At 43.9% G+C, this 71,075-nt stretch overlaps 3 protein-coding genes and 1 pseudogene across 3 annotated transcripts in view; 1 reads left to right on the top strand and 3 right to left on the bottom strand.

Annotated features, from left to right (window-relative positions):
• Positions 1–9,183: 9,183 nt before the first annotated feature.
• Atp5mg (ATP synthase membrane subunit g) lies at positions 9,184–16,193 on the bottom strand. Its single transcript, XM_028783871.1, has 3 exons — positions 16,061–16,193; positions 10,594–10,754; positions 9,184–9,394 (listed from the first exon to the last, which is right to left on the bottom strand). Exons 1-3 carry the CDS (start codon positions 16,110–16,112, stop codon positions 9,296–9,298), a joined length of 312 nt encoding a protein of 103 aa, XP_028639704.1. The 5' UTR covers positions 16,113–16,193; the 3' UTR covers positions 9,184–9,295.
• A 2,125-nt stretch (positions 16,194–18,318) lies between these two features.
• Positions 18,319–60,340, bottom strand: Ube4a (ubiquitination factor E4A). Its single transcript, XM_028783870.1, has 21 exons — positions 60,250–60,340; positions 58,117–58,214; positions 53,953–54,113; positions 47,261–47,491; positions 46,294–46,406; positions 45,036–45,188; positions 44,078–44,237; positions 43,280–43,482; positions 42,609–42,800; positions 40,800–41,133; positions 39,286–39,406; positions 37,028–37,332; positions 35,499–35,631; positions 34,259–34,446; positions 31,528–31,628; positions 31,312–31,425; positions 29,057–29,231; positions 27,269–27,449; positions 26,173–26,320; positions 24,536–24,693; positions 18,319–21,185 (listed from the first exon to the last, which is right to left on the bottom strand). Exons 3-21 carry the CDS (start codon positions 54,071–54,073, stop codon positions 21,059–21,061), a joined length of 3,258 nt encoding a protein of 1,085 aa, XP_028639703.1. The 5' UTR covers positions 54,074–54,113; positions 58,117–58,214; positions 60,250–60,340; the 3' UTR covers positions 18,319–21,058.
• Positions 49,871–51,249, top strand: LOC114635132 (annotated as a pseudogene).
• A 5,330-nt stretch (positions 60,341–65,670) lies between the features above and the next one.
• The window catches only part of Cd3g (CD3g molecule), a 10,712-nt gene continuing 5,307 nt past the window's right edge, over positions 65,671–71,075 (bottom strand). Inside the window, exons 2-7 of the mRNA XM_028783760.1 lie at positions 71,043–71,066; positions 69,932–70,159; positions 69,285–69,416; positions 67,253–67,296; positions 66,817–66,899; positions 65,671–66,035 (exon numbers count right to left, since the gene is read on the bottom strand). Of these exons, the coding sequence (XP_028639593.1) occupies positions 66,834–66,899; positions 67,253–67,296; positions 69,285–69,416; positions 69,932–70,159; positions 71,043–71,066 (494 nt within the window). The 3' untranslated portion in view covers positions 65,671–66,035; positions 66,817–66,833. The remainder of the gene's footprint in view (positions 66,036–66,816; positions 66,900–67,252; positions 67,297–69,284; positions 69,417–69,931; positions 70,160–71,042; positions 71,067–71,075) is intronic.

Below are 71,075 nucleotides of genomic sequence, written 5' to 3'. Positions count from 1 at the left end.
CTCTCACTGGTCTTGACCTAACCAAGTAGGCTAGGATGGCCCACCAGAGAGCCTCAGGGGTCTGCCTGTCTCTGTCTTTCCAGTGCTGGGGTTATAAATCATCATGGTTTTTCTTGCTATCGTTATTTGTTTGTTTGTCTTATGAGACAAGGTCTATGTAGCCCTAGCTGACCTGAAACTCTTATGAGGATGAGGCTGGCCTGCAATTCACAGAGATCTGCCTGCCTCAGTCTCTCCAGTACTGAGATCAAAGATGTGCGCCACCACCCCATGGCATCTTGCCTTTTGAGGATTTTAGCTTCAACTTCTCACTCTGCTGACTGAGCGCTCTCCCTCTCTCTAAGACTTCACCAGGTATGATGGCTTGCTTCTGTAATCTCGGAGGAGTCTTAGAGAGGAGGATTGCTGTGGGGCCATCACGGGTACACATTGAGTACCCATCTCTATAAAACGAAGCACTTATGTGTGCCTCATGCCAGCTTGGCGCAAGCTGAAGTTATCCGATAGGAGGGAACCTCCATTAGAAAAATGCCTCAATAGGACCCATCTGCAGTTTTAAGAGACTGATGAAAGAGAGCCCAGCCCCCTGGTGGGTGAGCCATCCTTGTGGGTGGAGCCATCCTTGTGGGTGGAGCCACCCTTGGACTGGTGGTCCTGAGCTCTCTAAGAAAGGTTGAGCAAGCCAGGCTGAGCAAACCTGTAAGCAACACCCCTCTGTGACTTCTGTATCAGCTAGCTTCTGCCTCCAGGTTCCTGCTCGTGTTTGAGTTCCTGTCCTGACTTCCTCCAGTGATGGACTATGATCTGGGAATATAAGCTGAATAAACCTTTTTCTCCCCAACTTGCTTTTGGTCATGGTAATAGAAACCCTCACTAAGACACATGACAATGAAAAGCTGACTGTGTATGGAACTCAACACCGGTGAGGCAGAGGCAGAGGCAGGAGAATCACTGTAAACTGGGGACCAGCTTGATCTACATAGAAAGCTGTAACTTGAGATACAGATTGAAACCCTGTTTCAAAAAAACTGAGAAATGCTTTTTTTTTTCTCTTAAAAAAATAAATCTAAGTTGACAGGCTCTGGGTAACTGTGAAAGCATAAAGACATGAGTTAAAATAGCCAGAACCCATACAGAACTGGACATGTTCTCGTGTACTGTAACCTCAATCTGGGAGAAGAAAGTATAGAGGAAGGATCAGAGACAGGAGGATGGCTGGCACCTGCAAGCTGCCAAGCTAGCTCCAGGGACAGTGAGAGAACCTATCTGAGTGGAATAAGTGAACAGAGATAGAGATGGACTCCAGTGTCTTCTTTTGGGCCCTTCGAATGTTCACAGGTCTCATGCCCACACACGTGTGCATATACCATGCACACCTCTCCCACACTCAAACACATCCATACATATGAGGCAATTAACTGAACAAATGTAAAAAAAAAAAATTAAAGCTAAAAATTAGGCCAGGCGGTGGCAGTGCACACCTTTCTTTGATCCCAGCACTAGACAGGCAGAGGCAGGTGGATATCTGTAAGTTCGAGGCCAGCCTGGTCTACTGAGCGAGTTCCAGGATAGCCAGGGCTACCCAGAGAAACCTTATCTGGAAAAACAAAAGTGAATAAATAAATAAATAAATAAATAAATAAATAAAACTTTAAAAAACAGTGACATAGTCAGGCATGATGTTACACACTTTTAATCCCAGCACTAAGAAGCAGGTAGATCTTTGTGATTTCAAGGCCAGCCTGGTCTACATCGAAAGTTCCAGACCAGCCAGGGCTACACAATGAGACCCTCACAACAAAAAGACAAGCAAAGTAACAAAGGAGAATTTATTGAAACATGAGCAGAAAGGAGGTCATTAAACCATCATGGGTTGTTTGGACTTCTAAACTATTGAGGGTCAAGTCTTCCTCCCTTTCCCTCACTCTTTTCTCTGGTTAGAGCTCTCTCTACTAACACAGAGCCCGTCCAGTTGTTTAGGAGCCCTGGAAAACTGTGCTAACCAGGGCTCTGACACAGGGCACACGTCGTGTGCCATGACTTGCTCCAGCTCAGCCTGAAATAGAGCATCTTCTCAGTGGGCTGGAGTTCAGATGTAAAAGGAAGACATCTCCTTCCCCACTCCAGTCCTTCCCAGTGGAGTAACCACTGCCCGGAGAGGAGAGAAGATGGCCAGAGATATCAGGCAAGAAAGACATGTGACTCCCTTGTCTTAACATGGGAGTTGAACATGTTTTAAATGGAGAGAAATGATTTTCTTGTTGATTTGTGTCCTTTGGCTTTACCCACAAGAGCTTCTGAGAGATTTACTACTCAGCTCTTCGAGGCACTTGCTCCTGGGAAGGGTGGCTCTGTGTGTGTGGTGGTGGTGGTGGTGGGGCGGTTGGGCCGAATGGTTATGGTTGAGCGAACAAGCTCAAGGGCCCCAAATCCAGGTCCATTTGGCTTCAGCATTTACCTCCAGGGCAGTTGGGGGTGAAATTTGGATCCAAGAACTGAAAATCAGTTTGCTGCCAGATGTGGTGCTGCACATAAGCAGAGGGAGGAGGATCTCTGTGAGTTCTGAGACAGCCTGGTCTACTTAGTGAGTTACCAGAGTTACACAGTGAGATCCTGTCTCAAAACAAAAACAAACAGAACAAAAAACTGAGAGAGAGAGAGAGAGAGAGAGAGAGAGAGAGAGAGAGAGTGTGTTTGGTGTTGTAGGCTGTGGTAGTGACTCGGTATCATATAATAAACCAATGTACACTAAGAAGACAAAGCTGTAATGGGGTTCAGAGTATGGTTCAGTGAGGGAGCCCCACTCTCCTGTGTGCTTAGTCAATGGTGCTTTTCATTTTCTCCCCACGATTCCGACTCCCAGTGTCCTAAGACTTGGTCACTATTCTTCCATGGTGTTCATATTGATGGTGTTTGAGAACACTTGTTTATGAGACAGGGTCTTACCAGGCAGCCCTGCTGGCCTGAAGCACGCTGTGTTGACTGGCTGAAGCCGGACTTAAAGCAATCCTGACTCTGCTTTTGGAGCCATTTCTGGCATTACAGATGTGTGCTATCAAACTTGGCTTCAATAACTTGTTCTATTGAGTTTCCTGCCCTCTTGAGACCCAGAGTGAGATGACATCAGTGTAAAAATGCAGGCTGTCCTTAGGGGAAATGGTATCTATTTTAACACACAAGCTATAATTCCAAACCACACAACAGTATTTTAATTGCTTTTGGATTTGCCAACACTGGAATTGAAGTTTTTGAAGATAACCTTTTTTTTTTTTTTGCTTCATGCAAGAAGTCCAGGGTATTAATTCTTATCAAAGCCCATTTATGAGTTGCATGTCGAAACCTCTGTAAGGAAAAGCATGCTGTTTATGACGTTCTTTCAGCTACACAGAGGATGTCCCCTGAAAGGCAGGCTTGGCAGACGGCGAGTTCAGATGGTACGGTTCTGAAGCATTCCAGGGATTTTCGGGAGTCTATTGCGTAAGTCCCCGTAAAGGCTCTCCAGCTGCCCACCTCCTGTCTCTTCCTTCCTAGCCTCAGGCAGAAGCATCTCTGCTCCGACAGCCAGCAAGCAACACAGTGAATCAGAATCCAAATCGGTTTGAGCGCAGGAGGTTGAGATGCAAGAGTGAGTCAGCTGGCACCCGCTCGCTCGGGGAGCAGTCTCAGCCTGCAGGCCTTCAGGAAGTGAGTCTCCCAGGCCAGCATCTCCCTCTGTGGCAGGCTGCCACCAGAGCCCGCTGTTTATCAGCTCGGGACCAAACACAGCGAGTAGAGTCTGCTTTTCTCATATTTTGAAACCCTCCTAGATAAGCCAGATGATGTGATTGGCTAGGATGGCAAAGGTGACTTGCATACCGTAGCTTCCTTAAGCAGCTTGCAGCGTAGTGAGGGGATAAAGGTAAATGTAGCACTAGAATACAATGACGTGTGATGTACAGTCATCCATAAAAGGCGAGGAGGACAGCTTGGAAAAATTGGAAGAGCCTGCTCAAAAGAGGTGATGAGCTGAAGAAAGGGTAACAGAGATGCACCGAGTAGAAGAGTCCAGGACCAGAGGCAACGGGAGAAACTTTTATAAAACGTGGATCCTTGAAGAGATAAGCTGACTCTCCCTGGCACGGTTTGCACAAGCGAGTTCTGTGTGCAATCTGCAGCACCTAGTTCAGGCAGAGTGTACCACTTGCCGTGTTTGGTCCCGGACTGATAAACAGCGGGCTCTGGTGGCAGCCTGCCACAGAGGGAGATGCTGGCCTGGGGGACTCACTTCCTGAAGGCCTGCAGGCTGAGACTGCTCCCGAGAGGGTACCAGCCGAGTCACTCCTGCATCTATATTTATATGGGTGCAAACAGGGTAGGTGTGCAGATGATGTCTCCCAAGTGGAAGCGCTCCAACTGCTTACATTTTCTTAGTCAAGTGGGAAGCGAGATCATCTGTCGATAGAAATAATCACGGCCTAAGGAAAAGAACTACACTATGATTGGCAGGTCCTAGGAAGTGCCATCTTACGGTTCTGACTGTGAGTATAAAAGGAAACCAGTCCTCTCCGTTGCTTTCTCCAGCTTCACTTAGCTGGGTGAAGCACAGAGTACTTAGAGTAAGCCAAGGATGTGGTTTTGGCAAATCCATGGTGAGAGGCAAGGAAGTTGAAGGTGTGCTCAGAAGAATGATAACCCCACGCTAGAGACTGTGCGTGAGTCTGGAGAATGGGGGGAAGTCAAGGTTCTGAGGTTCAGTTTGCTCGAGGTTTAAGTGTGTTCGAATAAAACGTAGATTTGCGTTTCAGGGCAGGGGCTGGTGGGCGGTTAGAAAGGGATGCTTGTTTTGTAAGGACACAGGAAGCAGTGCTAAAGAAAGGTAGGCTGGTTGTTGGGAGTTTGGAGAACTGAGACGGGCCTGGAAACTTACATTTCTAATACCCTTGGTGGGGACTGGGAAGATGGCTTATCAGGCAAGGGTGCTTGCCTTGAACCCTGAAGACCTACCCGTGTCTGATCCCTGGAACCCAGATCTTATGAAAGAACCAACTCCCACGTGTTGTCCTCGGGTCACTACAAGTGTTCCACACACATACAAAATAAATAATTTTTAAAAAGATCCTTAGCGGCAGTGACGCTGCAATTCTGGCAATCAGAGACCAGCGTGTATGTTGTAGAGGAGTGTTACTGCAGTGGTTCTCAACCTGTGGGTCTTGACCCCCTCCCAGGGTCACGTCTCAGATAGTCTATATAACATTTACACTAAAGTCATACCAGAAACAAAGGTACAGTTATGAAGAAGCCACAGGATAATTTTAGGGTTGTGGGTCACCACATAAGGAACTGTATGTACGAAGGGTCATGATGTTAGAAGGTTGAGGACCACCGTGTTATAGAGTGACATCGAACCAGGAGACAAAATGGCCAACAGATACAAAGGATGTGTAACCTGGTGATTGATTGGTAGGCAACAGTAGCAGACTATCACATGACCTGATATTTACAAGCTGATTTTTATGAGAACTGATTAGAAACTGTGGGGCTAAAGGATGTTTGGTAGCCAAAAAAACGAGATTAAGGCAAGGTCAGAGCTGGATGGTGAGGAGTCCATGCTTGGAGAGTTCTGATGAGTGTGGGAGCTTTTTGTGTGGGGAGCAGGTGCAGGTAAGCGCTCTGTAAAGTATCCCTGTTAGACTGTGTTGATACTCATCACAAGAGTGATCACAATCCGGGGAGATGTAAAAAAAGCCAACTAATTAGGGAATAAGAAGTTCCACCGAGGGCTGGAGAGATGGCTCAGTGGTTAAGAGCACTGACTGCACTTCCAGAGGTCCTGAGTTCAAATCCCAGCAACCACATGGTGGCTCACAACCATCTGTAATGAGATCTGATGCCCTCTTCTGGTGTGTCTGAAGACAGCTACAGTGTAATCATATATATAATAAATAAATAAATCTTTAAAAAAAAAAAAAAAAAAAAAAAAAAAAAAAAGAAGTTCCACCGAGCTCTGTAGTATTTAGACTTAGGAAGTTACTAAGAGAAAATGGACATTAGCATAGTGTGAGAGTAGAGCCAAACAGAGCTGAGACTGTAAGAAAGCAGTTCAGGATGCTCTGTGGGAATACAGACTACAACAGCTCCGCTGCAGGGACTCACCTGTGCCCCACCACTTACTATCCACAGCCTTGGCCAGTCCTCACTGTTCCTCCTGCTCAGCGCTAGACCTGTTGGTGGGTAAACCCTGTATGTAATGTGCCTTAGAGACGGTGGAGGGCTAATTGAGATGGCCAATACAAGTGCTTTTAAAGATATAAACACTTAGCTGGGCAGCGGTGGCACACGACTTAAATCCCAGCACAGAGGGAGGCAGAGGCAAGTGGATCACTGTGAGCTCCACGCCAGCCTGGGCTACATAGTGAGAGTCTAATCTAACAAACAAAATAGCATCCACAAAAGAGAACAAAACTCCAAATAATAAGAGAACAACAACAAGAAACAAATGTATTGAGCGACAGATACACAGAAGATGACTTAGGTAAGAGATGACCGAGTGGTAGGTTCCCCAGCTTCTCTGAGCTGTTAGCCATGTTGCAGTGGGCTTTGGTGATGCCCCCTTGAGTCATTTCTGCTCCTATAAGTAACTCCAATAGAATTCGTTGGTTTGGTAAGTTAAGACTTCAATGGTGTCCTTATTTGGGTCTGTCATGAAATTCCTGTCTGGGGTATGTAAATATGTGTTGTCTCCCATGAAGTTTTGTCACACAATACTTAATTTTTAAAAAAATGTATATGGGTGTTTTTGCCTACATTTCATGTGTATCTGTTCACTCTATCCAGAGGCCAGAAGAGGGCATTGGATCCCATGGAACTTGTTAGAGATGATTGTTAGCTGCCATCTTCTGGAGGGGCAGCCAGTGCTCCTTAACCAGCAAACCTTCTCTTCAAGCCTTGACATTTGACCATCCAGTTCCACCTTCCCTGTTGGCATTATACATGGCCACTGTTTTTCCTCCATTGAATAGCTTTGTGGTTATTCCATACCCTACTCCATTCTTCTTGGATTGCATTCTCCTGGTTTGAGACCGGGGCTCTGAGTAATAAAGACTGGACTCACTCTAGAACCTCCTGCCTCAGTCTTGAGGTTTTCGTTAGGTTATCTCCAGAAACCCTCTTTTGGTCCATCTTCTCAACGAAGTCTAGGTTAGCTTCTTTCAAGTTTATCTTCCACTGTCCTCATGTTAAAACCAGAGCTCTCAGAATAGAGAACAGTCTTGAACAGGTTTCTATGCTTAGGAAGTACTTGGAACTTAGCTGGTACACATAAAACAACTGAACTACAATGAAAACCAAGCAATCAGTATCCACAAATTCCATCAACTCCAAACAGTTCTCTGCTAGGAGGCGAGGTATGTGGAAGCGATGGGGCAAGAAGTCTGGTGAAATCCAGTGATTCCTACAAGCAGCCCCTGCTATTTTAATCTAAGAAAATGCAGACACAGCGTGAGTCACAAAGGTGTGTTGTGGGGAAGAAGGAAGTAGTAGAGAAGACTGTGTCTTCTGGTGTGACTGTTGCTTTAAAAAGGAGCATGACATATTACAAACCACTTGAGTTTAGGTTACAGCAGGCATAGCTGAATTCCTATCTTTGTTATATTTTTCTCCTGGATAGCTTTACTAGTCATGTGCTACATGGAAAAGAAAGTCACCTACACTGTCACAGAAGTATCTCTACGGTCCTTCACTATGCCATTTAAATGACAGAATACTTCCAGAAACAGGGTGGTTTTAGTTTTGATCACTTGTGCTCCTTTGAACATTATATTTCAGAAGAGGGGCAGTCTCCACAGGCTTTGCTGCTCATCTCTAGAAGAGCTGTACTATTTCTTCACTAAGGTGTAGAAGCCATGTTCCAACTGCAGGATGTGATTGTGGGATTTAAAGGACAAAAGCTAAACACTACTGTACTACGGGCCATACGACTTTTACAAATGTACAACCCCTTACCAGCTGCTAAGATTAAGAATGGGTTACAATCACAGCTCTGAGCCAACCAGAGACTGCAGGGTCTGCAGCAGTGGCAACGCTGGATCAGTACCTCATCTAACACCCATAAGACAGACTGATACTAATCACTGTTGACTTCAGCCCGTAACACACCACTCAGACCCTTGGATGACATGAACTATCTATTGAATCTTGCAAAGCTGCAAGAACCACAAAACCAGATTGATAATACATTCCAGTTAGATTATTCTTTGAAAAGAGACAGGATCTGTCTATGTAGTCCTGGTTATACAGGAACTGAACAGGCAGAGCAGAATGGCTTTGAACTCTGAGACCTGCCTGCCTCTGCCTCCCTCCTGAGTGCTGAGAGGTGCATGCCACCAGACCATGCAGTTACATGGTTCTTTTACCCTTCTCTACTGTCAAAGATGTCACAATCATAGATCTAAGAATACTACCCTTTTTTTTCTTGAGGATGGAAATATTCAATTTGAGAAGTACCATCACATTTTTACAGAATTGCTGAAAAATAACCCAATTTTCTTTTTTGTAATTACCATTTATGAGACAAGGTCTCACATAGCCCAAGTTGGTATTAACACCCCCTCCCCCATATTTCCTTGTGAGACAAAGCCCCAGTATTCATTCAGGCTGGTCCTGAGCTCCCTGACTTGAGTGGTCTTACATCAGTCGTTTCTGTTGTTGGGTGTATGCACTACACCCGTGTACATTTTTGGCTTCCTTCTCTTCTTTAGAGATAAGAGTTTCATTGTATAACCATTACTGGCCTGAAACTGTGTAGACCAAGTTAGCTTTAAATATGTAGTGACCCTCCCAACCCTACCTCCCAACTACTAGGCTTACAGACATGGGGGTTTTGGGGGGGGGGGGGAGACAAAAGTTTCTCTGTGTAGCTCTGGCTGTCCTGAACTTGCTCTGTTGACCAGACTGGCCTCAAACTCAGACATCACCTTCCTCTGCTTCCAGTGCTGGGATTAAAGGTGTGTGCCACTACCACTGCCTGGCTTTGATTTAAACCTTTGAATTAAAAATTTAATCATTATATAGTCATGTACCAGGTTATATATTCACATGTATTTTTCCTAACTGTAGGCTAAGCAGCCAGACACTTATACCTGTATCAATGTAACCAAGCTAGAGACAACTCAGCTTACTGTCAGGAAATACTGTGACTGCAGCATCTGACAGGAAACACTGCATTTGACAGCTAGTATTTTATTCAGATAGCAGTCCCGTTACACATGGTCCAAGAACATTCAAATAAGAACACAAATCAGAAGTTAAAGATTGGTCTTCAAACATCATAGCCAACAATGCCACGTTTGCCTATGATCTCTCCGATATAAAACCACATCCACACCTCAGTGGCCACCAAACCATTCAGCACAGCTTCCTGGAAAAGAAAAAGCACAAATTTTAAGGTACTTTAAAAAAAAACAAATAAAAACCCCAACACATATTTGAAACTGTTCTCTCTCAGGATTAACAGAGAATGAAAGGATGCCATTTAAACTACAGAACAGTTTTGGCCCAAGCTAGGAATTACTGATACTCAACGTTGAACTTCTAAGAGCCGGGAACTCTCCATGTTGTGAGGCAAACGGGCCTGAGCTTATAAACTGTTTCAAAGAGATCTTTAAAGGCCTGAACTGGCTTAACCCTTTCATTATTATTTTATGAGACACTTTATGGGTCCTAAACCAACCCACATCCTGGAAGTGGCTCACACATTAGACAGGGCATTCCTAGGAAGGCTTCTCTCTAAACAGACACTTCTGTTTAAGATGAAGGGCTGTCTTCTCCCTCTTTTACTGTCATTTGGTTTAATTTTTTCCAAGTATTCAGTATCCATTTTATGTTCCCGACTAACAAACAAAACAAACAAACAAAAAATAAAAGCAAACCACACATGATTCTAGAAAGCATTGTTTCATGCAAACTCAAACTTAGAATTAAAAACTCTAGTTTCGGAAAAAAAATCCTATAACAAACTGGATCCTTTTACTACTATTAATGAAAGCATTTTTCGAGGTCATTTTCTTCCTTCAGGTTCTTCCTTCAGGTAGACTGGGGGCTACTGAAGTCTCCTGTCACCTTTGCCCAGGCAAAGGGTCTGGCCACAGCAGTTACTAGACATCGGGTGTGCTTAAAGGTTAAGTTCCAATTCTTGTGGCCTTTAATCTACATGCAATCTGAAAACTCTGCCTAATTAACTCTAGATGTTGTTGGCTGTACTGGAGATAATTCTAGGACTAAACAGAAAACAAAGCCCGAAAACTCTATCATCAAATTATAATACACTAGCTGACATTAGGAAGGACAATGAGGACCACCTCATTGAGTGAGGACACTCACCTTTTTGCTCTACAACTACAATTAGACCAAGACAAAGAACAGCTAGATTACTTCTGTCCAGATGACAAAATGAGAAAAGAAAATGTCTTTTCTTGGCAGCCAAAAAAGAGATAATCTCTCATTATGTTGAAGTTTGCCTTATTGGAAAATACATATATTAATCAAAAGAACTGGAAATATCCCCAGGGAAGACATTTTTCAATCACAAACATACTTTTTCATTTAGCACGTAGTTACCTTAACTGTAAGGTGTTTGAAGCTACCAGTTTTAGCACTTTGAATTATTTTTTTCATGCTCTGAATAGCTGTAGGGATTTCACCAGGGGTTGGGGGAATCAGCTCAACCTTGGCATAGTGCCAAAATGTGGCCAATCGAGGCTTCGAGTAAGTCACGGCAGCTGGAAAACAAAACAAAACAAAACAAAACACCCAGGATGAACTCACTAGCGATGGAAAGAAGCAGATGTGTGGGCTGGACACAAATATTTATTCATGTAGCACAGCCACTCACTGCTTGGACTGAATGTGCACCCAGTGTGAAAGTCAGAGCTGCTGCTCCCTGGTAACAGAGGCTTTGAAAGCTGCAGAACACCTGTGTCACAGGGACACCCAGCCAGGCAGGAAGCTCAAAGCAGTTAATTATGTCAGGACTCACTAGTGGCCAGCTAGTACTGTTATTCACCTTTGAATGGCAAATCTAATTAAGTGTAAAGTTACTCATAGCTAGATTTGCAAACAAAGACAAAAGTATATTTTTATTTGTAGAAACACCAGATTTTGAAGAGAAGGGGAAGAAGCTATGTAGAATAGCATTCTTTTAACAGTAAGACTGAGGCTCATCACAATATTGGCCACAAGTCCAGATGAAATTATACCCATCAGTAACCATTCATTTTTTGGTATCCTTAGTGATATTGCTGGCTTAAACCTCCCTTACCAGAGGACAGCTACTCCCCTTTCAAACAGTACACTCAATACAAATACAATTTACATGTATTGGTAAGAACAATCAAAAGTAGAATCTGTGCTGGGTGGTGGTGGCTCACGTCTTTAATCTAATCCCAGTACTGAGGAGGCAGAGGCAGGCAGAGCTCTGTGAGTTCAAGGCCATCCTGGTCTACCAGTGAGTTCTAGGACAGTCAAGGCTATACAGAAAAACCCTATTTCGAAAAACAAAACAAAACACCCTAGAATTGCTACAAAGCTGAAATTCCTTGATGTAGTCACTATTTCAAACCAATGAATTTAGCAGAAGATACAGTAACAAAATCAACACGGGGGTGGGGGTGGGGGGTGGGGGGGGAGATCTGGGGATAGCTCAGTGATAGTGCAGGCACAAGATCCTGGACTGAAGTTATAGCAGACGGTCAAACACACAGAAACAGAGCTGTATGGGGAAGGGCAGGATTCTGATGGAAACACACAGAAACAGAGCTGTATGGGGAGGGGCAGGATTCTGATGGAAACACACAGAAACAGAGCTGTATGGGGAGGGGCAGGATTCTGATGGAAACACACAGAAACAGAGCTGTATGGGGAGGGGCAGGAATCTGATGGAAACACACAGAAACAGAGCTGTTTGGGGAGGGGCAGGAATCTGATGCTGCTGGATTAGGACTGTATGTTTGTACATAGAGGGGCACAAAAATATTTACTCGGTCATTTATTTTTTTTCCTAACAGGTTTTCTCTGCAACCCTGTCTTGGAACTCATTCTGTAGACCAGGCTGGCCTCAAATTCACAGAAATCTACCTGCCTCTGCCGCAACCACTCGGCTTATTTATTCATTTTAAAGAATTTTTTTTGGGGGGGGAGGGGCTGAAGAGATGGCTCAGTGGTTAAGAGCAGTGACTATTCTTCCAGAAGTCCTGAGTTCAATTCCCAGCAACCACATAATGGCTCACAACCATCTGTAATGGGAATCTGATGCCTTCTTCTAGTGTGTCTGAAGACAGAAACTGTACTCACATATATAAAATAAATGAATCTTAAAAAAACAAAAAGATTTCTTTTATTTTGTGTATGAGTGTTTTGCCTGTATGTATGCTTATGCACCATATGTGTGTAGTGCTCACAGCAGTCAGAAGAGGGCACCAGATCCCCTGGAACTGGAATTGTGGTTGTGAGCCATCACACTGATGCTGAGAACTGAATTTAGGTCCTAAGCAAGAGTTCTTAACTACTGACCCATCTCTTCAGCACTAGAAACAAGTATTTACATATACAGACTAACATGCAATTACAGATATCTGTCTGAATACCTGCTGTGCTGATTAGTTTTGTGTCAACTTAAGGAAAGCTAGAGTCATTTGGTAAAGAGGAACCTCAACTGGCTGGGGAGTGGTGGTGTTCACCTTTAATCCCAGTGTCCAGAAGGCAGAGGCAGGCAGGCAGGCAGATCTCTGAGCTTGAGGCCAGCCTGATCTACAGAGTGATTCCAGGACAGCCAGGGATATACAGAGAAACCGTGTCTCAACAACAACCTGGAAAAAAAAAAAAAAAACCCAAAACCCAAAACCCAACCAAGTAAACAAAACCAAAAACTAAAAAACAAAAATGGAACCGTAATTGAGAAAATGCTACTACCAGTTTGGCCTATGGTACATTTTCTTCCTTGGTGACTGATGTGAGAGGATCCAACTCACTCAGGGTAGTGCCACTTCTGGGCTAGTAGTAACTGGGTGCTATAAAAAAGCAGCCCAAACAAGCTACAGGGGGCAAGCCAGCAAACAACACTTAACTCTAGGTTCCTGCCCTGATTTCCCTGGATGATGGATTTCAAGCTGTAAAAATGAAATAAACCCTTTCCTCCTCAAGTTGCCTTTAGCCATGGTGGTTCTGTTGTTGTTGTTATTTTAAAGATTTTATTTATTTTATATACATGAGTACATCATCACCGTCCTCAGACACACCAGAATTGGATCCCATTACAGCATTACAGATGGTTGTGAGCCACCATGTGGTTGCTGGAAATTGAACTCAGGACCCCTGGAGGAGTAGTCAGTGCTGAGCCATCTCTCCAGCCCGGTCATAGTGTTTTATCACAGCAAAAGAAACTAAACTCAGACACCTGCCCACTGAGAGAACTTTGAAATGGACTCTAGTAGCAAGGAACAAACCCAGAACCTAGAAGGTAATTTGTAAATTCCATTGTTTAATAAAAGGACCCAGGGCTCCTTGGAAAACTGGCCAAGGCTAAGGCTGGACAGGGAAAATAAAAAGATGACTTATCATGTAGAGCCAACAACTAAGAAGGCATGTCAAAGTGGGCAGAGGTACCAACTTAAGCCTGGCACAATCTCAGCAATAAATGACATAGAATTAGATACAAGAAGTATGAAAGAAATTTAAAAGAGCCAATACAATGTACAATTGAAATAACAGGAGGGGGGGAAGGGAGGGAAATGGAGTAGAGACAAATCTTTCTCACAGAATTTCACTTAATATATGTAGAAAATGGATTCACCCACCATACTAACAGAAAACCCTTCTGCTCTCGTTACTTGCTTATAAAGAATGGGTGTAGACACATAAGGCGTGTCACTACCAGTATGTCATTGTGATGCTTTTGAGTAGTGGGGAATAAAGGTAAGAGGTGGATTTGCTGAGAATTCCAGAAGAGGGAGGTGTGCACATGAAAATGAATAAAGTTTGTTATATAAATGTATGAAGCCACCAAAAAAAATAAGAACAGGTGCAGAAAGTCCAAGCCATAGTTTTACAGTGGAAGACCACATCAGATCAATAGATGGGCATGAAAATCACAATGTCCTAATATGTCATCAGGGCAAGTGGTCTCTGTGGCTCTTCTTAAAATCCCTAATTCCAGGCTAATCAGAGAAACCCAAGATAACCAGTTTGGAGAACATTCTTCAGGGTATCTAGGCAGATACCTCCAAGTGGCCAAAATCATGAAAGCAAAAGATCAGATCTATGAAGGGGAAACTGGAGACACAGGACAGCTAGTAGTAAAGTAATATTCTAGACTGGGACATAGACTCCAAAGATATGAATGGAAAAGCTGATGAAAACCAAATAAAATTTACAGCTTAGTTAAGGGGAACAAAAACAAAAACAAAACAAAAAAACAGACCTTGACCTTTCTGGGGGAAGTATGACGATAAAGTTATTGACTTCTTTCTTTAAGCTACATGCCCCATGGACGGAACTGAGAGACCTAGTCAATAGTCAGTATCAAATACTTTAACATTCACATTTAAGACACCAGCCTATGCTGTAGAGCAAAATCTCCTCAACAGTCTGTTCCATCAGAGTCCTTGTTTTTCAGTACTTCTGGAAGAACAAGTTGTCTTACAATTACAACAGTGGAAAGGGTTCATTGTGTTTCATGACTCAAGTTTACCTTGGCAATGTCTTTCGTTTTGGATCTTATCAATAAAACCAGTGTTAAATTCCTGAATACAAGCTACCTAAAAGATGCAAAAGTCATACAGCTGGGAAAATATTCCCTGTGAGATACTAAAAATAGCACCTCAAACCACCAAAGTCCAAATGTCAAAACCTTTTGGTTGCATTAGTGTAAAAATTGCAGCACTTTGCTGCAGTTCACCTAACGATTCTGTTAAAGAAATTCTTTGGAAGACAGCTATTGGCAGCCTAGGGTTCCATGGGAAGGAATCCACTATTTATAGACTCTGGCACTTTAAGGGTTTCAGTAGCTCACTATTGTCTGGCTGGTGATGAAGGGGAGGAAAAAATTAATTGCTAAATATCCAAACACAGCAAAACAGGTTCGAAAGCTCAAAATTACAAGTTTTTAAAATTCTACCTTCGAGGGCTGGAGACATGATGGCTCAGCTCTTGCCTGCAATGGGAGCTCTTCCAGAGGTCCTGAGTTCAATTCCCAGCAACCACATGGTGGCTCACAACCATCTCTAATGGAATCTGATGCCCTCTTCTGGTGTGTCTGAAGACAGCTACAGTGTACTCATATAAATAAAATAAATCAATCTTTAAAAAAAGAATTCCACCTTCGACTCACATTTTATAACCTAATCTGAATATCTAGAAACCTGGCTTTCAACCACTTACTATAATACAGTAGAGAAGGGTCTGTAAACGCAATCTTTTGCTTCAGAAATACAATTTGCTATTCAGAAGAGAACTGTATCGATTGAATATACTGCTTAGGCTTGTTTATCTGACCGCGGTCTACCAGAATTTTCAAACAAAACAACCCCACGAATGCTAAGCCATCGTTCTGAAGTCGACTGCTGACAGGCATCGCTTTCTATGCTGACGGGGGAGAGGATATTCATCCCCACGTTCCAAATTTCCTTCGTCGGACGCAGAATTCTCTAGGATCTGACCAGGATGGTAAACAAACATAACTTTCAAACATCTCTCACCCATCTTTAAAATTTTCTGATGACTTTCAAATACTTCGCTGAGACCCAAACCAGCTGTGAGGTCTGATGTGACCCGTTACCATCCTCCCCTTCCCAGCTCTCCCGGTACGGTAAGAGGGCGTCGTGGCGTTCGCGGCGGAGTGAGGCCGGGCAGAATCACACGACCCACTTCCCGGCCGCGGTTAGGGCCCAGCAGCTTGGCACCCTAAGCAGCCGGGGGCAGGCCAGGCGAGGTTGCGGCCTTACAGTCGCCTCCTGGAGACCCTCCCGACGCCCGCGGGCCCCCTGGTGCCGCAGCACACTCCTTCCCCTCGCGAGCCTCCCCCGGGGCTCACCGGCCACCATCGACGGTGCCTTCTCCGCGAAGCTGCGGACGAACTTGGCCATGATCTAAGGTGGAAGGTACTTCTCCCCGAACCACCGGCTGAATGTCACCCCCGGAAGGACCCGCGGCAGGACCCCTTCCCCACTTCCAAGGTCAGGCTGCCCCTCACCATGCCTGTTCAAAATATATAGGTATCGTTTCCGTCTTTGTGGCATCTCATTAGCCAGTTTATTTTGTTCAGCACAAGTGAAAACGTAGATATAAAAAAAATGAGGCAAGATAACACGTGGAGAATTATGAGACTCATGAGGAAACAGGCATTACCTGGGACAGCTATTCATGATGGTCCGGAAGATCGTTGAAGTGGGGAAATGCGCATGCGTCATTGATATTCTTGGATTCATCTCCATGTTAGCTTGTGGCAGTTTCGTAGCTTTTCAGAAAACATGGAAATCGAAGCTGGCAGGCTTCCTAAGATGCTTGTGGGCTGATATGTTCGTGTTAAAGGCATAGCAGGTCCAAGACAAATAGGAGCTTTAGGGGTCACATAGACGTTACATTATGTGACTCGCCCAATCAATGACTTCTTTGACTTTTTATAATTCCGTTTTCCTCCGCAGCCAGTATCAGAATTGGTATCCAATCCGCCTTTTCAAACAAGCCACTAGGAGCTGTGCGGACAAGAGGAAGAGTGTTGTGGACTGAGGGGGTGCGCTATGCCAGGCATTTTGTAATTCAGTGGAAGCATGCTTTGAGTATTGACCCCTTAGAGACCAGGATTCCTAAATAGTCATAGAAGGAGTATCAGTTGCAAGATAAATGCAGAAAGGAACATAAGATTAGGCATGGTGCTGACCTGGGAAGACGTAGAGATCCTTGGTGTGTAAGAAAACATACAAATTCCAAAGGCTTGTAATTTTGACATTATGAATGAAAACAACAATCACCAAAACAGAAAAGCCAAAACTATGTAGGAAAGTGACATATGATGAGGGGAACAAGTTCTGCAAGAGCCCAATCTTTAGAAGTAAAACTGATGGGATGGTTAGGTAGAAAGAAAAGAAGTGGGATCAAGGAGTCAAGAGCATTTCAGTGAGGGAGAGACAAGCGCCTTAGGCAGTGACGTCAAATTAAAGCAGGAAAGATAACCTAGGTGGTGAAACCCACGTTATGCCAGCATACAGGAGCCTAAGGATTGGAAGTTACAGGCCAGTCTGGACTAGGGTAAGACAACAGTTATTTGGGAGAAAGATAGGGCAGCTATCAGTATGAACATCTGTGACATTAACTAGGAAAGGTTTCAAAACCTTAGAAATCAGATTGCATCACTGAGGAAATATGGAAGCAAGAGGATATAAGTCAGACAACTCAAGAGGAAGGTAGAGATCAGGAGAAACTGAGAAATTCCAAGTGAGGAATCTGATGCATGTCACCTGAGTGAAAAGGAAATGAGAGGTGAGAGAACTTGGCATGAGCAAGGCTACACTTCAGAGTGTCCCAAGAACACGGGGAAGAGCTGCTGGGCCGTGGTGGAGCCCACAGTGGCCTGTAGTTTAGGTCTTCGAGGGTAATGGTTAACCTGAGAACCTGCATGTCGTAGGTATGGAAATGGAATAAGGACATGGTGGCAAAGTATCCAAAGGTCTGTTATTTAGGTTAGATAGTGAAGTCATAAAGGAGCTAACTAGATACGTAAGCACTCCCTGAGACTTGTCTTCTGAGGACAGCCCCAGGGTGCCTCGAGCTTTCAACCTTCCTAAAGCTGCCACCCTTAATACAGTTCACCCCAGCCATGAAACCATTTTTTGTTGCTTCTTCTTAAGTATAATTTTGCTGCTGTTATGAACTGTAAATATGTATTTTCTGACGGTCTTAGGTGACCCACAGGTAGAGAACCACTGCTCTAAAGGGCTGTGGTGAGGCCGGTTAGGTCGGCCAGCTTGTACACATTTGCTAGTATCTTGCCTTTGAGAGTGGCAAAACCCACTAACTAGGTAGGTTTTCAGAGTAACTTCTGAAATTGTTGCTTTTTCTTTTTGTGTTAGTGGTACTGGGATTGGATTTAGCAATGTGTATGCCAGGTAAGCACTCTACCAAAATTTAAATGAAATGTCTTGATAAGATGCCTGGACTGGCTTTGAAGTCACTAGGTAGCCTTGCCAGGCCATGCCCTCCAACCCTCCTATTGTTAGTAGTGGGGATGACAGGCATACACCATACCAGGCTGCCACTAGCTTTCAGGACTGTAATGAAGGGATAACAAGGGTGGTAAGTCAGGTGCTCATTTATTAAATACAAGTTTTGAGCAACCCCTCCCTCCCCCAGGCAAGTCTGACAGAAAGTAACTTTCCTGGAATGTTTCAAATACAGTCGTCGATGGAGTTTTGCTGTTTTGTTCTTCATTTTCTGTCTCTAGGTTCTTTTCCCATTCAGCAGTTAGAACTTGTGCACTATTTCCTCACATGACAATGGTGCAGCATCAGGCTGGCTTGTCATGGTACCCAGTAGGCTTAGGCTTTGCCCGATGGCTGCTTAGCAACCAGAACCAAATAAAGTAATGAAGCTTTCACAGAGTGGGGTACTGAGCAGCAACTGGCACCTTCACCTGCACCGTCAGGCTACTTCTCAAGTGTCCCTCAATTTTCACACACCCACAGCAAGCTATACTAAACAAACAAACAACTGCCCGAACTCTAAATTTTCCAAGTTTAGTATTAGCCTCTTGGTGAGTTATGAGCTGACTGAAGTCTTCACTTTCCTTTTGTACTCCAGCAAAGTCATCATGTGAAAGTCGGTATGTCAGGAAGTCTTAACAGATTTACAGCTGCTGCGGAGTTCCAGGCAAGGTGCCCTTTGACCTTTCCAAATGCACATATGTATCTTACTGTACCAGGATGGGAGTCTTTAAATAAGTTTCTTTTTCTGGATGTCTTTAAATTAGTTCACAGAAAGAAAGAAGGCACAGAGGACACTTGGTTTCCTCACCAACAGTGGCCTTAAGCTACACACTTGCTTTTGTGATTAAAGGTATTCAGCAGCTTCTGTGGTGTCATAGCCAGTCATAGAAAAATATCAGAAGAGCTTAAAAAACAAAACAAACAAAACAAAACACAAACTTGCCAAAAAAAGGCTTACAATCTGGTTTGGTTCAGAAGCAGAATACAGAGACGCTCGAGGCAGCATGGAGCTCATCTACTAGAAAGCTGCTGGGAACAGTTGTCTTCTGGAGGGTTTGTACCCATTTTCCATCAGTTTTCACTTACAAAACTTGGGTCTTCCTCCATTTTCAAATAAGAGCATAAAAGCATCCTCCCACATTAGCTTTGGGAAAGTAAGAGCAGCAGGTAGAAGCTTATTTCATACGCAGTTCATTCCCAGAGAGGGAAAGGAGAATGCTACATACAGAAAATGAAGTTCATTTGAAGAAATCCTGTTAACATACACCTAAAGGCCCAGGGGCACAATGAGTCTGTCTTAACCTTCTGGTATTTACAGATATGCCTGAGGCTTCCCTGTTCACAACAGGTAAAATTTTTTAATAGCCAGAGTGACATGTTCTCTCTAATCACAAGTTTTCCAGTTGATACCAACAAGAGAAAACACACTAGGACTGCTTACAGCAACTTGTGTTGGAATACTGAAACGCTGCTTTTGTGTATGTATATTCTTTTGTAACAGTAATGTTCTGTTAAAAGAAGCCACAGCCACATTTTCTTGTCCTTTACACCTCTGGGCTGAGACTGAGACTGATATACAAACATCCCACAAAGGACTGAGCCTCTTAGAGCAAAAACAGCTGGAGAGGTGGGGCAGAACCACTTATTAACTGCCCAGAGATAAGTAGGTATTTAAAATGGCTTGGGGCAAGACTTTGCTTCAGTCTCTACTTTGTTAACTGATAAACTGAGGCTAGGAGAGAAGCAGCTCTTAGAAGCCAGGTCACAGCCCAAACACTAGCTATGTACATTGTAGAGTCTTCGGTTTTCGCCTGACGAGAACAAGCGAGCAAACACTGCCACACACTACATAAATCTTACCCGGGAAGACATGATATAGAACGTGGCACTCAAGTAAGTGAGACCAATAAAACAAGGACACAGTATCTGTGTATTTAATACATACACACTGAGATATACTGCATTAAGTGTCCTAAGATGACACTTCCACATAGATACAATATTTATTGCCTATTTACCCAGGCCTAGTCCTTGGAGCACAAAAGAGAAAAGGGCCCAAGAGCTTCTTATTTATCCTCTTATTGGAAGTTGCACACATTCCTGTCACACACCGGAAGATCGTACAGCTACGTTTTTGGTGGTGAGATCCTCACAGGAGTGTTTGTGATGGTATCTTTAAGTGACAAGATAATACAAAAAAGTTGTATAACTCATCTTCTCCATCAGCCAAAAAAATCTATACACATACTAAGGTATTTGCATTTATCTGAAAAGTTACTCTGTAATATTACAGAGCTATAGTAAGGCCAGGTGCTTAAGTCCAGACCTTATGGGCTAGTAAATACACAGGACAGGAGGGTTTTTGGATGTTATCAGCTGTCACTGAAGTAGCTGACATCATAGACTTAAAAGCAGTGCTCACTAAAAAAGTGTCTTAACAGTACTTGGGAAGGGAAAGAATAAAATGGCAGGACATTTTGTTGTTGGACTTAATATAATTTAGGATAGAAAAGGAAACAAGAGGACTAGGAAAACCAAGGCAGAAGATTAGTGATGACTTATAAAGCCGCTGTGAGGGGGAGAGTTTCCTGTAAGCCAGGGAAACAACAAGGTCTTAAGAATCGTAATTATCATAATTTGTACAAGAACAATTTTCTAATTTAAACAACAAAGAATGAAATAAACCAAAACCAAAACCAAAAAAGAAAAAAAAAATCCAACCAAAAAACCAAAACAAAGAAAGAAAAAGGAGAGGACCAGAGCCAGAAAGAGAGAAATGATAAGCAACTGTTTACACCCTGGGCATGTTCATGGTGGAGAGTTCACAGTATTTATTCAAGTTGTTCCTTTTGTTGCTTCCTCTCTGCGAGCCACCGCTGGATTTTTTCTTTCAGTTCTGTGTTTGGCCGGATCTGGTCCATGGTAAGAGGACTACGGTTAAAAGGATCTGTTTGGTCACTAGGACAAGAAAAGAATGAAAAGTGAGTTACTTCTGAAAGCTCTAAGATCCTAAGGCTGAGCTGAGCATCTGAGCACACCACTGCCCTGTGACTCTGGGTTAGAAAGAAGGAAAAGCAAAGGGTGTGGTCTGAGAGTCTTTGTCAGTTATCCTGTCTCCCACATAATAAACCTTATTCAGTGGCACTCAGAGTTTTGTTTTTGTTGTCTTTTTTTTTCTTCCAGTGTTTATACAATGTTTCTCTGTGTAGCCTTGGCTATCCTGGATCTCACTCTGTAGACCAGGCTGGCCTTGAACACAAAGATCCACCTGCTTCTGCCTCTCAACTGCTGAGATTAAAGGTGCGTACCACCACCTCCTGGCTTACATTCATATATTGATCCTAGTGGTTTGGGGACAGAGACGGCTGAGCTGTAAGAGCACTGGATGCTCTGCTTGATAACCTTCATCCAATTTCTAGTACCTATATGGAGTTTCATAACCATTTGTAACTCTAGTTATAAGGGAGTCAATGTCTTTTTCTGACCTCTGTGAGCACTAGGCACACACATGGTACACCTACATAGATACAGACTCACATGCATAAGTAAAATAAATAAATCTAAAAATAATTTAAAATGTTATCTGTGTCATCAGCCTTTAGATTTCTCAAAAGCAGAAATCCTAGACACTTGAGTTATCATAAATCACCATTTGCAGGGGTCTCCCCCTTTTTGAAACGAGGTTTTGTTATGTTGCCCAGCTGGCTTCCTAAGCACCCACACCCACCCTGTGTAAGTCTCCCATGGAGTCGGTGCTGCAGATGGACATTCCCGAACCAGGCTCAGGACTTGTGATTTTAGAGAAAGATTCTCGGAACAGTATAAACCTTGTCAGTGACAGTTGATTAAATTAGCTGCAAGTAAATGCAGACTATGGTTTGGTGCAGAGAGCACAGTCAGCAGCTTGGTGCTGGCTCGGCACGCACAAGGTCCTAGGTTTGATTCCAAGCACTGCCGAAAAATAAAGCTGGGGCCAGCAATGCGGCTCAGTGTGTAATGATGTTTGCTGCCAGGTAGAAGATCTGAGTTTGATCCCCAGGACCCACAAGATTGGAGAGCTAATTCCTGCAAGTTGCCTTACCTCCACGCTTGCGAGTGCACATGCACTCACGTGTACACACACACACACACACTAAATGAATGAATGAATAAATTAAATAAATAAATAAATAAATAAAATTTTAAAATTGTAGCAAAACCAACAAAGAAAAGCCCCCAAACTGGCTGGGATGTAGCTCAGAGTTTTGAGGAATTTTAATCCAGTAACTGCTCTGGCAAAGGATCATATCCAAAGACCTTCTAGGTCTGCGTGATCTGGCTGGAAAACAGACACTCCTTTAATCCCAGGACTGAGGCATGGAGATCTGAGTCTAGTCACTCAGTTGGGAGTCAGTGCGGTGCAGTGCAGTGGAGTTGAGTTTGCAAAGCCAGAGAATAAGAATGAACCAGAGTATTAGAACATATTGCCCAAGTGAGTATGAGGCCAAGCAGGGCAATTCAGTGAGAAGCCGAGAGAAGCCAGATTGAATCAGTCAGTTTGGAGAGGACTTTGGGCCAGAACAGCTGAGTTGAACCAGCCAGCCAGAGTTAAGAAAGAGCTAGAAAAGGTGAGCTTTTTTCTTCCTGCAGTAAGCCTCTGAGATGACAATTTCATCAAATAAAAGATATTTTTCAGAAGAGTCCTTGTCTAGCATGCACAGGGCCCTGAGTTGGTGCTGCCCCAGTACCACATAACCAGGGATGGTGGTGCATGTCTGTGACTTCAGCACTTAAGAGGGGGACAGGATGACCGAAAGTTGAGCACAGCAAGCTCAAGCCTGGGCTACATGAAACCCTGATTCCAAAACAAACCCCGATCATGATCTACTTCAAAGACAGAGGTCTGAGAGCACCACGCTTCTCACTGACATCACAGCACAGCACCGGAGAGTGAAAGTTTGAGAAGATCACGTGAAACAAACTCATTTTTAAATATCCAAAAAATTCCTTACATTTCAGTCAACTTATGGACATTTTAAATAGGCAACAGGGTCGCTCAGTACCCTTTCTATCTTTTTTTTAAAAAGAGAGGTAAGGGGCAAGTCAAGCAGCGGTGGCACTTGCCGATAATCCTAGGGCCTGCGGGATAAGCAGGAGAATCATGAATTTCAAGGTCATTCCAGCTACAAAGTGAATCTGAAGACAGCCTGGGCTACATGACATCCTGTCCTTAAAAAAATGGGGGCAGGGTAGGCAGCTGGGTGCAGCGGTGTTCAACTGTAATGGGGGCAGGCAGGGTAGGAAGCTGGGCGCAGTAGTGTTCACAGTGGTGTTCAGCTGCAATCCTGAGACATTTAGGAAGCTGAAGACAGCTTGAGCTCGGAGTTTGAGGCCAGCCTGTGTAACACAGCATGATCCTATCTCAAAAATAAATGAGTATCAAAGTTGTAGACTGCAAAGTTGGGCCAGCAGTTGGGAGGACATGCTGCTCTTGTAGGAGACCTGGGTTTGATTCCCAACACCCACATGGTGACACAACCATCCATAATTCCATTGCAGGGGATCCCATCTTCTGACATCTGCAGACACTAAGCATGCATGTGCTGTACATACACAAACCCAAAACCTCAAACAGTTGGCTGTAGGGGGTCGCAGCATAAGACTCCAGTTACCAGCGTCCCTTCCTTAAGCTGCAGAATACGCTTCTAAAAGCAAAGGTACGGGCTGCCTGGGAACTGACTAGCTTCCAGTTATCTTTGCCTTCCTGTCTTTTCTCTGGACATCTGCAGCGTGACTGTCCAAACTGCACTCAGCTTGGTGAGTTTGTTACCCAAACTACCATACCAAATACAAGTACAAATAGTAACTGAAGCTCAGTAAAATCTGAGCTAATCCCTGTCCCCAATTTTGCCCCATTTTTGATGTTTTTACAATTAAAATAATTTCAGGTCAGAGCATATTTCATGTTGAGATGTTATATAATGTGAATAAAATTATTTTCTTTTGTGTTTTGAGATAGGGTCTCAATATGTAGCTCTGGGTGCCTATAACTTGCTATGTGGACCATGATAGCTTCAAAGTTATGGCGATCCTCCTGCCTGTCTTTCAAGTGCAATTCCAGGCTCCTGTCACCATGCCTGGCTAAGATTACTTAAGGAGGGAAGAGGGAAGAGCTAGTCCCTTAATCTTTAAAGTTATAAACAGGAGATATTAAAATGCTACAGCAATGAGTCTACTGTACGGGGTACCCACTGTCCAGGGTACTTTGGGGAGAGCAAACACGAAGCTAACACAGCTGTGCTCCTGAGGCGGCTCAGTGGGTGGCATACCTGAGTAAGTGCCTGGCAATGGTGGATCTGTCCACAGTGACTCTGGAAGATGGAAGCACCACAGGGTCGGACATCAGTGTGCTCATGATGGGATCCAGGAACTCATCACAGGCATCTGCATATGTCTCCTCTTCTTGTTGTTGGAGGTCTGCAAGAGACTGAGACAACCATAGCTGCTTTCTAAAGTGAACTCACAGTGCGGCTCTCAGACTGCTTAGTAACTACTACACCTTAATGTTGGTCATCGATAACCCTCTGCAGTGACACATATCACTTTGTCTTTTCAAAGACAAGCCCAAGATCACATTTTCCAGCTCAGCTGTTGGGAGTCGTGGCTGAAGGAGATGTTTTGAGCTCAGCTGTTGGGAGTCGTGGCTGAAGGAGATGTTTTGAAGCATTCTGGTGTGAATGCTGGCGTTTGAAAGGGGAAAGGGTAGGAGGGCTGTCAGTCGAATAATTACTAAACCACTCACATAGTCTGTGCCTGAAAGCAGTTTCTGATATAAGCAGGTTCAGAAATTTAAAATTGGACATTTGACTTTGGTAAATACTTCCTTATGGCTTCAGTTAGCTAAGCTGTAGGCCAACATTAAGCTCAGCTCAATTAAAAAAAGACAAAAACAAAACAAAACAAACAAACAAAAACCAAAACAACTCAGTCGGGCAGTGGTGGCACATACCAGCACTTGGCAGTCAGAGGCAGGCAGATTTCTGAGGTCAAGGCCAGCCTGGTCTACAGAGTGAGTTCCAGGACAGCCAGGACTACACAGAAAATCCTTTAAGAAACTGAGGAACGACTGACACCTGTAAAGAAGGTATTGGTCTTTTTCTTTTTTTGTTTTATTTTGTTTGTTTTTGGAGCCAGTTTCTTTGTGTAACCCTGGCTGTCCTGGAACTCTGAGATCTTCCTGCCCTGCCTCCCAAGGGCTGGGATTAAAGACATGTGTCACTACTACGCAGGCTGGAAGGTTTTCTATTAAATGTCTGTGCCATGTATTTTTCCTTTCCTCCACTCCTACTGGAGCTTTACCATTGTCCAACTGGAGTGACTAGCTGAGCACAACAGAGTATTTTAATCTTTAAAATGTACTTCAGTATAATCCAACCACCAGCAGACATGTAGGGAACAGAGAAAAGCCACAGGAACCAGGGTCTGCAAACTACTTATCTTTGCTCGGATTTTACTTATTTTGATCTCATTACCTTGGCTAAGCTAGCCTTGAACTTGGAATCCTCTTGCCTCAGTTGGATGAGTGCTAGGTTATGGCCATGTACAACCAAGCCTTGCCCTTCCTTCTGAATTTTATTCCAAAAAGTTCTTTTGCATTAACACTAGGTTTTCAAATCTTTCATAACACTGGGACATAAAAGTTAGTCTAAAGAAAGACTTCCCAAATGCACATTCTTTTCAGCTGGTAGAAATATCTTCAATTTCTGCTCGTTTTCTTCCTGCACAGGGGTAACATTTAGAAAGATGGCTGCTCCAGTCATTGACTGACTAAGAGGAAGTATCTGCCTCTAATGCCTCTAGGCAGTATCCCTTTTCTTCTGGAAATGGGGCAGAAGCAGCAGAGTTGAAGTGACAGTGTGGTGTTTCTCACTGAGTATCTGAGAAAACAAGTTGTCCTCTTGCTCACCTTGATTCTCTCTGCCAGGTTACTGAAAGCCACGATCATGTTCCCAGGCTTGTTGATTTTCTTCAGGACTCGGACTGTCTGTGCAAAGAGAGTAGGAGAATAGGAACGCCCATCCTTGGGCACGGTGGCACAGAAGTTCTCCTCGTCCCTGAAAGGTCAGCATTAGAGAGAGACTGAGCATCAGAGCACAGGTCAGTGTGGAGAGAGCAGATGGGCTACAGACTGTATCCCAGCACTTGCAAGCCACCAGTGCTCTTCTGAACTAGAAAGGCATTTTATCTCGTGTGTATATGTATCTGTGTGTGTGTGTGTGTCTGTGTGTGTGTGTATGTCTGTGTGTATGTGGAGGGCAGAGGTCAATGCTGGGTGTCTTCCTCAGTTACTCTCCAGACTGTGTTTTTGAGACATAGTGTCTCACTGATCCTAGAATTTGTCAGTTTTGTTAGGATGAATGGCTAGTATACTTCAGGAATCTTCCTGGTTTTCCCTGTCCCAGTACTGGGATTACAGTGCATGAAATCACATGTGGCTTTTTAGGTAGGTTCTAGGGATCTGAACTCATGATCTGAACAGACCCTCATGTCTGTGTGGCATGCATTTTACTGACTGAGCCATCTCCCTGGCTTGACATCTAATTTTCTTTCTTTTTCTTCCTCTGTTGGTATTTTTTTGTTTGTTTTTGTTTTGTTTTAAGACAGGGTTTCTCTGTTTAGCTCTGGCTGTCCTGGAACTGATTCTGTAGACTTGGCTAGCATTAAGCTCAGAGATCCACATGCCTTTGGTTCCCAAGTACTGGGACTAAAGGCATACACCACTACATCTAATTTTCTGTACTATAAAGTATTCCATGGCCATAAAAATATTTTCACAAATAGTAGTATAACCAGTAACATTTATCCTTGCACAGATCGAGGAAATCCTGAACAATGTCCAATGGACCAGATAAAATCTCCTATTTAAAACTATGGAGGAGTCCTTCATCTATCTGCCAGAAACGAGCCTGCCTTCCGCACTGTTTTCACACAAGAGCTAATCAGTCATTTTGCTATCAAATTATCAGCATCCCCACAGCCTCTGTACCGCCAATCTCAAATACCCAAGATTTAAGTAGATAGTGCAGATGTCTGATACAAGCTGCTGAGGTTTGAAGTCAAATTCGCTGAAGTCCTTGACTTTGAGAGCGCCCATCTTGGGGCCGACCAGGTGCTGCAGGAAGTAGTTCAGCATGGAGATGATGCGCTCGGCCAGGAACGGGTGCACGAACAGTGACTTGATCTCTGGAACAAAGCCAGAGTCTTAAAACCCAAGCATCCATAATTACTTTCTTACATCTAATTTTATTGGAGACCTTTGAGGATTTTTTAATTACATAATACATTTTCAGTGAAAAAAATATAGACAAGCAAAAACCAAAACCAAATAAACAAAAGGAAAGAAAAGCTACCACTCAGACATGAACACTGTTAAAATATTTAAAAACTACACGTTTGTGTGTACCACATGTGTCACAGCAAGTGAATGGTGGGTCAGAGGACAACTCGTGGGAGTCAGCTCAGTTTTCCCCTGTCACTTTGTGGGTCCCAGGGATCAAACCTAGGTTGTCAGACCTGGTGGCAAAGGCCTTTACCCATGAGTCTCACATTTGGCTTGTATTTGAGATGTCATTTTCATGTTCTTATCCTTTCTCTCCTACTTTCTATTTCATTTTTTTCTGTTCCACTTCAGTGGGAGTGGACCTTGAATTTATTTTTTTAACCCTTGCACTAAATGTTTAAAGTTTTAAAGTCACATTTTCAATATTTAAAACATCTCTTCTGTCATTTGTGGCTTTTGTTCTTGGTTTGTGGCCACCTTATCTTCTCTGATTTCCCTGAACTGATAAAGTTTTTAAAAGAGCAATTTCTGCATTTCTCACTAGATGATCTCCTTCACTCCTGCTCTCTATCTACATTTAGTCATTGACTGCAAATTATTTATCCCCTCTCCCTCATCTGTCACTATTTGCCACACTCTGTAAGTATGTAGCTCAGGCTAGCCTGGGACTCAGAGTCTTCATCTCCCAAGAGGATGCCACACCATGCTTGGATTTATGTTTTTATTACACACACACACACACACACACACACACACACACACACACACACACCTACCTTACAGTATGGATTTTACAAATATGTCACACTTTAATTCAGACTACCCATATTATAAATGCTTGATAGCCACATGTGGCGAGTGCTTACTAAACAGGGCAGTGTTGCTCTAAGGAGAGTGGAGATAAATGTCATTTTGAAGTCTACTTCATTTAACCAGGATGGAGATATTTTCCAAATTAATATATACATACATATATAAACACATACAATGTACAGTATATATGGACTACACACACAGCTAATGGCTAACTGGTCCTCACAGAACTTTCTGGGTAGGAGGATTGTACTCAGGGTTGCATGTGCTATGCATAGCTCTATACTCCCAGTTCCCGCAGGAAACCAGCTTATGGTTTTGGCATGTCAATAATAAGCACCATCATTCTTTTTGAAGTTTCTCCGATTTGTTTCAGTCTCAGATGTAGACGTTACAATCACCAGAGTTCAATTTTCTTTTGGACAGGGTTTCATGCATCCCAAGGTGTCCTGAAACTTACTAAGTAGATGAGGATGACCTGGAACTCCTGATCCTCCTGCCTCAGCCTCCAGAGTGCTGGGATTACGGGTGTGTGCCACCACGCAGGCTTTCCTGCAGGCCAGGCAAGCACTCTACCGACTGAGCTGCATCCCTGTCCCAGAGTCTACACTCTTTAATTTTGAGCTGGGCTGATTCCCTCAGTGAAACAGACCTTGATTTCTACATTTTGGGGGACAGCATAACCTCATGTTCTTACCTGATGTCAGGAAGGAAAGGGTGCCAATTGTTTCATTAGACATAATGTTATGGAAACGTGCCAGCTGCCCAAACATCTGCAGACCTGCCTCTTTCTCTCGGCGGGCTTCTGGTGTCAGACTCTCCCATTCTCCTCGGTCTTTCTCGATCTGCTGAATCTTTATCTTGCTCAAATACTATGGAAACCAGAAATGTGATACACCAGATAAGAGAAATGCAATTGAAGGGCCATGACATTTAAGAGGGCTCAATGACAATCCAGTCATCTGGGTTTGGAAAGGAGGCTCAGTGGTTACGAGCTCTTGGTGTTTCTCTAGAGGATCAGGGTTTGATTCCCAGCACCAACACTGTGGCTCACAACCACTTGTTAACTTCAGTCCCAGGGATCTGATAGCCCCTTCTGGCCTTCATAGGTATTATCTGCACTTACACAATTCAAACAAAACAATACACAGAAAAAGAAACTCCAAAGCTGGAAGAAGGGGTTCAGAGGTTAAGAGCGCTTGTTCTTGCACATGGCAGCTCACAACCACCTGTAACTCTAGCTCTAAGAAATACAACCAATTCTTTTAGGCTCCCCAAGCACCTGCATGCATGGAGTGCAGATACATACATGGAAACAAAACACTCATACACATAAATCTTAAAAAACAAAAAACAAACCCAGTCAGCAAGCTGGGAAATTTAGAGACCACATGAAGCCTTTGCCAATGCAGGGCTGGAGCTTAAGACCTTCGGGAGGAGCAGCAACATGGTTCAGTGGGTTAAGGTACTTGTTACCAAAGCTGATGGCCTGCATTTGATCCCCAGAACCCTCATGGTGAAAGACTCCCACATGTATGCTGTAACAAGTATACACACACAGAATGTAAAATTAAATTTTAAGGGACTTTTGGAAAGAGAAAAATAGTGTCCTCATACAGATGTGTCTCATCTTGAGTAAACTGCTAGACACCTGCCTGGAAAAAACCACCCAAAGATAGGATCATATCCGAGATGGAAAGTGGGGTCAGTGGAGCATCGTACAGAAGCCAAGCTAAAACACCAGGATGATATGAAAAGGGAGTCCTTCTGAAAACATAAAACACCACCACGAAAGGCTGAAAACGCATCATCTTACTGCTGCAGCAAATAATGAGTTAACCTATCTCAAGAGAATCCCATCTGCTTCACACCCCGAATCATACAGCCCTCACTTAACAGAGAGGTTTATAGGAGGAACTGTTCTCACTTCCTCAGAGAACCTATGTTAAGTTTCAGAGTGCAGGACTATGAAAAGAACAGGAGGCAGACCCCTCTCACAAAGCAAGCACAAGTTACTTAGTGGGTTATCAACAAGAGCTCCTTACTGTCCGGTGGGCTACCTTCAAACTAACCTGCATCATCTTCCTAAGGCTCACTGCCTGGTCACTCTGAGCTCCTGCCCTGTTTGCAGCCCCAACACAGAGCACACAGCTAAGCCTGGTCCAAAACCTCTGCAACTTGGAGCTGAAACAATCCTTCCTTCTTTAGGTGGGTTTTCTCAGGTACTCTGTTGTAACCATGAGAGTCTCACAGTCACTGACTAAAATGAAGATCCTATGATTTTTTTCTGCATTGCTGGCCTGCTGGTACACCTTAGATTGGTTTTATCACACTTAAAAAATTACTTATGTGTATGTATGTGCATCACATGTCTGCCAGAGGTCAGAAGATGGTGTTAGAACTAGAGTTACAGGTGTTTGTGAGCTGTCATTTGGGTGCTGGGCACTGAACCAGGTCCTTTGCAGACGTCATAAGTACCCTTAACCACTAAGTCATTTCTCCAGCTCCAAGACCATCTTTTAAACTCTCATCCAAAGAACCTAACAGTGACCCCTGATACAGTGAAATGACGAACGCGGAAAGCTCTGTGGAAAGCGTTGGGCACGCTATTATAACACATACACTTGTAGTGTGCAATGTTCTAGAGCAAGGATTACTCTATTATAATTAAAAGGTCAAAACAATATACTCTTTGCCAGGTGTAGTGGTTCATGTCATCAACCCTAAAACTCTGGGAGGCTAAGGTGAAAGGATTCCTATAGGTTTGAGATCAGCTTGGGATAAAGAATGAAAGAGAATTTATCTAAACACACATACATCAAAAAATAAACCCAAAACAAAACATAACAAATACTACCATCCCCCACTACCACCAATGTTGATGACTTGAAGCCTTTTTTACTGAGATCACCGCAAATGGTATAGGAACACACACAATATTTCTTTTTTTACCTGTATGGCTTCGTCCAAAAGGAAGATAGCATCATTCATTAACAGGTTAAGAAATCGGAGGAACAGTGGGGGATTCATAGCTTCTAAATTCTTAGAGGCATAGTCAGCCAAATCCTGTAAGTCCCAGCCCAAGAAGAAGATATTTTAGTGCCAAATCACATACCAATGGTACTGAGGCTGACCTGAAGCAACTAGTACCATGAAAATCTCTCTTACCTTAATGCTCTCCCGATAGCAATCTGTCCCCCACATGTATCTCAGGATGGGATACATAGGGCGGCGGTAGTTAAACTTCTGTTCAAACTGATGGGGGTCCCCTACAGTAAGGCAGGAGTGAGAAATCAGGTAGGGTGGTCTTACAGAGAATGAACAGGAGCTTATGTCTATGCGTTCTCTTTACTCTGAATGTCAAGGCTGTTGCCAAAATCTGTTGCCCTAGGAGTTCCTCCAGCCGTACTCATTAGGTGCTGGGGATAAAACCTAGGCTGTAGCTACAATGGCCTGCATATGGTCATGTCAACAAGACCAGCCAACTTTCCAACAGGCAGCACCAACTAGATTCAGTGGATGTGGGCAAAAGCAGGAGCAGATGTGAATGGGGGATGGGCACTGGAACATGTTGGGGGTTTCCAGGGGAAGTAGGAAGGGGGAGTTGGGGATGGATATGATCAAACATTCTTTACATGCATGAAATTGTTAAAGAATAAAGATATTCTCTTAAAACATGTGCATAACACACAAAACATAAGCCTTGTATATGTTGGGTAAGCATGCTACAACTGAACTACATGACCAGCCTTTGCTAGGAATCCCCAGCCATCCCCACCCCAAGACAAGGTTTCTCTGTGTGTCCTTGGTTCTCCTGGAACTCATGTAGGCCAGGCTGGCCTCAAACTCAGAGAAGTGTTCTGAGTGCTATGGTTAAAGGTGTGTGCCACCATGCCCAGCTTTCTCTAGCAATTTCTAAGGCCTGGAATTAGGTCAAGTGTTTGTTTGCTTGACAAACAAGAGGGAAACAGCTTTAAAGGACAGCTTACTTAGTAAGGGGTCAGGACCAAGCTGTTAAAAAAAAAAAAGCCAAGAATAAATGCTTCTGTATCCAATATGAAGTATGCAATGAGGCCTTTGAGATGGCCACTGCGACAGTCAAAGTCACGTGCAGAATGGGACACTAAATGCTCCACATTCTTGATAGACAATGTCCCAGCCATGGGGCCAATTGGCACTTGATTATTTAAAAAAAATCATGCCAAGAGTTAAAAATGTTACCAAAGACTTATCTAGTGTTTGAATGACTTTCTACGGAGAGGGACTGTAAGACCTCTCCAACCTGGAAGGGTGACGCTAGACACACAGATACAGTAGCTCACTGGAGGCCGAGGTTTCCTTGTTCTGTGTACTGCAAACGTCTGCCCGTCTCTCCCCGCCCCTCCCACCTCCTTTTTTCCTTTCCTTTATTTATTTAGAGAACACTCTTGCTACAGCCCAAGGTGGTTTCTGTTCCTCTTTTCCTTTCCTCTTTGTTTCTTTCCTTCCTTTTTTTTTTTTTTTTGTTGTTGTTGTCATTTTGTTTTGTCTTGAGAAAGGGCCTCTCCACATAACTCTGGCTGTCCTGGAACTTGCTATATAGACTAGGCTGTCACAGAGCTTCACCTACATCTGCCTGTGAGTGCTGGGATTAGAGTTGTGTGTCACCACACCTGGCTCTAGGATGGTTCTGATGATGTCTTTCTGCCTCTGCCTCCCAGGTGTTAAGATTACACAGGTATGCATCACTGTGCTTGGCTGACCAAGCTTTTTCCAACTTTCACTTTCAGGTGAATGGAATGTATTACGTTATGGTTCTCTAGCTGTGAGATCCCTATGGTGACGGCTGGGCAGCTCCTCAGGGGCAGGTTCGCATACACTATGTCAGTGACTCATCATTCTGAATCATTTTATATGTGAGAAATCGAGACCCAGAGGTAAGTAAGATACAAAAGCAGGAAACAAATGTGGACAGTTAGCTAATAAAATGCAAAACACCTCCTTAAATGCTGATTGTACCTGTTATCAAATGGCAGAATTCCCCTTTAAAAAGACTCTTTATGCAACTGCTTCACGTGTCTTGACTATTAGTTTGACAAAGCTCTGCTTAATTGAAACTCAGGTGGTCAGGACTGAAGAGAGAGACAATGCTGTCTACTGGTATTCTTTAATTTTGTTTGATGTATAAATGTGTGGGTATGTTACATACATGTTTGTGTGTGTCCATGTACTCGGGCTTGAACATGCGCACATGGAGGCTCAAAGTCTACACCAAGTGCCTTCCCCAATTGCTCTCCTTTTTGTTGGTGTTGTTTGTTTGAGACAGGGTTTCTCTGTATAGCCCTGGCTGTCCTGGAACTTACTCGATAGACCAGTTTGGCCTCAAATTCAGAGAGATCCCCCTGCCTCTGCCACTACCACCTTGCTTCCACTTTATTTTTTTTTGAGATAGAGTCTTTCATTAAAGTAGAACTCAATGATTTGCCCTGACTGAATGGCCATCGAGCCTCAGGCATCGTCTTGTCTCTGCCTCCCTAGAACTGAATTAGGGGTAGACATTGCTGCACCCGGCTTTTTAAAGCCTGGACTTTAAGGTCCTCATGCTTGCCTTGCTTGTGAGTGTATGCAGGGGGGATTTTTTTGTTCTAGTTGTTTGTTTTTCTGTGAGACAGAGCTGGTTTTAGCACTTTTAGGTGTACGTCATGTACAAACAAAACATTTTTAGCATCTATATTCTGACATACGAAATGAGAACAATATAAACTTTTCAGATAACAGTAAAAATAAAGCACCCAGCATTAAGCCTGACACACAGTGAGTATTCAAACAATGCTGGTTGACATTTCTGTGACATTCGACAGTGATCAAGCTGTGAAATTCTTAGTTCATAACTCCAGAGCTGGCCGTGTGACTTCGTTACCTGTAAACTCAATGTCCACAAACACCTTGATCAAGGCTTCTGAGAGCTGGGGAGCATATGGGAAGTTGCAGAACACTCGTTTCCGGTGGAACACACTGGACACCAAGGGGTTTGGGGTCTGGTCCAGGTGAGGCATCACTGCTTCTAACACCTCTGCTAGTTTGGCCCTCAGGTGGGGATTCTTCATCCTGCAGAGGGCGGAAAGTGTGATGAGCAGGAAGACACAACTCCCTATGGGATTCCGTCCTGCACCAGGAGCCAGTCCGTACTATGTCACTATTAAATACAGAAAAGTCACACCTAGTCCACGTTTGTCAGTACTCTGGTGCAAGAGATACCATGGAACATGTTTTGAGATGGTTTTATTATAAATCCTGGCTCACCTGGAACTCCCTATGTAGACCAGGCTGCCCTTGAACCTGCAGCATTCTTCCTGTCTCTGCCTCCTGAGTGCTGTGATTATAGACGTACACTATTATACCTGACCATTTAACTCTTGAGAGGACAGCTCACCATGTATGAGGAGCACTTCAGCTTCCATGTAATGCTTAGGACAGTCAGTTTTCTCTGTAACAATGCACTATTTACTATGTACTCTTCTCTGACAGGTTCAATTTGAATAAACGTGCCTTCCCAAGCTTTCTGAGTGCAGATAATTAGGTTATAATTATCTGATAGTGCCATGATCCCTGTCCTATGAGTCTAATCAGTGCCTGTTGGCTTATGGCCTCCTTCCCCTGCGGTCTGCTCAGCTCAGTGAAGGGTTGCCTTCTGTATATTTCTCACGGACATGTCTTGCGGAATTGTGGACTTTTTATTTTGCAGCAAACGTGCCCTTTTGTGCATAAAAATTGTTTCCTTTAGCCCCCACACACATAACACCCTCCACTCTCCCCTCCTCGAAAAAATCCCAGGGAAGCAATTCTAAAAACCATAGTACACAGTGAACAGAGTAAACCCATCAGGCTAGAAGTAAACAACCCAGGTTTACTGCTTCTCCAACTCCAGGGCAGGAACAAGCTTTGGCTGACACAGTGAATGAGTTCAGTCTGCCTGGCACTGGTCTGGCTTTCAGGATTCTGGTTAACTACTTTAACCAAGGACCAACAATGGAATTAGGCACCTTATATACAGGTTCAAATTCTCTGTGGGTAAAGTTTTCTGCTTATTAAACCTTACCACAGCAGGCAGAATGTTTGTGGCTCCAGCCAGTGACTGGGGCAAGTGTCCAGCACATTACCTTTCTACGCTTCCAGTGAAAACGGTGATAAAATGAAGAACGTGTTCCAGGGAATCTGCTGACGTCTCCAAGATGTCCTCAGCAAAGCGCCGGAGGAAAATGAGGAAATCACCCAGGTTATCTGCAAAAAATTCTGAAAAAGATTCACTGGAATTAGCTAAACATCTGCTCATTGGTCCCAAACATCCCAGGACCTCTTTCACATAAATTAACAAAGGTTAAAAAAAAATCCAGGCCAGGCAGTGGTGGCACACACCTTTAATCCCAGCACTTGGGAGGCAGAGGCAGGTGGATTTCTGAGTTCGAGGCCAGCCTGGTCTACAGAGTGAGTTCCAGGACAGCCAGGACTACACAGAGAAACCCTGTCTCGAAAAACCAAAAAAAAAAAAAAATCCAAGTCTTTTATGTACCAGGAATGGGGATAAGTTAGTAACTGTAGGATTTCTAACGTCTGTATCAAGCTTTGTTCTTATCTGAGGAACATGAGCAGCAGTGACTCAAAGAACTATTAGCACCAGCACTGTGTGCCCCCATAGGTGACTGCAGTAAGGACCTCCAGGATGGTCCTCTACCCACTCTCCTCTTTGACACTCAGACCTCTGCAAAGTCCCTTTCTGCATCACTCCAGACTGGGAGATCTCCTGCCATTGGCAGCAGAGGACATCACCATCACTCCCGTATGCAGCAGAGGACATCACCATCACTCTAGACTGGAACATGCCTGGGTGTTTGCACATCATTCTCAAGGTTAGTTGAGAGAGTTTGCAGCTTTCATTTTGGTCACCTGTGCTGCCACACTGTGAGTGCCACTAAGAGATGTGTGAGGTTATTGGCAAGCAGCTGAGGCCGGATGACAACCAGCTGAGGGGGCCTGTAAATGGATTCTCAGGCCCTCGCTGAGCCCTCAGAGTCCTGTGGCTCTGACTGACAGCTTGGCTATAACCTCATTTGTACTCTGAGCTAGCATCACACAGCCAAGTGCTTCTGGATTTCAGATGCAGAGGACTGACCGTGTGAGATAGTGTTTGCTGTTTTAAGCTGCTATGTTTGGGAAGTAACTTGTTACCTAGCAATATGAGACCAGCACAGTGTTCAAGAACATTTAATCTGATTAGTGAACAACATCTACTGAGCCCTCACTGACATACGAATACACACAGTCTCCCTTCTGAGTTAGTAAGAGGGGATGGTTTTCCCAAGTAACCTCAGGGAGCGTTAGGCAGCCAGGTGAATACTTTGAAAGACAGACAGACAATAGTAATGACAGATGCTGAGAGCTGTGAAAACCCTGACTGCAGCTCGTCCTTTGCAGGCTGCTTTCCGACTATCCCAGTATCGGGGCCACAAGGCTGGAGAAGCCACTGCTGGGCCCATGCTTTGGCTAGGAGATACTTGTAAGTTTGAGTAGTCGCTCTAAAAACGATGGAATGATAAATAAGGAAGGCTGTTTTGAGGATTAAGCTTCCAAGGTGACCCAGTTAAACTTAGGTGGCTATTAATAGGATGTTCCCAAGGGACAGGCTGCTTACCTGGCACGTAAGCCAAAGCGCTGTAGCCATCTGGCAAAGGAAAACTCAGCTCTATTGGCTGGGAGCCCTCGTTGCCTATGGCCAGCTGAACCAAAAGAACAGCCATGGACACCTGCAGATTCAGGCAGTTTTGCAGCATCTGGGGTTCAGTCATGGCCGTCTTGGTGGAGAGATAGATGGTCATCAGGCGCTCGAACTGCTCTCGGAGACTGTCAGCAGCGGGGCTGGAACTCTGCTGAGCGTCCCGCCAGGCAACCTGCAGCCGATGCAGGTTCTGGTTGATCTTGACCATCTGATCATGCAACCTGCCCCCAAGAAAGCAGAAGAGACTAGGTTGGGAAGTCCGTGGCGGGGCAGTGTAATATAGACCACACCGAAAAGCAAATCCTTTGTCTCTTTTTCTAGTGTTCTATGGTTGGAGAAAGTTGCAGGATCAATGACACAGAAGGCACAAAAGTTACTGACCAGACAGAAAGCAAGGTACACTGCTCTCAGAAAATGTTACCATGTGCACAACAAATCCGAAGCTAATTATGGAGTTAGCAGCCTCTACCATGAGCTGAGTGCAGAGAGTATGGTTGTTATGGAAAGCAGTCATCTTAACGAGGCAGAGTGTGAGCAGCCCGGGACAAGCTTTAGAGCACACAGGTCGGGCCAGAGCAGGAGTTTTACAGTGAGAAAACTAAGCAGGTGAGAAAGGCTTGATTTTAACAACCACACCTAAAGTAGCCACCAACATGCATACATCCTGAGAGCAGCTCCCAGCCCTCTAAAGAATGAGATAAGTATTCTTCACAAAAGTTCACTTGAATATTGAGAGAAGAGTTAGAACTAAAAGCTACTGGTAACTGGTTCTCCATGTACAATCCGACATCACCCCTTGGTTCTCGTGCTGGGTGACTGGCTGGGTGACTGGCTGGGTGACTGGCTGGGTGACTGACTGGGTGACTGACTGGGTGACTGGCTGGGTGACTGGATGCCAGGCATGTCTCTCTATGTCTGAATTTAGATTGTTGAGCAGACTGAGCACATGCAGAACTCCTGTCACCACATTTAAAATGTCAACAACAGGTCAGAAACACTGTCTAATAAAGACTTATTTTTATTTTTATTTTCCCCCCAGTAATTTTCTGCTGGAGGAGTTAAAAAAAATTGCATTAACTTAGGTATCATGAGAGGGCATTAAAAAATCAGTATTCCAGGCCAGGCATGTGATACACACCTTTAATCTCAGCACTCAAGAGGCAGAGGCAGGTAGATCTGAGGCCAGCCTGGTCTACAGAGTAAGTTCAAGGATAGCTAAGGGTACACAGAGAAATCCTGTCTCGAAAAAACAAACAAAATATCAGTATTCCTGGGTCTAGGGAGATGGCTCAGTTGATAAACTGCTTGCCTGCACAAGCAGGAGGACCTGCATTTAGATCCTCAACACCCATGTAAGAGGTGAGTGTGCCGGTGTGCTCCTGTGGTCCTGATGCTGTGGACATAGAAACCGGAGGACCCCTGGAGCCTTGCTCAATCAGTGAGCTCCAGGTTCAGTCAAAGATCCTTCCTCAAAGATACGGTGAGGGGACATCGGAGAAAGCCACCTGACCCCGATCTCTGCTGCTAGTTCACGCATGAGCATGCGTGCCCTGTCCCTACCAATTAGAAACAAATAGCAGTATTCATAATATTCTACAGATGAGTGAGTGATTTTTTCTCCTTATGCTGAAAATCATTCTCAGCTAAATAAGGGGGAAAACTGTAGAGTGACATGTGGCTGGTTTGCTAGAAATGTATGCTTCTGGAACGTCTAACACAAGCTCTCAGCCTTCCTGCCTTGAGAACCCTTCCTCTCAGGTTCGCAGCTCCTCTGAGCTCATATTGGTCTGTCTGGAATCCCTTACACCATTCTCTCAACTTCTGTCAGTTTTATCTCTGGTCTTTGGGCATCAGAAGTAATAAGAATTCAAGGGTAGAGAGTGAAATATAAAATGAAAATAATTAGATTTTCCTAGATAACAAAAAAGGTAGGGATTAAAACGTTGGCAAAATGTGGAGAAAAATATTAGCACAATGTTAATTTTAAAGAGAGATTAAAAAACAAAAAACTGTAAGCAATCTGTACAAAGTGGACTCCTGTAAATTGAAACCAGCGGATGTGACTCTCCCTGTGCCATCCTGGCAGGGCTCTTCAGACTCACTGCCCATCTTCGAGCCGTCAACACAACTAACTGGACCAACAGTTCTTTTTCCAACAACATCAAAGGAGTTACCTGTGAAATCCCAAGTACAAGGTATACTCTGTCAGGGCCAGGTTCTCTGTCACAAGGTTGTAGCTCTGGGGGAACGTTGGCTCCTGCACAGCTGGGATCAGACAGGTCTCCTTGTCCAAACCTTGAAGAATCGAAAGGAATGGGGTGACAGACAGCTCACCACAGACACCGTCTTGGCCTTCACTCTCCCTCAGCCTCCATATTGTTACAAGGCTACCTTCCTCACAACACGTCTCCAACCACTTCCTTGTCTACAAACACTTTCTAGCCTTCTGCTATCTACAGAAACAGCTAAATCTCTTTTGCTGAACCAATGAAATCAGAAAAAAACTAAAATGTATAGTTTCCAAGTGGTAGGCAATAGGCCGTTTCCATTCATTTGTTCATTCATTCACTCACTAATTCATTCATTCATTTGTTTGAGACAGGGTCTCTCTGTGTAGCTCTGGCTTTCCTGGAACTTGTTCTGTAGATCAGCCTGGCCTCGAACTCACAAAGATCCACCTGCCTCTGACTCCTGACTGCTGGGATTAAAGGCATGCACCACCACCATTTGGCCATTTCTACTTATTCTATGCTTTTCAGTGTTTAAGATAAGTTATTTTTGTGCAGATATTAGTTTTGTAATTTGTAAGAGGCTAAGAAAAATCCCCCCAAAAATCTAGAAGGAAAACCATCAAAACTGACGAGAAATTCGTTCTGAGTGACAGATCAGGGCTGATTCCTTTTCTCTTCTCCATATTCAAGTTTTCTCTGATCTGGTACCAGCTTTCTTCCTTCCTACTTCACACTCTTCACCCCCACCCCCCCCACCCCCAATCCCATCCCTTGCTCTACATGGAACTTCTCATTATTCCTCAATAAATTCTTTCCATAGATTTTTTTTTTCTAGACAGCCTCAAACTCAAAGACCCCCTGCCTCTGCCTCTGCCTCTGCCTCTCAAGTGCATGCTCAGATGAGGCATACACCTGCCTCTGCCTCTCAAGTCCGTGCTCAGATTAAGGCATGCACCTGCCTCTGCCTCTCAAGTGCATGCTCAGATGAGGCATACACCGTTTTGCTTGCTGCTGTTCCTATAGGTTGTCAGCTCTACGTCCGTCATTGTCTGACACTCCTGCTCCTTCACCTGGTAAACTCTGACTTGTCTGTTAAGACATGAAGACACTAGTTTCTTCAGAGCTGGCCATTCACCCCTTCCTGTGCTGTTTCCACTATGTTAACCATCCTGCCTGCCCTCTTCTGGAACCTCTGAGTTCAAGAAGGATAGGAGGTGTGTGTGACTGCATTTTATAAAACATGAGGGAATGAACATCCAAGGTTGCAGAATCAGACAGAAGGTCTCACCAAGGCCTAACATATCAAAGGTAACAGGTGCTGTTTTTCAAAAAGCCATGTTTAAATCGTTTAACTTGTTCTCATCTGTTTTGAACAAGGGGCACTTTCTCAAAGGCTAAGGGAGCAAATGGCTCAGAGGTGACACACACTGTTTTGAAGAGCCCAGTTCCCCGCCTACCTCTCATATGTACACTTTTAATTTTTCGTTCTTCATCATTCAAGTCCTTGAGGACACAGTACGTGGGGTTAAAGGTGAGGAGCCGGGAGGATCTGGGTTTGCAGAATGGCTGGCACAGCTTCAGGAGGGCAGCACCCAGATTCAGAAAGAAGGCATCCGAGGCATACATTTGGAAGAAGATTTCCGGCATCTGATTGGCCCAGATCTTGGTGCGGCCTGCATTTGCATGCAAACAGTTTCCAAGCCAGAACAAGATACAGTGCTTGGTTTCTGGAGAGAGCTGGAGCAAGTTCTTCAGCATCTGGTAGATCTTTTCATGGAACTGAGCCATGAACTGTTTAGCCAGAAAACACAACCACAGAACATTCCAATTTCACAATCCTGGTATTTTCTTTTTACTTCTAAGCCCCAGCAAATACAAGCTTTTAAATAAATGCTAATCTTAACCTTTCCCTTTACTCCTTTTGTACCTTATTCCCTGATTCTGATATATATTTATTTATATATAATGGATATTATATGTATTACTGGACACTTAGGAGACTTTTTCTGGTCAGCTGCCAAACTGCACAGAACTGAATAGGTTTCACAGTAGAGATTTTTTTGGTACTGTGTGGATCTGTTTTTCAAATGGTTTTCACAGCATTACTCAACTCTACCACTGTAGACACCAAGCCATAAACAAAACAGACAGACATGGCTACAGTCAATAAGTGTTTTTAATTTTTATACTACATTTCTTCAGTGTCAACGTAGTTAGTATGTGGGAGTGGCATGCCAGGGAGCATGGATGAGCATGTGTGGGAGCAGGCTTTCTCTACGATATGGGCCCTGGGGAACAGACTCCAGCCATCAGACTGGATGATAAGATCTTTACTCACTGAGCCATCTCATTGGTCTCAGTAAATCTTTCTTTACAAGAAACAAACACACAGCAAGGGCAGTTCGTTTGGCAATGTTGCAGTCTGCTAAACAACTGCTTGACAGCACTGGGATGACTTAACAGTAATGGGACACTTAACTGCACCCTGTTTGGCTACCTAATGCCTCGACGTCAGACTTGTGCTAAATTCTATGTTAAGAGGCCTACGCGGGGAAGATGTACAAGATGGCTCTAATCAAAAGGTTTATGAGCTGAGTGACAGTATCTTGTTGAGAAGGGCAAGGACTGAGGGGTGTATAGCACTGTCACATGGGGCAGATCTCACCCATGCCAAAGGCCATCCCCTCTTTTTAGTGAAGGACATGAAGATGGTGATTCCTCTCTCCCTCCCTCTCCCTCTCCCTCTCTCTCTCTTTCTCTCTTTTTGAGTCAGGGTCTTTCTACGTACCATGGAACTCACCATGTAAACCAGGCCTGCCTCTGTCTCTGTCTGCTGAGATTATAGGTGTGTGCCAAGGATGATTTCTTTGCTGCCTCCCCCCCAACAACCTCTCCCCCCCTTTTTTAGACAGGGTTTCTTTGAGTAGCACTGGCTGTCCTTGAACTCAGAGTTCTGCTTGCCTCTGCTCCCCAAGTGCTGGGATTAAAGGTATGCCCTACAACCACCCTGCCCCTTCCTTTATTTTTATATAGTGTAGGTTTGCCTAGCACTGGCTATGTAGCTCCCGACTCTTACTTCTTAAGAGCTAGGATTACAGGCATGTGCCACCCCATCCCCTCAATAAGGGGGCAACTTTGTTATGTTCTTATGACAAATCCATCCAGACCAATTAGCTTTCCTAAACAGATTGAGGCAGCCTTAATCCCTACATGGTTCCTTGGTCATCTCAAATCAGGGGCTGTGACACCCTGGGAAGCAGTTCCACCTGATGGATGTTGGCCTCCTGGACTTTGATCTCCTGAGGACTGGACCGGGATGGATTCAGGAAGAAGCCATGATTCTCTATCACACCCGGAGTCTTTAACAAGCACGAGATGTTCAGGATGACTCCCAGCAAGGTCTTCTGATACATCTGCCCATTGCTGGGGTCCTTGGGCTGAATGTATTCTAAAAAAACCTGTAGGAGGACAAATCCTATTTACTCATCTGTATGATGACATAAAAGGGAGAAGATGTAAAGATTTAGTCTTATATAGCCCCACCCCCTTTTAAAGGCCAAGTTTTGTAGGATCCAGGGTGGCCTCAAATTATAGAAAACTTTTAAACATTTGTTTATTTATCTATTCACTCATTGTGTGTGTGTGTGTGTGTGTGTGTGTGTACCATGAGCGTGTGGAGGTCAGAGGATAACATATGTATGGGTTGGTTCTCTCCTCTACCCGCTGAACTATCTCCCCAGCCTTGCTTAACGGCCTCAGCTTCACTGTGTAGCTGAGGATAGCACTGGTCCTCCTGCCTCCACTTCCCAAATGCTAGGTCTCCAGGCATGTGATACCACACTTGGCTCTCTATAGGCAATGTTCTAGTGCCCTCAGGACAGGAAGCATCAAGTATTAAGATGTCAGGACCAGGAGCATACAATGCTTTGAGACCTACCTTGGCCATGTCCTTCTGCCTAGTGAAATAGAGAAGAATGTCCAGATATGCATACAGGAGGATCTGGCAGAGTTCCAGATCTTTTATTCGGCCAAGTAAAATATCAAACACTGGAATCATGACTTCAGGAAATGTTCGAACCTCCTCATCCAGCAGCAAGGCTTCAATGACCTCCTCCAAAAACTCGGTTACATCTTCAAAATCTAACAGAAGACAAATGAGAAAGGAAGGAGGCTGGGACAATTTGTATGTGTTTACACAGTTTCATGCTTTCTGTCTGTCTCTGCTGTGGTGTAGTGATTGAACTGAAGGCCTGAGAATGCTAGGGAATGTTTCACTACTGTTTTACCAATGAAGTAGATACCCACTGCCCAACAATGGCTCTCAGTGATTTCTTTTCTCTTCTTTTCTTTTCTTTTCCTTTCTTTTCTGTGGATGGCTGTTTTGCCTGCAAACATGTACCAAGTGCATGCAGTGGCTTCAGGGCCAGAAGAGTGCAGTGGATGCCCTGGAACTGAAGTCACATGCAGTTGTGAGCCTCCATGTGGGTGATGAGAACTGAACTGAGGTCCTCTGGAAGGGCAGCTAAAAGTACTTTTAACTGCTGAGCCATCTCTCCAGCCCTCTATGGTATGTTTGAGAATTCTGCTAGTATTGAGGCTTAAAGAGCAAGGTGTAAGCTTTCTTCCTTAACTTCTGTCAGAATCATAATGACTCTGAGACTCTCTAACACCGTTAGAGGAGTTTTAAATTGGTATTCTAAATTCAGATATTCAAAGACCTTGCTTCTGTACTCACGGGCTCCCTGAATAGCTTCCAACATCATATCTACCAGTTGTTCATGGATGTTTTGGTCAACATAGATCTCAGGGGTGAGGAGGACTGTTCGAGTGTTGGACACAGTGAGGTTTCTGCACTGCACTGCAAAGGGGAGTAGGTTTTCTGGAACTTTGGTAATCTGCAATGAAGAGAGAAAAGCATATAGCTTTTATGACATGGAGCAAGGGCAGCACAACAGAAATGATCACATCCCCAAACAGCACTGGTTTCTTTTCTTTTGGATTTCCGAGACACGGTCTGTCTATGTAGCCCTGGCTGTCCTGAAACTCACTCTGTAGACCAGGCTGGTCTCAAACTCAGAGATCTGCCTGTTTCTGCCTCCTGAGTGCTGGGATTGAAGGTGTGTGCTGCCACCACTTGGCAGTATTGGTTTCTTGGGGACTGAAAATTCCTGACAGATTTGTAGTTTGGCTTTCAGGCTCACACACTAAAATTCTAATCCTGAAGATGTCAAGTTTAGCCCAACTAAGTATTTCCACTTCATTGGAAATGTTAGAAGACTTGGATTTTCGTTGGATTCTTGTTGTTTTATTTTGGTCTCACTACGTAGTGTAGGCTGGCCTGTAACTCACTGTATAAATATGTAGACCAGGCTAGCTCTGAACTTGTAGCAATCCTCTGTCTGTGCCTCATGAGTGCTAGAATTACAGACATGTGCTACCATACCCAACTGATCTGATGTTTAATTTTCTTTTGTTGTTGTTGTTTTGTTGTTTAAAGGTGTGATTCCTAGAGAGTTTGTATAGACAACAGGAGACACTGGTTGGCTGGACTCCAAGCCACTAAAGGAGACTAAGACTTTACGGCAACTTAATAGTGCTAGGAATACGATAAAATACACATTACGGCATGGAAGACACTCACATGCTGGCATCCCTTAAGATAATCTAAAGCTCCATGGGGCATGTTCACTTACCTCTTCCTTGGCTCTTTGGAAGCAGGAGTAAAGGTAACAGAAGATGTGCCTCTCGCCTGCATCACGGTCAGCAGAGAGATTCAAGGTTGTGGAGGAGGTCATGCTGATCAAGTGGTTTCCTGGATCTTGAAGCAATAACCGAGCAAAGATGGCCTGTTAAAGAAAAATACACAAAATACTAAACCATTGTAAGGTGAATCCTCAAACACTAAGATATAAGAAGTTTAATAAATGCTGTGGCAAGAAGCAGATGTAGTTCAGAATGGGGTTGGGGGAATCTTATTACTTCAGGCATGTTAGAAACTAGTTATATACATAGTTACTGTAAATTATGACTCCAGTGTCTGGGATAGTCACAGCAGAGTAGGCACCAGAAGGTTATGTCTTGAATGGGGTAAATCTCCATGTAAATTCTACGCTGCCGTGTGACTGCTGGGCATAAAGACTTTAAGGGTGAAAGTGAAATTCCAATTTATCTGTCTTTCCTCTCGATATTTAAACATGTTTATTATTTTTAATTAAACATACAGTCTGATTATTGTGGGCTCTGACACCCTAGAAAACACTTGTACCTGACATATGCTGTCTTCTGTACTTGATCTTCTGAGGACTGGAATGAGGCCAGAGGACACGGAGTGTCCTGCTCTGTCTGTCACTCTCCACCTCATGTCCCTGAACTCTAATTAAGCCTGGAGCTCACTATTTCCCATCCAGGCTGGATGATCAGAGAGTCCCCAGAGACACTCTGCTCTCTCCTCCCGTTCCTTTCTAACACTGAGATTGTTGTCCCATGTGATACTCTTGGCCTCAGTGGGTACTGGGCATCCAAACTTGTGCACCATCACCCCAGACCAGTTTTGGGTTTTTTAAAGTATGAAAAAAAGAGGTGGGCCTTGTCTTAGGAACCTAAGACTCTAACAGGAGTGATAAAGACAGGTTCATTAATAAGCCACAAGAGACCGTGATAGTTCACATGATAAATGTTCATGGAATGGAACCCAGAGGAGGGAATGACAGCTCTTTTCTGGCAACTCTGATGACATCTTAACTGGTTCTTAAACAATGGGTGGATTTGAATGTGCAGACAGGGTGGATAAGAAGAGTTCAGAGGGAAATGCCACACATAGTGGACGAGGCAGAGCAAAGTCTTGGGGAGAATGAGCAGGACTCAGCATGGCTGCTGTGCTGGGGCACATAGTCAGGAGAATGAAGAGGATTCTGCATGGCAGCTGTGCTGGGGCACACAGTCAGAAGGTACCTGTTCAACATTGCTCATGTCAAGCCAGTCTTGATCTTCCAGCTCGACAGCCATTTCTTCCAGGTACACACAGCGACTGGGGATACCATTCCCACTCTTCAAGCTCGGATCACCTGTGAACGTTTTCATCAGAGGTTAAGGACAATGTTCCTGTCCTCATGACATTCGTTATGTTTCTAAGTTGCCTAGCTAGCTTAGCACTCAACTCTTAGGCTCAAGTGGTCCCTCCTGCCTCTGCCTCCCCAGTACTGGAGACTAAAGGCATATACAGCTGTGCCCAGCTTCCAAAAACTGATCTTGATAGCAAGTTTCTTGAATTCAGAAATTACCACAGTGACCTTGATACACAAAGCAGGTACAGAGCATGGACTGTGTGGATTCTCAGTATGACATTTAGGAAAAAGATTCCAGACACCAGCATTACCTTTAGGGGTGAATTACAGACAGGGCACAGATGTAAAACCCTTCGGAGCCTCTCAGTGTCCAACCAAGAAGAAAATGGGGTTAGCTACTCTTTCTCCTCCTCTTTTAAGGAAGAACAAACATCAACATGGCAGCAGAAGTTAGATTTATTGAAATACTGTTTTTAAGGAATTAAAACCTTACTAAGGTAAACCCTATGTTCTGGGGATACAAGAGTGGGTTTAACCATTAGACATAGAAGCTCTGTTTTCTTCTCTTTTCTTTTGTTTTTAAAGGATTATTTATTTATTTTATTTATATGATGAGTGCACTGTAGATGTCTTCAGACACCCTAGAAGAGGTCATCAGATCCCATTGCAGATGGTTGTGAGCCACCATGTGGTTGCTGGGAATTGAACTCAGGACCTCTGGAAGAGCAGTCAGTGCTCTTAACCACTGAGCCATCTCTCCAGCCTGACACAGAAGTTTTCTAAGAACCAAAGCAGTCTCTGGCCCAAGCCAAGAGGGAAGAGTAGATATTCAACGGTGCAAGTCTCTCACTCACTGTTGTCCAGAGTAATGAGGAAGATCCTCTGGATCATGTGATTGATGTTGAGCTGCTCACACATTTCTTGGTGTGTCCGGAAGGAGCGGCTGATCTCAGACACCGAGTAGTCAAACTCATCCAGGCTCTCTGACACACTGTTATCCGAGTCATTGGGGCTTGCTGGGAGCTCATCTGCCTGAACACGTAAGCTGTTACACAATGCTCCTTCCTCAGAACCAAACACGCTACCTAGAATGAATGGAATCACAAGAAGGACAATTGCAGATGTGAAACAAATTCTTCATCTTACTAGTGAGCAACTCAAGCCAGCAATTGCACTCTAGGATTCAGAACTCCTGGCTATAAATCTTGCCTTCTATACAGTAAACTTTATTACCTCAACCCATAGTTTTGTACCCCTCTCTGCCAAAATTAGCAACATTACCTAATCAGCAAATCTTAGGAAAAAAAAAAAAGAATTACCAAGTAGATCAAATGACTCTACCTATTTTGAATGTATGGCCTTTGCCTAAAGAACACGTTTGTTTTGGTAACTTGGCACTCAGGATAACTGCTTAATTCTGCAGTGTTCCAGACTCCTGTGTTCATATTCGTTACCACTGCTTTTTATTAAAAACCCTGTTGGGCTTTTCAGGGGCCAATTCCTCTTTGACATTTATTTTGTGTGTAGGCAGTATGTGTTAGTGTGCTTGTGGAGATCAGGTGGCAGCCAGCTTTTTCCTTCTCTATGGGTCCTGGGGCTTGAACTTTGGCTGTCAGACTAGGTGGCAGGCACCTTTACCTGCTGAGCCACCTTCTCCGGATTTCTTTATGGATGCATTGTTTAGTGTTGTGTGCATGTGCATTCCGTGCTTGGGGGTGGGGAGTGCACACTGAGCCGTCTGTCCATCTTTTTTTTTTTTGGTTTTTCGAGACAGGGTTTCTCTGTGTGGCTCTGGCTGTCCTGGAACTCACTCTGTAGACCAGGCTGGCCTTGAACTCAGAAATCCACCTGCCTCTGCCTCCCAAGTGCTGGGATTAAAGGCATGCGTCGCCACTGCCAGGCTTTTTTTTTTTTTTTTTTTTTTTAATGACAGATCAGTACCACACTTGAAGACATTTCCCCCATATTTTTCTGTGTGTGTTTATATGCTGTGACATGCATTTGGAGATCACAGAACAGCTTGGGGGAGTCCTTTCTCTCCTTCCACCATGTGAGGATTACACTCAGGTCATCAGGACTGGAAGCCATGTCTTTACCGCTGACACATCTCACCAGTCCCTTAACCAGCTTTAAAGATGCATTGATTTATTTTTTTGTATATGAGTGTTGTGTCTTCATGTATGTCTGCACACCAGAAGAGGGTATCAATCCCACCAGACTACAGTTACAGATGGTTGTGAGCCACCTTGTGGTTGCTGGGAATTGAACTCAGGACCTCTAAGAGCAGCCAGTGCTCTTAGCCACAGGATCATCTCTTCAGCCCCTCAACTACCTTTAGTTTTCACTTATCAACCCCAACAATTTTTCCAGTAATTCAGAGGCCTTCTTCATTCATTTATTAGTTTTTTGTGTGCTTTCTGTTTTTTAAAATAAGGTCTCCTGTTTTTCTCAAACTCCCATAGGTTGATCTGACCTTGTAATCCTTGTCTCTACCGCCAGGTCACTAGAAACGAAGGGATGCACACCACACCTGGTTTGTGGTTTTGTGCTAGCTAGGCAAGAACTTCACCAATTGAACTATATTTCTGGCCCTATTTTTTGTTTTCCAGAAAGTAAGTGTCTTATAATGTCCAGGCCAGCGTGAAATCAACTATGTGGGAGAGGAAGGCTCGAACTCCTGCACTTCCTGATCCTCTTGCCTACGCCTCCGGAAAAGCTGTGATTCTAGGTCTGCACTAGCAGGCCTCCCACCTATTCCTTCTAACAGTCACACTGTCATGCCTTTCTTGCCTTTATTATGACTTGTGTAGCCACTTAAACTCCCTGTTCATTCATTAGATGAACACTAGAACTGTTCCAGGGCTTCGTGATCTTAAGTAATACAGCACTGAGTGGAATCAAATTGTTTTTGTTCATTTAGGTGAATATTTTTGTAAGACAAATGTGAGAAGTAGAATTTCTGGCTCAAAGAGCTTGAGAACTTCAGGGTGGATGAGACCCCTCAGCGGATAAAGGGGTCGCTGGCAAGCTTGGTCCCGAAGCTCAATCCTTGGAACCCACATGGTGGATGGAGAGAACTGAACACAGCAAGTTATCCTCTGACTCACACACACACTGAATGTAATTCAAACATTTTGAAAGAGCTTAAGTATTTTGAAAGTTCTCATAGAGACTGTATTTATCTACACCTAGCTATGAGTACGAGAAAATGCCTCTTTTAATTTTAATAAAGTTTGATTTAATTACAGAGGCGGTATGGGAATAGAGGACTCTATACTGAAAAGAAGGTGCTCATGGAGGAAAGGCCTACCTAACCACAAGGTTAAGAAAAAGGCGAAGGGAACCAATTGAGCATTACTACCCTTCATTAAGGAGAATGCTGACTGCAGTATGAACTCCAAGTGACAGAAGACACATGTTTTAAACTGGCTTAAACTGAGAACTGATTTCTGAACCAACTCAGCATGGCCTCTAGAGATGGGCGTGGCCAGCCTCCCTGGGTGATGCCTTCCCAGATTAGCCCTCAAATCTTTCCATCAATAGGACCAGCACACATAATTGATGCATGGTGTCTGATTTTTTCTACCCAAACATGGAAGGTGTGGAAAGCCACACTTACCAGCTCTTAGTGCCTCAGTGAGAGAGGGCACAAGGTCATAATTATCACCCATGCTTATGGAAATTGAAAGGGTGTTTGTTACCTCATCAACAGCCTTAAAGTTTATTACTTGCCTCTCAAGAGTTATGTACAACCAATCTACAGTTGCAACTGTCCTTCACAGTCTACCGTTGTTCAGACATATACTTGTTTGGGAGAAAATTACAATTGTCTATTCTCACAGTTCATTTTCTGTCACGGCCCATGATGCTGTCTCTCCCCCATGCCAAGACTCAAAGCAGTCTTCACAGACCAGTCCCTCTTTGGATTTGCTGACATCAGCTCTGTGCTTACAAACCAAGCTTCTGTTTTTCTTTGTGACATAAACTACACCATTTGTGTCTCTTATACTAGCAAGGCAAACATTGTTCTAGGAGCAGCACTAAATCCTAGAGTGTCTGTCATTCCTAACGCTACAGATCCTGCTGACTTCACCCCAGCACCACCGAGGAGGCACAGCAGTGTAGTAACTATTGCTGTCATCAGCAGACTCATTTATAGAAAAGGGATGGGACTGCTCAGTGGTAGGATACCTCAATTCTGGAGGAGAGGGACCAAGGAGTAATATTTTGGAAGAAGTACGGGAGGATGTATCTTTTGGGAGCTTTAGAACACAAGATATCAGAAGTGTCTTAATTTAAGGACATATTTTTCTTAACACCTCCCTGTCTGAAGCCTTCCATATGGTGATCCTGGAAGCCACCAGCTGTGGTCTACAGGTTGTCAGCACCAAGGCTGGTGGGATTCTGGAAGTCCTTCCAGAGGATCTTATTATTTTAGGTGAACCTTCAGTAAAATCTTTGTATGAAGGGCTGGAGAAAGCTATTTTCCAAGTGAAGTCGGGGACACTGCCAGCTCCTGAAAACATCCACAATGCAGTAAAGGCACTCTCTACCTGGCAGGGTGTGGCGAAGAGAACTGAGGTGTACAGAGGATGGTGACTGAAACCGTGCTGCCAATGCTCAGGGGCTGAACTGGCTCACCTCTCACTGAGGCCCACTTACAGGCCACAGTTTTACTTTGCTGGCTGGGCTCAGCTATCTCTTCCCCACAATCCTGAGACGGGTGACTCCTGATTCTGTCACTGATGTGGCAATAGGTGCCATGGGGCCAAAGGGAGCCTGGATGCACGGACGTCCTCATGATACAAAAGATGAGATTGATAAGGTATCCAAAAGCAGCTAGAAGTGAGCTGGGATTGTAAACTTTTGAATGTTTCAGATTACTGAAACCCTTCCGGGGAGGCGTTTTAACATTACATGCTGGAAGCCTTGGGTGCTAGATCATTTTTGGCCACTCTTAACATTTTATCAACTATTTGACATCCACCAAGCACTTACAAGTTTTCTTTAGGGAGGTATAGTTATATGAACTATTTTATATTTTAAGTCAAGTTCATGGTTCATGTACCTTAACTGGATCCTGAAATCATACTCTCACTGGGTCCACTCATTAAGCGTACCATACAATCTGAGTAAGTTGCCAGCATGCTCTGAGTATCTTCTCTGTTTGAAATGTTGCACTAGGTGGTGCCCGCCACTAAGGGCTAGTTACTGTGAAGTGTCCCAAATGCTCAAGCCACTTAATCTGAGAAGAATGCCCTGATCACACGCTCCAAGTACCACTCTAATCCTGCTGCGTGCACTTTCCTAGGTGGACACTCCATCATCATGTGTATATGAAGAGATTTTGCTTTTTAAGTTCCAGGGGCTGGTACCACTGTTGATGCTAGTGTAGGCAAACCTCCCTCCACTGAAAAAACACTTATGTATTATTGTTGTGCGTGTATGACATGCATGTAGGGTAGAGCAATGTTTTCTGTGTCCTGATCTTGATTGTTGCCTCTAGTGCATGTGGAAACAGACTGTCCCACCCTGTTACTTACAGTTATTTGAAGGTGAAGTGAACACTGAGTAATTTTTAAAAAGACTGTATTGCTTTTGATGTTATACACATAAACTAGGGCTGTTAAAACATACTTAAGACCAAAAATAAAGATGAGAATGACATTTTAAACAAACAAACAAAAATCTAATTGTTTAATTTTTTTTATTACATTTATTTAGAGAGTGTATGTGTGGTTGCATGCTTACTACTGAGCACATACAAGGTCAGAGGACATCTTGTTGGAGTCTTTTCTTTCTTTCCACCATGTGGGGCCAGGGACTGAACTCAGGACCTCAGGCTTGGGAGCAGGTGCCTTTAGCCACTGACCATCTCACCAGCCCCTAGCTGGAGCTTTAATGGGCACTTTTCTATAGACTAGTGAGACTGGAATTTTCATCATTTGATATTTATTGGTTATTACATCTTGTTTTCTAGGCTCTTCCCCTTTTCCTTATCAACTGAATTCCTTTAGTGTTTTATAGATCACCTCAAAGACTGCCTCTCAGGAAGGCACTGGCAGGAAGGCCCTTATTAGCAGAATGCTGGTCACTAGGAGCTACTCTGGTCTACAACTGCTTTTCTTTCTTGACAAGACGCTTTTCTGAAAGTCTGTATCAAGACTCTCAAAAGAGATGCTTCCTTCCATGTGTGAGTTGAGCAGAGCCGAGCTCAGCACAGGAGGCCAAAGGTTCTGGCAGAATGCTAACTGCTGTTGGGCTTGGTGGCATGAGGAACTCAGTGTAGACAGACTAAGGTGATGATTACCAAACGGTAACAGAAGGAAGGGCGTGTGCCTGCCTCCTTCCCACTGCCTGCTGCTCACCGTGCTCTATAACCTTTCTTCCCCTGCCTGTCTTGCTTCAACCTCAATCACAAAGCAAGGCCAAAGCTGAGCAACGCCTCTGAACTATATACTTGGTTTTTGTTTTGTTTTGATTTTTTGGTTTTTCAAGACAGGGTTTCTCTGTGTAGCCCTGGCTATCCTGGAACTCACTCTGTAGACCAGGCTAGCCTCGAACTCAGAAATTCGCCTGTCTCTGCCTCCCAAGTGCTGGGATTAAAGGCGTGCACACCACTGCCTGGTGAACTATATACTTTGTAAACAAATAAAAATACTAGTTTTTGGGAAGGGGTGATCATTTCTAGTTTGAAAAATTATGACTCAGGCTAGAGAGATGGCTCAGTGGTTAGGAGTACTGGCTGTTCTTCCAGAAGTCCTGAATTCAATTCCCAGAAACCACATGGTGGCTCACAACCATCTCTAATGGGATCTGGTCCCCTCTCTGGCATGCAGGGGTACAGGCAGATAGAATATATATGCATATACAATAAAATAAATCTTTAAAACAGATTATTTCTATCCCCAGAGACAATGTGTTTTTGAAATGTATTCTAATACATTGATAGACAGAAGCTGTACGCAATATTAAGTTCAGTTTCATATGAGAAGAACTACTTTTCTAGCTAGTGAGAGATTATTCTGAGGTTGGTTTTTCTTTTTTTCATATTAAAGCAAAAGATTCAGTTCTCAGCAGTCTGTCCTAACAGCAGTGGGCCACAAAGGGGGCCAAGATATACTTCTCCTGAGAAATCTTCTAAAGTGCTGGAATTAACAACAATTTTTTTGGTCAAAATATCAGAAAACCTTTCTGACTCTCTAATATCTGGTTTCTACAACTGCATGCAGCCTGTTTACCACACCACCTTGGTTTCCTATGTTAAAAAACTACTAACAGACTCTTGGGATCACAGCCGGTTATGTACACACACTGTGGACCCACCTGCTAGCCAGTCTCTTTTTACGTGAATGAGAGGACAGGAGAGGGGAAGGCCGCAAACAAAACACGCCATGAAAACTAACATCAAACCAACTTCTGCTTTCACCAACAGAGAGAGAGAGAGAGAGAGAGAGAGAGAGACCTTCCTCTGGGAAGGGCTGGGCAGCCCCGGCAGCCCCGGTTCTAGGACCGGGCATCTGCTGCTGCTGGCTCCTCTACTTACCGGACTGCTGCTTCAGCTGCTCTTTTTGGATTGCTGCAAACTGCTTGGCATCAGCCAGGGAGCCAAAAAGAGCAGCAAAGGGGTTACTTGAGATGTTGTTGTTATTCTCCTGGTCTGTCATTTCACTTCAAGGTATCCTCCATCCAGCCCTAGGGGAACAGCTATGCAAAGGACAGGAATTAGACTCAGAAGGGCAGGTAACGCCGTCACTGTAATATCCACACCACTCTCCTTTCCCCGTCCTTCAATACTATGCTCTGGAGGAACACATGCCACTTCCTGCTCCCAAACTCAAGACACACCAACTGGACACAGCTAAAACTCAAAGGCTTAACAGACAGTGGCCATGCTGATTGGCTGCCATGTTTCCATTTCCTATACCATCAATAGGCTAAACAGAAAGGACTACTGCAGTTTCCCATAAATGTAGCACTGTGACATATGACAAAAATGATGGATTTCCTGTAAGTTTTTAAGCTGGCAGTCTAACTTTCATTCACATGGGGAGGATAAGGTGGCACCTGACCAGCCTGCTACAACTCACGGTTGAAGCTGGGAAAACCTTAGCTGCACAGAAACTCAGATTATTAATAATAATTCTCCTCCTCCTCCTTCTTCTTCATCTCCTCTTCTTCCTCTTCCTCCTCCTTTTTCTTTTCTTTTCTAAAAGGCAGGTTTTCATATCCACTATGTAGGTGGGTCGGACCTTACACTCCCTCCTAAGCCTTCTGCCTCCATCTAGGCACTAGGATTACAAACATGCACTCCCATCCCTGCTTGACACTCAGATTTGGAATACTGAATCAAGGCCAGAATCAGATTCACTATTAAGTTTGTGGGTCTTTCATCTATATTAAGTAACCTAATTCTACTTATAGGTTTAAAACTACGGATCTGGGACTTCAGAGATGACTCAGTGACTAACAGCACTGGCTACTCTTCTAGAAGCCTCAGGTTCAGTTCCCAACATCCACTACTGTCTGTAACTTCAGTCCCAGGAATCTGATTCTCTCTTCTGGCCTCCACGGGCACCAAGCATGCACATGGTATATATGTAGGCAAAACATCATACATACAAAATTTAAATAGTTAATACAGTTAAAATGGGACAGGATTTCATCACATCGCTTAGGCTGGCCTTGAACTCATGCTCCTTCTGGCTCAGCCTTTAGAGTGTAAGGGCTACTGGCGTATATCATGTCTGACTAGTCTTTGTTTGACACTATAGTAATTTTTACTGCTTATCTGTTTTTTTTTATATTCAAGAAACAAATGAATTGTGAGGTAAATTGTCTAACACGAAATAGATAAACCACCTCAAAGAAGAGGAACCAGGGATAGAGAGGAGAAAGAACATTTGATCTACATTTAGTTACTTCATTAATTAGTCCGTGTGTTTTTAAGACAGGGCCTCACTATAAAGCTGAAGCTTCCCTGGAACTCGACAGCTCTCCTCAAACTCCCGCCTCTGAGGTTCTAGAATCACAGGAGTGCACTACCAGTGTATGGTCTTCCCAAGGCTGGCTTAAATTTGTGAACCTTCAGTTCACTCCTTATAGAACCACATTGACAAAAGCTTATACAAGTTGGAAAAATTACCCTTAATTACTAGAGGAAGAGAGTTTATATCACTTCTAAGATATTTCCATCAGTTGCTTTGTGGTTTCTGCTATTTTTCCTGCATTAGAGTTAAAAGCTAATTAGCCAGTGACAGCCAGCCAGGCCAGGCTCCTCTCAGGACGGTGCAGGGCTTTCCTACTCCAGGGAAACCATCTATTAGAGGTTGCTTTACTTTTTTTCTTTCTTTTTTGCTATGTATATTTAATTGCATTTAATAAAATTATCATATTTTATGTTGGAATTAACAGTTCTTGAGAGGACTTTCGCCTATGTAACTAGAGGGTGAGTTTGATTCATGTGATGCAATCCTGAACTGTCTCATTGTTGGCATGCTACTGCCGTTCCCCCTACCCCAAAGTATTCGCAAATCTAGAAGATGGCAGAAGTATAGCGGATTCTTGTTATTCTGGCTTTGGAGTGTCACCACCTTTTCCCTCAATATGACTCACTTAGTTTTTCCTCTGAGTACCAATTCCACTCAAGACATATGTCTAGATGTGTTGATCTCATTCACGAGCTCCAGGAAGGGGCAGAGAGGACATAGTGACAGATCCAAGAGTGAGTAAAAACTCCGTCAAGGCTTATGGGAACCAGTGAACAATGCCTTTGAACTGACTCTATAGAGAAGGGAACTCTTTTTCTTCTTTAGTTGCTAGGTTAGCAAAACACAAGCCTCAAGTTGCTACCTTTACACCACCTAAAACATTCCTACTGACAAATTAAGCAACTAAACAGAAAAACAGAATTTTTTAGACTTTTCAATTATAAAAGTCAACAATAAAAGTTTATAGCACACATGTATGCAGGCAAATTCCATAACTACATGAGCCAGTGTGGTGTGTACGTGTGATATGAGTGTGTGCTACACATGTATGCAGGCAAATTCCATAATGACATGAGCCACTGTGAAGTGTCTATGCGTGTGGGACACAGGTGCATGGCATACATGCATGCAAGTACGGAGGACATGAGCCGCTGTGAAGTGTCTATGTGTGTGGGACAAAGATGACAGCCAGCTAGCACTACTGATCCCCCTGTCTCTACTCCCCATCGTGCTAGGGTTACAGGTGTACATGTGGACACATCAAGCTCTTTCTGTGGGTGTTGAGGATTTGAACTCAGGTCTTGTTTGTGCATCAGTAGCTCTTACCAACCCACTAAGTCATCTCCAGGCCTGGCTTTAAAGTAGAGTCCCACTGTGTAGCCCAGGCTGTCCTTGAATGGTCAGTGATTCTTTTGCCTCAGTCTCCAAGTGCTAAGATTATAGGCATGGATTGCAATGCCTGGCTTGAGTTATTTTATATTTTAAAAAATACAACTGAACGACCCAGATCATTAGATAGGAGATATGATCTGCAACATATAAAGAAAGCTGAAAGCCAGGAACACGGAGCATAGGACAAAGATTCTCAAAACTATCAAGAGAGTTTGGCATCACCAATGGCATTATTCATACTCTTCCATTACACAAACAAGCTAACTTTCCATTACATCTTTTCCCTGCTTATGACGGAATTTTACAACTCTTACAATGCACTCCCATCACCTCTGCTAGCCTCTAGGACCCTTGAGTACAAGTTCCTATCTGATTATTCTTTCTTCTGTGTCTGAAACTATCCTCCAAACCACAATGTTTAAGCAAATGTTCATGGACATTCTCAGTCTTCCAAGTGATTACATATCATTACTCAAAATCTACTTCAAGGTCCAGACTTAGTACATCTGGAGATGCAGCAGAAGGTCAAGTTCCCAGGCCACCCACTGTGGCTCTTCAATACCTATGCATGAGTAGAACAGAGAATAAAACAAGCCTGTTATCACCTCAAATGCTGCCCTAGTCAGCTTTAACTGTCAATTTGACACAGCCTAGAGTCATCTGAGGGGAAAGCCTTGATTGAGACTGCCTAGATCAGACATTTCTTTGGGGGGAATTGTCTTGACTGATCACTGATGCAGGAGGGCTCAGCCCCCCTGAGTGGCACCATTTCTGGGCAGGTGGTCCTGGGATGTATAAGAAAGCTAGCTCATGGGGCTGGAGATGACTCCACGGTTAAGAGCACTGACTGTTCTTCCCAAGGTCCTGAGTTCAATTCCCAGCAACCACAAGGTGGCTCACAACCTCTTGTGGTGTGCCTGAAGACAGTGACAATATAGTCATATACATAAAATAAGTAAATAAATCTTAAGGAAGGAAGGAAGGAAGGAAGGAAGGAAGGAAGGAAGAAAAGAAAGAAAGAGAGAAAGCAAGCAAGCTAAGCATCAGCCAGCAAGCAGCACCCCTCCATAGTTTATGCTTCAAGGTCTTGCTTGAATTCTTGCCCTGACTTGCCTCAGTGATGGGCTGTTACCTGCAAGTGCACAAACAACCCTTTCCCTCCTTTGAGTTGCTTTTGGTCAGAGTAGTTTCTAATGACAACAGAAAGAATGCTGCAAACAAAACAAGGTTTTGCCTACCCCACTGACGTCATCTTTCTCATATCTACTTAAAATTGGTACAGAGAATTTCCTTCTTTAGAAGCAAGGCTACATTGTGTGACAACTTACAGTAAAAAAGGAGGACCGATTGGATCACCTGATGAGAACCTCGGTGGAGATTCCAGGTTAGACTTAGTCATTGAGCTTACACATGAAAATTAAAGTACCTAGAAAGAAAAGAAAGGACTGGTGAAATGGATCCTTGATATCTGGTTTGGCTTAACACACACTTTACCTATTTTAACTTTCCCACCTTGAGTAGAGTGGTGCACATCTGCAATCCTTGCATTTGGGAAGTGGAAGCAGGAGGATCTTGATGTCAAGGCCAGCCTGGGCCACACAGTGAGACCCCGACTCAGAAATAAATAAGTAAGGGGTTGAAGAAATAGCTCTTTAGGAGAGTTAACTGCTCTATCAGAAGACCAGAGTCTGGATCCCAGTACCTAAAACAGGGCAGCTCATAAACGCCTGCGACTCCAACTCCAAGGGACTGGACAACTAACTCCTTCTGCTCTCTGTGGGCATCTACACACTCTTATAGATACACAACCGTAAATAAATTCTTTAATAAGAAAAAAAAAAGGAAGAAAGGGAGAGGGAAAGGGAAGGGGGGAGAAGGAAGAGGAGGGGAGAAGGAGAGTTGGGGTGAGGGGGAGAGATGGCTCAGTGGTTAACTCTAACTACACAGCTCTTGGGGATCCAATACCCTTTACTTTTATGGTCATCTGCACACACATGGACCACATATATACAGAAACATACGTGTATACATAAGTAAACTAAAGAATTCTTTTTAAAAAGAAACGGTATCGATAATAAAAACAAATCCTGTTTTCAGCTGCCACACAGGAACACACCTGCTCTCTTGTTAGCTTTTGGGATGGGACAACTACCAGCCCTCCAAAGCCTTTGAATTTGATTCCTTTTTGGTAAGTAACTTCACTCCTCCTATACCTGCTGCAGAAGTCTACATCTCTAAGAAGTGTCTACCATTGAACCCATAAAATTCTCCCATTCTCCCCTGATTCAAGCTTTTACTTTATAGAGTGCTGCTAATCCTTTAAAGGCACTATTGGCTCCTGTGAGCATACAGGTATCTTAAGATCATGTGTGATCCGGTTTTAAAGTAGAACTATCGGTAACACTGAAAAACAGATTGCTAACGCCAAACTCTATGGCTAAGGTGGGGCAGGGTGGGGTGGGGTGTAGATCTGTTCTAGAACACTTAGTATGCACCAGGGTTTGGTTTACAATCCCAGCAACTCCCTACCCCAATTCCAAATTAAGCTGTAACAAACCGTACTCCATAAAGTCTCTTATTTTGGAATTTTAAAAATGTTCCCAAAATAACACGTCTGTCTCAAAATACCTTCAGTGTTACATTCGGTGTTGTAACAAAAATCCTTGTAATACATTTATCTGCAAGCTAGGATCTCATCAAGTGAAGCACACACACACACACACACACACACACACACTCAAAAAACGGAACACAACAAAACAAACAAAACCGCCTCCAACAACCCCTGGCATTCCGTCTTGGGTCCCATTTTATGTCACATAGTCTGCTCTCTGGGATCAAAAAAGTCAATGTCTCCTAGTCTTGCTCCAGGAGACAAAAGTGTCGACCCTAAAGGGAACAACACTAAAGACGAAACTTCTGAGTGGTCACTCAATTTGAGAAATGTCATCTTGACCCAAGAAAAACTCAACCACAAATCTACAACTTTTGTAGATCAAGAAGATCTACAACTGCGATCCTATCACTCGCCTTAAACGTCAACATCTTGCTACATGCGGTCTACTGGTTTGACTACTGTGACTCGAGCTTCATTCTGTCTCCCTGGCATCTGGCACTGTCGTTCACTCTTCATATTTTAATCCTTCGGGGCTCAGTAAGAGATTCGTAGAAAGGAGGTAGACCCACCCACCCTGCGCAAGTCCTAGAAAAGAAGTCAAAAGACAGCTACTGCCCACACTCGGGCCTTTTCTAGCAGAGACTTGGCAAAGAAGAAGGAATGTGCAGAGCCACCATACGCAGGAGCACCGTAAGCCTTTCCAGATTAGACAGGGTCGAAGTTCAAGCCGGACTCAAGTCACTGGAGTACAGCAAGCGTGCAGAGGCCTGGACTGGCAACTGCTCAGGAGAAAACCCCGGTCGCAGTCTCAACACTCCTCCCCTCAAGATACCGTCCCTCTTACCAGAGCCTGAAAGGGCAGGAACGACGACACCTCACAGCTACAGCGACCAAAAGGTTCTCACTTCCGACTCAGCAAGACAACCGGAGCTGACATCATCACTGAGCGCCGAGCTTGTTGGGTCTCTACCCCGCGCCGGAAGTAGGGCGTGGTCGGGTCTCTTCTAATGACAAGCAAAACACCGATGAGGCGCACGCGCACGCTCGCTGGCCGCTAGCAGGGGGGCGGGCCGGAAGTGGCTTTGGGATTGGGCTACGCGGCAGGGCGGGGCGCGGTGGAATATGAAGCTGGACCTTGGAAATCCATCTCTTGAGGGCAGATACAATATTGTGGTGGCGGGCTCTGCACACAGACTGTGGCTTTCTGCTTTTTACGCTCCTACCTGTCATATGGCTTTTTGGAGCCGTTTCACTGTGTGGCTTAGAAGCAGTAACCATACCAACAATGACAATGTGTAAGAACTTTTGAGCAGGTATTAGGTGCCAGTAGTGTGCCATTTTGGGTTGGACTTAGATTTATTTATACAATGCTAACAGTATACACCCTACAAGTCTGGTTGGTTTCAGTTTTTAATTTTTAAAAAAATTATGAGCATAGATTGGTGCTTTGTCTGTATGTATGTCTGTGTGAGGGCGTCAGATCCCCTGGCTACGGGAGTTACTGACAGTTGTGAGCTGCCATGTGGGTGCTGGACATTTGTATCTGGGTCCTCTAGAAGAGCAACCAGTGTTCTTCGGAGCCATTTCTCCAGCCTTGGCTTTTAGTTTAATAAGAAAAATGAAATTTAAAACTATATTGAATGGAGCATGATGGGCATGCTGTAATTCTAGCACTTGGGATGTAGAGGCAGGAGAACTTGAGTATCCAAGGTCATCCTCTGCTATCCAGTGAGTTTTGGCTAACCTAGGGTTACTTCAAACTGACCAACCAAAAACCTACCCTATTCTGAGATACCCCCTTAAAAAAAGCACAGCTCAGGAAGAGACTGGTAACATACATGTATGGGAATAACAGGCACTTGTTTGCTGTACTTGGTAGTCTATATCTATATAATTGCTATGAAGTTTAATAAAATTACAGGTGCACTATTTTCCAACTATACCTTTTATTCTTACTTGTTACTAATACTTTTCACATGTTCAAAGTGACATTTATTGTTAAATCTAGAACAAATCCCTAACAATGATATACAAAAAACAAGACAGGAGACAATCTTGTCTCAGACATGACACTCCCCCCCCAAAAAGCCACAAAATCTATAAAATGGAATTTATCAAAAAGACTTCTGCATCTCGAAAGTCACCTTTAAGAAAGTGAGGTCGGGGCGAAGATTAATATTGGATGTCATGTAAAAAGCAATTGCTCTGAGCTCAAGAGATGGCTCAGAGGTTAAGAGCATTGCCTACTTTTCTAAAGGAGGCAGGTTCAAATTCCAGCATGCACCTAGCAGCTCGCAACACTCCAGCTCCCAACTCCAGTCTCAGGAATACACTGCCCTCTTCTGGCCTCCGTTGGCTTTGCATGCTCATCCTGCAAAGGTAGACTACAGCCCAAACGCCCATATACACAAAATAAATATTAACACGTCTATGTTGAAGTAGTGACAAATATTGTTGAAGATTCAAGATTCATTAAAAACAAAAAGGTGTCATGCCAGTCGGGATGTAAAACGATGTTGTTAGTTTAGAAAAGAATTTGGCAGTTTCTTTAAGAGCTAAAAGGGAATTTGTCATATGACCTGGCAATTCTTCATTCCTAGGTCTTTACTCCAGAGAAATGAAATTATAGTTGCATAAGGAACCTTTCAAGCTTGGTCGTGGTGGTGTAAGCTTTTAATTCTAGCACTTGGGAGACAGAGGCAGATGGATCTCTGTGAGTTTGGGACCAGCCTGGTTTACAGAGAGAGTTCCAGGACAGCCAGGGCTACACAGAGAAACCAAGTCATGAAAAACAAAACAAAATAAAAAAACAAACAGAACATTGCAAAAGAATGCTCATTGCAGCAGTGCTTATAATAGCCAAGAAATGAAACCATGTAGATGTCCTTTGACTGGGAAATGGACAAACAGTAGATTGCCCATGAAATGGCTTTGAAGCAACAAGAAGCAAAATACATTTTATACTAGGAGTTCAAGGCTAGCTAGTTAGCAAGACTCTGCGTTAAAAGGTGAAAAACAAGCTAAAGATTTATAAAGACAATCTCACAACATAGATGAGCCCTGGAAACTTGCTAAAAAAAATACAGCTGCTTCAAATGTACAATTTCATATAGAATATTCAGAAAAGGAAAACCTGGCGGGAGAGAGAGAGAAAGATATCTGTGGCTACTTGAGGTTGAAAGTCAGCATAAAAGCCATTAAAAAGTGGTGGGGATGTTTTCAACTTGAATTTAATGGGGAGAACAGGTGAAGTCACTTAAAATTGGCAAATATTATCATATGTTAAACATGTATCATACCGGTTTTATTCTTCAAGTTTTATTTTATGGGTTTGATGTTTGCCAGCATGTATGTGTATCACACGCATGCCTGGTGCCTTATGAAGTCAGAAGAGGAATTAGATCCCTGGAACTGGAATTATACACTATTGTGCGCCACCATGGGGGTGCTCTTAACTGCTGAGCTATTTCTGCAGCTCAACCCAGGACTGATGCATCAGGGACACAAATCAGACTCAGGAGCTGACTGTGATGTTGACTCAAGATCCTATAGGGCTTCTTAAGTCTGAGACTCATGAGCAGCTATGCCAAGTTATTTCACCAATCAGGATTTAAAGATAGGGGATTTCCTTAGACGTGTCTCTGTTGTACATTTTATCCCATTCCCCTTGGTTGGGGTATTCAACTGTGGGAGGGGACTTGTCTAACATTCATGTCCTAATTTGTCAACCAGGATGTCAGTTACCCACATACTTGTCTACTCTGACAAGTAGGATGTCAGTTCCCAGGGAAGTCTTGGGAAATTAAATTTTACACCACCCCTACTCAAAATGGAAGTCTTATTCCAAATAGTTGCAGGTGCCTCTCTTATGTTGGGGTTCATCCCAGGGGCAGCTTATACAGGCAAATACCATAAAGGCTTCTACACAGGTGCAGGAAGCGCTGCTGGGTGGTTGGTTCGGGTCCCAGCTTATTGTGGCTAACTATACAAAGCAGTCCTACTGGCTTCTGTCGTGATTTGTTTCCAAGGGCACAAAACATAACAGAATATGTAACCAACTTGGGCTTGATAAAGTTTCCTAGTAACAGCAGAAACAACATATGAGAAAGTTTCCTTATAATATTAGTAACAGCACAAAATGGCAGGGTAGCCAGGTAATAGTTACCTAGGCTTTAACATTTTACCTAGGCCTTAACATTCCATCTAAGACTTAGTATTTAGGTATTAACAATATTAATCTTTGTGGCCCTGTTTTAAGAGAGAAAGATAAAAGCCAAAGTAATTGATCACCAGCACATGACTGGCTAGGTAATTTGTAGTGTGGCTGCATACTGTGTATATAGTGTACTTCTTTTGTAAAAGAATTTTTTCTTAAATATTTTAAAATTATTATTTATTTTTATTTTATGTGCATCGGTGTTTAACCTACAGTTATATCTGTGGGAGGGTGTCAGATCCCATTGAACTGGAGTTACAGAGAGTTGGGAACTGTTGTGTAGGGGCTTGTTGCAGGGTATTTGATCACACTGTGAACCCTGAGATTGTGTTATTTACTGAAAAAACCTGTTTCTAGTTGTGGTGTGGCTCAGCCCTTAGCACATACTTTAATGGCTCTGGATGGAACAGAGGCATGCCCTTAGCACACACCTTTAATCCTGAACAATGAAGGTACAGTTAATTTGTAGAAAGAAGCACCCATATTTGAGTGGCAGACAAAGTGACAAAATGATGAATCAGAGAAAGATTCGACAGAATAGGATATGCCCAACTCTCAGGAGGAGAGGAAAGGGAAGCTACTTAAGAGGCGGTGCAGAGAGAAGAGAAAGAGCTAATTTAACTGGGAGAATTTTACAGAGACAGGTTGAAGAGAGAACAAGCTAAACACAGGTGAAGACAGAAAGAGCCAGAGAATAAGTAGGAGCCAGAAGATTAGAACAGATTGCAAAAGATAGTATGAGTTCAAGCAGAGTAATTCAGGAGAGAGGAGAGGGGGGACAGGGGGGATGGGGTAGAAGGGGTAAAGGAGGGAAAAGGGGGTCAAGGGGACAGAGGGTAGAGGAGAAGGAGGAGAAGGGAGAGGAGAAGGGGAAAGGGGAGAGGAGAGTGGGAGAGAGGGGGAAGAGGGAGAGGAGAGAAGCAGAGGAGGGAAAGGGGAGAAAGGGGGAGAGAAGAGAGGGGGAGAGGGGGAGCAGGGGATGGGGAACAAGGAGGGAGGAGAAGATTGGATCAGTTGGCTAGGAGAGGGGTTTGAGGGTTGAACCAGCCCAACAGGGCTCAGAAAGAAGAAGAAACAGTGAGCTTATTCATCAGTTAAGTCTCAGAGGCTGAAAACATTCTAGGCCTAGATAATATTGTACAGAGGCTAGGAGCTTCCAGGACTAGGCCTAGGGTAGCAGACAGAGGCAGTAAGCCTTGGAGACAACAGTTACATCACATGAATAAAAATTACTTTTACAGACGCTGGGAATTGAACCCAGGTCTCCTGGAAGAGCAACCAATGCTCTAACCACTGAGCCATCGCTCCAGCCCTCCAAAGCGAGTTCTTCACACATGACTCGTTGCTTTAGCTGTGTCTCCACATCAGTCTGTTGCAGGTAGCAAGTACAGTCATGCTTGGCAGGTAGGCAGTATAAACTGTGCTTCAAGGAAACCACTACGTCAATCAATAAATCCATAAATCAATAAATCCATAGCCAGTAACTGGTCTTTTCTACATTATTCTACTTCATAAGCTTCAGTTTGGATTAGGAGAAAGTTCAATATATACAGTGTTTTATCATTAGTATGAAACATAGGGGAAGAGAGAATAAAGTGTATTTGAGAACGTGTTCTTACATGCTTAGAATACATCTAAGAGCATATGTAAGAAACTCACTTGCCTTTGGGGTAGGCTACTCTGTGGCTGGAGACACTCAGGTGGAAGCAGACCTTTCCCCACATATGTGATTCACTGAGTTGTTGTTGTTGTTATTATTGTTATTACAACGACGACGATGATGCTTTTTTATTGTTATTATTACAGTGTGTGTGTGATACGTGTGTATAGGGTGTGCATATTCTTTGAGTATATGTGGAGGTCAGAGAACAACATGGTGGAATGGGTTCTCTTTTTCGACTTCTCAGGGGATTGGGCTCAGATTGTCACGTTTGTGTGGCAGGTACTTTTTCCTGTTGTGCCACCTCACTGTCGCACTGGTCCACTGAATTATGAACAGCGTAAGGACCCAAGCCAACGTTGAAAGAATTGTCTATTTGGACAGAGAGGTAGGTTAGTTACACTTGATCTTTTAATTTTGTCACTTACAATTTTCCCAGTAGGGGGCGCTCTGCAAACACCACGCTGTGCTTGTTTTCCTTCACTGTGTTTTGGGGGCCTGGAGGTGGGGTGCTGAGAAGCTTACCTAGAGCCTCAAGCAAGCTTGACAAGTGCTCGGCTTCTGAGTCACACCACTGGGTTCCCCAAGCTTTTATTTTAATTTAAAAAAAGACTGAAGTTTCTTTGACAGTTCTTCCTCTCTGCTTGCCATCTCTGTGGACGTTAAGTCTAACTGTAGGGTTGGCAATCTCTCTACTGGGCTCTCTCCAAGATGCATTGCTTTGATTCTGGGTGCTGGATAGAAGGGGGAACACCTGGAACGAGAAAGACAATTTGCAACTGGTCAGGAAACCCATTAATGTTTTAAAACCTGTCTTCCTGCCTGAAACTTGGGATGAACGGACTGAATCAGAAATTCTGATTGGTTGATTAAAAAGTTAATGAAGGCTTTTAGTTTTACTTTTCTCTCTCCCTCTCTCCTCCCCTCCCTGAACTTTTTTTTTGGGGGGGGGGTTGCGGGGGCTGGAACTTTCTACTAGACCAAGCTAGCCAGGAACTCACAGGAAACCATCTGCTTTCAGAGGGCTGTAACTAAAGGTGTGTTCCACCACACCTACCGTTTAGTCTTTAGTTCTTTATGGCTGTTTTGCCTTAGAGGTGACGCTAGGTAGTGTCTAACACATTTTTGCTTATCACACTGAGGGGGTGGGTGGGTACCAGTGCCATCAGGTGGACAATAGCCAAGGGTGTTGCTGTAATGGGCAGAACAGTCCTACAGTCCTTCAGTCCTTCATCACAAAGACAGTCTGTGGATGTTGAGAGAGCTTAATGATGTGAAGAATAATGTTCAGCACCTGTGGCTCGAGGCCCTGCTCTCAGAGGACTAACAGATGCACACAGCACACAGCACCTAGCACCTGTTCATTCTTAGGTCAAGACAGTCAGTCCTGGCACCAGTGTCTTTAAAAATAGAGGCTCCACAGTCAGCTCCCCACCCCTTCTCATCCTTATTGGAGAAGAGATTTGGCAGCAGCTAGGCAGCATGCAGACCATGCAGAGGCACTGTGTGGGATCAGTGGAGAGGAATACACATACTCTGAGTCCTGCTGAGTTCACTTCTTCCTCAGTTGGTTTCCTTGGAGATGGCTGTACTGGTCATATTCCCGGTCCTTGAGGGGCTGAAGAGAACAGCGGCAGCATCAACTCATTGTTCTATCCGTCATTAAGTAATGTGAAACATAGTCACTGAATATTTTTATGAACAAAACCCTAAAATGGCTGCTTCAAAGCTCTATGAACCAAACAGGAATGAGACCGCATGGAGTTTCTTCGAGTGGCTCTCTCAGTCAGTGCGTTCTTGAGCTTTCCCCCCATGAGATCCTCATCCCTGTCCCACACAGCACACTGCATTGTGGGGCATGCCATAAGAAGCTCTTTATCACTACGGTAGCTCTCCAGATAGTTTGGCTCTAACCCCAAAGGTCTATCCCGACTGACTATGGCACTGTTTTTCTCATCTCTGTTTCTTTACCTGGTAGAGCTGTTCATTTTGCAACAGAGTCTGCTTGTCTGAAGCTGCACAAAAAAAATAGACAAAATATATATTCAAAGACAGAATGATAATAAATTGAATTATTTACACAGTAGAATTCTGAGTAGTATAAGGATTCTCTGAGCACAAGAATGAGGGCCACTTTCAAAAGTCAAAAGAAACCACACACAAGAATAGGTACTGCACAAGTCCATTTCCACAAAACTAGAACTGGACACAAACATCTCTGTGGTCAGGGGTCAGGATAGTGCTTGTGCTTGGGGACAGGTGGTGGCTGGAAGTGACCGTCAGTGGGACATCTATGGTGTTGGTAGTACTCTGTCTCTTAAACTGAGTGTAAGATGCATGAACACGTTTACTTTGTTAATTTTTTTAGATGTATTCTTGTGGTTCACTTTTCTATAGGTAGGCTTCTCCTTGAGGAACAGGGGGTGTAGGTCAGTCGGTTGTTTATCACGTGTGAGGTCATGAGTTCAATGCCCAACACTGCCTACTGCGGGTGTTATAGCACATGCTTATGAACTGGAAGCTTGAGGCCATCTTCAGCTACACAAAACTCTCCCTCACTTACTAAAGAATGTTTTCTTTTCTTCTTTTTTTTGGGGGGGGGACAGGATCTCACAATGTAGCTCTGATTGACCTGGTGTTCTCTATGTAGACCAGGCTAGCCTCAAACTTAAAGTGATCCTCTCATCTCAGTTTCCTGAGTGTTAGGATTTTAGATTGGCTTCAATAAAGAAGTTTGTTTTTTTTGAGACAGGGTCTCACTATGTAACACTTATCCGGCCTAGACCTCGATATATAGGCAACACTGGCCTTAAACTGGCAGAAATTCCCCTGCCTCTGCCTCTGGGGTACTGGAATTAAAAGTGTGTGCCATTATGCCTATCTTCAACATAGCATTAAAACAGACAGATAGATAGATAGATAGATAGATAGATAGATAGATAGATAGATAGACAGACAGGGAGGAAGACCACAGTAACTCATGCCTGTGATCTCAGTCCTTGGGAGGAACACCACGGATTTGAGTCAGCCTGAGCTACACAGTGAGTTCCAGCCAGGCTGTCTTATGATAGCCTGTCTCAACAACAACAACAACAACAGCAACAGAAAAGGAAAAGAAAAAGAAAAAGAAAAAGAAAAGGCCAAATCTTAGGCCAGGAAAATAAACTTGGACAATAAGAAATGTCTTCCTTTCCTGTGCCACAGAGACATAGAATCATAAATTATTTGCATTAGCAATATGTGCCAACTCAGTCTTCCCACTGGCTCTGTTTTGATAAGAAGGAAGGCAAGGGGTTTAGTTGGTCCTATCTCTCAGCTAAGACATACCTTTACTTCTTCTGTCTTCCAGTACATAGACACGATCCCAGGGCTTCCCACATACCAGGTAACACTGAGTTATCTCCCTAATTTATTTGTTTGTTTATTGAGACAGGTTCTCATGTAGCCTAGGCTGACTTTGAACTCACTATGTAGTCTTATATGACCTTGAACTTTGGACCTTCTAGTCTCTACGTCTCAGCTCCTGGGATTCCAGGGTTGTGACACCATGCCCAGTTTTATTCAATGCTAGGGTCTGAATCCAGAGCTTGAGCAAGCTAAGCAGGCGTTCTTCTGACTGAGCCACACCTTCAGCTCTTCCCTCTGCTTTTTCAGACAGGCTCTTATGTTGACCAGGCTGGCCTCAAACTCTGTATGTAGCTGAAGATAACCTGAGTTTCTGATTTTCTAGCCCTCATGTCGTGAGGATTGGGGTTATAGGCAGATGCTACCACATCTGGTTTATGTGTTTTTGAGATGCTGAACCTTAAGTATCCTGCAAACTAGGGAAGCACTTTACTAACTGAAGTATACATATCTCCAGGCCTCAGTCCTTTACAAATTTTATTTTAAGACGGGGTATTGCTCTGTTGCCTTGGCAGGCCTTGAACTCAGGGCCCTCCTGCCTCAGCCTCCTGAGTACGTAGGATTACAAGCAAGTCCCACCACATCTAGCTTCTTTTACCTCTTGACTGGCGAACTCCATCCTGCCCAGCAATGAAGTATACACCAACAGCAAGGAAGAAAACGCTGATGATTTCAGCAAAGAAAAAGCCGAAGATGGTGCCTATGTTTAGCTGAACACAGTTCTCACACACTGTAGGGAACAAGGCACAGGCAGGGAAAGACCTCTTTCAGGATGGGAGGCATTCTTGCATGCTTTCCTTCCTCCTGTCCACCAGCATTAATGCCTCTCTCCTGGGCAGCAGGCTCCTCCTTCCCAATTTCATCTTTGGGAAATCCCGGGAAGTTTAAATGGTCCTACAGTCAGGAACTAGGTGAAGAAGGAAGACCTGGTCTCCACTTTCTACAACCCTGCTCTCTATGCTTTCCATCAATCCCCGGTCCCCCCGCCCCCCTAACTGATTTCCCTGCTGAACTGCTCTAATCCATGAGGTCCACCCAAAGGTGAACAGGTTATACAGGGATATGTTTCCTCAAGAAGCTGCAGGCTTGTTGATTTAAAGCACAGTAACCCCAGATGCAGAGACCTAGCCACTCTTCCCACAGATCCCTGCTTAGCAGCAATTCCCACCTCGCCTTGGATGGTAAGCCCACCAGAACAGTAAGTACTGCTGGATTCCCCACAGACATAGTGACGGGGTTACATACTTCTGTAATACACTTGCAGGGGCGCTGACATCTCCTTTGCTCCTTGACACTGATACATGCCTCGTGGGTCTTTGGCATTGTTTCCCAGATTCCATGTGTTTTTAGTTGCATTTGGGGGACTTATTCTGGTCCCATCTTTAAGCCACGTGATAGTCTTGTCATTTAAGCCACAAGTCAGAAGGACAGAACCGTCTCCTCGGTTGTCGTCCACTTTTAACAAATGCTTTGCTGAAAAGGGAAAAGTCGTGGCTCTGTTATGGGTCTTTGTAATTGACAGGAGAACATTAGAACACTGGGTTTTTTCTTCTTTCTTTCTCTCTTTCTTCCTTCCTTCCTTTTTTTTTTTTTAAGACAGGGTTTCTCTGTATAGCTCTGGCTATCCTGGAACCCACTTTGTAGACAAGGCTGACCTTGAACTCACAGAGATCCTCCTGCCACTGCCTCCCAGAACTAGGACTAAAGGGCATGCACCACTACTTGCTGGCTTCTCCAGCTGTTAATATGCACACAAATCACATGTGAATCGGGCTAGTATTTCAGGTCATATTTAGTAGTTCTGGGGGGTGGGATATCTGTTATTAACATGCTCCTGGTAGTGCTAACGCTGCTGTTTCAGTCATATTTTGAGACATACCTCGTTCCCAGAGTCCTGTTTCTACTGCAAGAACCAGATAATTCATTTCTTAGGTCTAGGAAAGCTGCCCAGAGTGAGTCCTAGTAGGACACTGATTTGGTTGATAATGGAAATGTCAAGTCTTCACCTCTTACCTCATCTTTTCAAAATTGTTCCCTTTCTAAATCATAAGACTATTGCTTTTTAAAAAAATGACTGTATGTGTATGTGTGTGTATGTGTGTGTGTGTGTGTGTGTATGAGTCTGTCACATATGTATAGGTGCTCAAAGAGGACAGAAGAGGGTGTGATATCTTAAAGCTGGAGTAACAGGCAGTTGTGAGCCGTCCCATGTGGGTGCTAGAGACTGAACTTAAGTCCTCTGGAAGAGTCCTCCTGACTGCTGAGCCAGCTCCTCCACCCCTGAGACCACTGTAGGAAGCCATACTTCTGTGGAGTTCCTCAGAATGTGAGAATATCGAGAAACCATTTCTCTTACCTTGATTTGTCTTGGCCACAGTGCCTGGAAAAA

The sequence above is a fragment of the Grammomys surdaster genome, unplaced genomic scaffold (genome assembly GCF_004785775.1).
Source record: "Grammomys surdaster isolate TR1022 unplaced genomic scaffold, NIH_TR_1.0 1164, whole genome shotgun sequence".
NCBI lineage: Eukaryota > Metazoa > Chordata > Mammalia > Rodentia > Muridae > Grammomys > Grammomys surdaster.
The sequence above is the reverse complement of the archived record's forward strand: the minus strand, read 5'-3'. Positions and strand labels throughout refer to the sequence as shown.

Bases quoted from the DNA above. Each gene is read 5' to 3' on its own strand.
- Atp5mg (XM_028783871.1), bottom strand. From the start codon at position 16,112: ATGGCCAAGTTCGTCCGCAGCTTCGCGGAGAAGGCACCGTCGATGGTG. The intron at 10,755-16,060 runs GTGAGCCCCGGG...TTTGTTTTCCAG, and splicing joins GGCACCGTCGATGGTGGCCG to CTGCCGTGACTTACTCGAAG. The intron at 9,395-10,593 runs GTAACTACGTGC...TTTCTTTTCCAG, and splicing joins TCAAACACCTTACAGTTAAG to GAAGCTGTGCTGAATGGTTT.
- Ube4a (XM_028783870.1), bottom strand. From the start codon at position 54,073: ATGACAGACCAGGAGAATAACAACAACATCTCAAGTAACCCCTTTGCT. The intron at 35,632-37,027 runs GTAAGCAGCCTG...AATCTTTTTCAG, and splicing joins CGCTTTGGCTTACGTGCCAG to AATTTTTTGCAGATAACCTG. The intron at 31,426-31,527 runs GTAAGAGAGATT...TGGGACTTACAG, and splicing joins GCTATCGGGAGAGCATTAAG to GATTTGGCTGACTATGCCTC.